Source organism: Bubalus kerabau, chromosome X, assembly GCF_029407905.1.
Source record: "Bubalus kerabau isolate K-KA32 ecotype Philippines breed swamp buffalo chromosome X, PCC_UOA_SB_1v2, whole genome shotgun sequence".
Taxonomy (NCBI): domain Eukaryota; kingdom Metazoa; phylum Chordata; class Mammalia; order Artiodactyla; family Bovidae; genus Bubalus; species Bubalus kerabau.
The window spans coordinates 120,393,749-120,460,518 of NC_073647.1; the positions used below are offsets into that span (position 1 = coordinate 120,393,749).

At 47.5% G+C, this 66,770-nt stretch overlaps 1 long non-coding RNA gene across 1 annotated transcript; it reads left to right on the forward strand.

The window, feature by feature from the left end:
• Positions 1-34,311: 34,311 nt before the first annotated feature.
• Positions 34,312-43,759, forward strand: LOC129638949 (uncharacterized). The gene is made up of 4 exons (XR_008708106.1): positions 34,312-34,520; positions 38,414-38,518; positions 41,841-42,613; positions 43,580-43,759. It is a non-coding gene; the product is annotated as an uncharacterized LOC129638949 (long non-coding RNA).
• The last annotated feature ends 23,011 nt before the right edge of the window (positions 43,760-66,770 follow it).

The following is a 66,770-nucleotide window of genomic DNA, read 5'->3' on the forward strand; positions in this document are numbered from 1 at the left end:
GACTTGGATGAACCCTCCCCTACCGTCCACCCTCCAAATCCATTTTCCTCTGCTTGATATGAACATGCGACTACTCCTAAAGTCACATCATCACAGAGGTGGAGGTGCCCAGGTCTGTTCAACCAGTAGCACCTACTATGTGCTCCAGAAAGTGGACCCGTTCTCAGGATTTGTCCACTCAATGGGAAACCAGGCAACAAACAAGTAAATGAATGAATGTCTCATGTAACTAACACAGAAAGGAGTCTCATTGGTCAGGGGATGGTGGGGGTTGGGGGTGGGGGCTCTTATAGCCAAGCAGGTCAGGGAAGGGATTTGGAGTTGAGACCCAGATAAGGTGAAACAGATGGGGAACAGTGTGGAGCAGTTGGGTGGTGGGAAAAGCAAGTGTCTAGAGGCAGGACCAGGCTTGGAGGGCTCAGGAAACAGGCCAACCCAGGTGAAACAGAGGCTGTCTAGTGTCGAGGGAGGGAAAGATAGGGCCTGATTGATAGGCAGGACCAGATCAGGAGTGTCTTGAGGGCCACAATGAGACTTTGGGATGCTTTGGTGGCCATCACTTAGCTAGAGAGTGGGTAAAAAAATGTTCATTCCAGCCCCTCCTCAGTACTCAGAAGATGAAGCTCCGCTTAGCTGGGAGAAGGCATAATGAGTCATAATGGTGATTCCCAAGTGGAGGGTTTGAGAAGCTTGGCTCTGAGCTCTGATGCTTGGTGGAGCAGTAACTGCTCATACCCAACCCATTGCTTCCTAAGTCTTTCCTCTTGAGGGAGTCTGTGATTGGCTGCCTGCAGTGGCGGTTAATGACCAATGACCATCAAGGAGTTGATGGATGAGTACTCTGCTTCCTTGCCCCTTGGTGGGCCAGTTCACAGGTGTGTTCCACATGGTCCCCAGTGGTTTGAGCCCCAGTTGCCTGCAGTGGGAACCAGCTCATAAACTCACCCTGTATTGCCTTTTCTCTTCTCTCTATCTCACTTCCTCATTTCCCAGCTGATACTCTCTGACCTCACCTCCCAAGTAAACCACTGTTGCCCAAATCTTTGTCTCAAGGTCCACTTTTGGGGGACCTAAATTAAGACATCTGGCATCCATGATAAGCAGGAAGCTCCCATTTAATAATCTCTTTCTCACAAGAGATGGCACAAGCCAGCTGTCCAGATATCTTCTAGGTAGAAGGTAGGGGCCATTAGCTGGGGAAGAAGACAGAAAAAGCAGTTTGGGGAGTCACAGGCCAGCATTGTGACATCTCAGAGGCACAAAAAGAAAGAAAAGTTTACACAGAAAACTGAACATAGTATCAGCTCCTTGAGAGGCAGGGTGTAGTCTGTTTGGTTCACAGTGGGTGGTCAATAATAATTGTCGAGTGAATAGATGTAGCAAAGGAAAAAGGGTTAAAAACCACTGAGTCCCATAGAATGGGAAGCTATGGATGATCTCTGCTCTCTTGTCCAGTCCCTCCTGAATTTCCTTGATCAACTTTCCTTTGGACTCTGTGAGGTATCCAGCATCCTTTTGGTCATTGCCATCCAATATTTTCATGCCTCACTTAAGCAGTGTCACATGCAACTTTTACTAGGACAGTAGTATAACATTAACGACGGTGGCCATGCTAACACTGTTCCCACTGTATCCATGTCCTCATCTTCCTGAGTCCGCAGCTAGACTACATTTCCCAGCCTTTCCTGCAGTTAAGTTGGGGCCATGTGACTGAGTTCTAGTGACAGAAGTAGTATATCTGAGCCACAAAAGTCTTTCACTCAGCAGCCTCCATTTTCTCTTCCTGTTCTACTTTGATCTTGGGAGCCACATATTGAAGTTCATAGTGCTATTTTCCACAAGATGGAGGGAGCCTGGATCCCTGAATCACCATGTGCAAGGCTGCCCCTGGAATGCTTGACTGGAATGTGACATGAATGAGAAATAAGCCTCTTGCACATTCTATTAAGCCATGGAGATTTGGGGGATGTTTGTTACAGCTCCTTGCCTGTCTCCACTAACTGAAGGACCCTGTAGCTCAGCCGTGGCTGTTGACCTGAAAGGCAGTGGGGAAGATTTCTTGGGCAAAAGAGCAGCTCCCCACTAAAGGCATCCTGAAAGCATTGTCTGTGATGCCGATGGAAAAATAGGCGGGATCTGCCATTTACCCTACCCTGCTAGAACTCATCAGGGGGTCTTTCAGAATAAAAACAAATAAGAATTCGGCACAGAACCTTCAGTCATGCCAGTTACAGAGAATCCACTGGGAACAGAGTCCCCTGGAGCGGCAGTAGCCCTGCTTCCCCCACCCCCCACTCTATCAAATGGCGATTTTGAATAGGGATGAATTTGCAATTTGTTCCCCTGACCTGAGACAGATGGTTACGACGCCAAAATCTTACATTATTTATGAGGCTGTGCCACGATGGGGAAAGGACTGGCGGGGTGGTTCCAGGTCTGTGTCACAAGGAGCGGATCACGCTGCCCCTCCCAGCCTGGGTCCTGGTTTGCACAGTGAAGGGTGGGAGTGGGGGAGGGATGGGATGTGTTTGGAACAGGCAATTTTTGGAGGTGTCTTCCAGGACAGATAACTGAGACTTCAGCATCTGCATGCCCAAAGGAAGGAGGATAGATGCATTTTGAAAATGAAAGGCAAACAGCAAGGTGAGCCCGAGGACTGTGCGCCAGAGATTGAAATCTCCAGGCTGTCTTTCTTCCCCCGCCCTGAGGCTGAGAAGCCGGCAACCAGACGCAGCAGTAAGATATCCACGAAGCCTGCCTTTCAGGCTCCTGGGGGACAGCACAGCAGAAGGGCAGGGTTGCTATAGGAGAAAGAAGGCTGGAGCCAAACATCGGGCTGCCGTGTCTGTGACCCAGACTGGCCATCGCTGTGGAAGGCCAAACCGGGGAGGCCTGGCACAGGGCCAGAGCTGTCACCGTCTGGGCATCTGAGCCCAGGGAGCCCCCGAGGTCAGCTGTCTCCCCAGAGTGGAGAGCGGCCAATTTGCACTATCTCAGCTGCCAGTTGCCGCCAAGTCACAGCAAAGCATACAGGGTACCAAAGACAGCCCGCGTTGCCCACATCCGCTCCTGTGACTGAAGCTGAGGCCGGGAGGGGCCCTGGTACATGGGACTTGCCAGCAGCCAAACTTGGCAGGGTTTTTTTTTTTGTTTTTGTTTTTTTTTTAACCTATCGTGGACTATGCACCCTTTTGGAGCCTATGAGCTCCTTCTCAGAACCATGTCTTTAAATGCAAAATGTAACATTACCGAGGAAACCAATTCTATTGAAACGCAGTTCTCCAAATATTTAAAAACAACTCTGTGAAGGAGTCATAAATGTGCTTCTTTCTCAATGCATTCAACAACAAGATTTACTGGCCGATCTAATAACTATTCTCATTTCACCCTAGTGAGGAGGGTAAGCGATCTTTAGAGATAGTCTGCAACAGTTCTGATGTGCTGTAAAGATAGCTGTGGTTTCTACTGGTGACAGTCACAGGGACTGCTGATGCTTCTATGGTTTGTTGCCTGTGTTCATGATGGAAGGAAGTACTCGATTTCAGTTAAAGGTTAGTAGACCTGCAGATATAATATTTTCTCCCCCACCCAAGTTCACAGATCCTTGAATGTCATGCACAGAACCCCTTTGGCTGGTAGGGAATGGCTGCCAGGGGCAGGAGTGGGCTGGGGATACAAGGACTGTGGAGCAGTTCTTTTCTCCTCTGTCAGCAGGACAAGTAGGACTTGATCGGGGTTGGCTAATCGGTGCAAAGTGCTCCCTCCCAGGCCCTATCCCCCCCACCCTGTCCTTGCTAATTGATCCTGGCTTGGCTCCCCACAGAGCCAAGAGATGGGCAGCCTGCTTCTCAGCCCAGCGCTTCAGGCAGCCATTGCTAAACGATCGGAGCTGGCATCAAAATGAAACCGATTTGCCATTCCAGGGCTGGAAGCTCTCTAAGGCCCGTTTCTGCCCTGACATGATATGATTACCTGTGATTAAAATATGGTCCCTGCCCTCAAGGAACTTCTGAACCCGTGAGCATCTTAAAGATTGGTGCGGAGTGAGGTGGGGGTGGGGGCAGCCCGACACAGTTCCTCACCAGGCATTCAGTCATTTCACAGTCAGGGCATCGATTTTACTTTTCGACTTGTAATTTCCACCTCCTGGATTCCATTATCACTCGCTCAATATCCGACGACTCGCCATTTCTCTGGCCACCGCTCTGAGATGCGTGCATTGCTGAGCATAAACAGAAGACTTTGCCTGAAATGCATTACTACCTGGAAGTAATGATTGGGTTTTACACAGCCAAGACCTTGCTGCTTCTGTACATAAGCAATCATTCCACCTTCCTCTTTCCCAGTCACATGGACTCACCAGAAGGAAGCCAGAATTAACCCCCTGTGCTCAAGCCCCAGGCCCGGCACACCCCTGTCTCTCTCATCTAAGCTCCTTCCCTTCATGTGTGAAATACCCTGCAGCTGGAGGCTGAAGCTCCTGCCTTATGTTTTAGATATGCTGCCATTAACAGTTTTTTTTTTTTTGTAAACACCCAACTCTGTCCATCCCTAGCTGTTGGAAGCATTTCTTTATTAACCCCAATGGGCAGATATAACATCGTGGCACAAGTTCTAAGCCAGTGGTTCTCCAAGTGTGGACCCTCAGCATGGTCTGGAAACTCAATAAAAAAGTGAACTCTCTTTGGGATCCTGATTTCATTTCCCTTGGATGATTGTGGCGATTATTTCACAATGTATACATTTAATAGGGCTTCCCTGGTGGCTGAGCCATAAAGAATCTGCCTGCAATGCAGGAGCCTCAGGAGCCACAGGTTTGATCCCTGGGTCAGGAAGATCCCCTGGAGAAGGAAATGGCAACCCACTCCAGTATTCTTGCCTGGAGAATCCCAGGGACAGAGGAGCCTGGCGGGCTACAGTTCATAGGGTCGCAAAGACTTGGACACGACTGAGCAACTGCACACGCAACACACAATACATTTAATAATGCCATTTGCAGCAACATGGATGGACCTAGAGATTATCATACTGAGCGAAGTAAGTCAGACAGAGAAAGACAAATATCAAATGATAACATATGTGCAATCTAAAAATTAATATAAATGAACTTATTTACAAAACAGAAACAGACTCACAGAGAATGAACTTATGGTTACCAGGGGGGAAGGGTAGGGGGAGGGGATAGTTAAGGACTTTGAGATGGACATGTACACACTGCCATATTTAAAATGGATAACCAACAGAGATCTACTGTATAGCACAGGGAACTCTGGTCAATATTAGGTAACAACCTAAAACAGGAAAAGAATTTGAAAAAGAGGCATATGTATAATTAAATCACTTTGCTGTACACCTGAAACTATCACAACATTGCTAATCAACTGTACTCCAATGTAAAATAAAAAGTTAAAAAAATTAAAAGAAAATGCTTTGCTAAAGTCATTCAGGGAGTTTAGGGTTTTGGGGGATAAGAGCCACCCATTCTCCTTGCATGGCCCTTTGATAAACCTTTTTCTGTTCTAAAAAAGAAAAAAAAAATCAGTGTGACCTCTGAAATATGTACACTTTTTTATTTGTTAATTATACTTGGATAAAGATGAGGAGAGGAGAAAAAGAAAGAAACAAACAAAACTAATTCTTTGTAAGAGGATTCCAATTTCTCAGCCCCAGGATGGACCCAGTACATCAGAAACTGTGGGGGTGGGGCCAGCTCCTGAGGCCCTCTAGGAAGTTCTGATGCGCTAAAGATGGAGAAGCCTTGGATTGAGACCCAATGCTGCCACACCCAGACCTACATGTTCACCTTTTGGGGCCTCAGTTGATTCCTTTGTAAAATGGGAGCAACAACGTTCACCTCCCTTGCCTTGGGAGAGGAATGACTCAAACAGTGATGTAAGAACCATTTGCAAGGCCAGCTATTACTTTTGTTAGGCACTTTGTTGCAGGATTTTGAGGGGTGGTGGGGGATAGTTAGGGGAGAGTTCATTTTAAGCTGAGGGACTTGAGCTCCACTCCGGCTGGAGCAACATGGAGATCATTATTACCCACAGCTGGGATACTTGGAGGCTCAGCCCCAGGGCTTGCTGTGTTAGCACTCTCCATTGACTGCCTGTCTGGGGACTTGACTTTCCCCACTTAAATGTCATAGACATTTGAATCCCCCTCAGATCTTCCTCCAGTGACTCTGGTTCATGGAGTTTCTAATTCAGGTCAATTAAAATTTCTGGGTCTGAGCTGCCTTGTGGGGAGGGAGATGACAGGGCAGCAGCTTTGGCAGTGGAGGCCAAGTGACCAAACACGCTGGGCTGTTTGCATCCCCAGCCACCCCTTAGGGTGTAAAAACGCAGCCAAATGACAGGCTCAGGGCAGGTAAGCTGGCAGATGGGATGAGCTTACAGCCTCAGTTTAGTGGGCCAGGTGGTCTGTCAACCTCAGATCAAACCAAACAGAAGGCAGGAGAAAGAAAAGCTGGCACAGAAGCCCCGTGAGCCCAGAGGGTTGTCCTCCCTGGCTCCTCACTGAACCAGGCTGGGACCTGTTGGTGGCTCTCTCTTTGGGCAAGACCAAAAGGAACACCCATCTCATTCTTCTACTTTACTTGCCACGGTGATCTGAGGCTCTGGACATCCAAAACTTTACTTAGATAAGCTTAGATATACTTCAGGATGATGCCCTGGAGGAGGAAATAGCAACCCACTTCAGTGTTCTTGCCTGGAGAATCCCATGGACAGAGGAGCCTGGTGGGCTACAGTCCATGTAGTTGCAAAGAGTGGGACGTGACTGCCTAACACTTTAACTTTCAGATCTACTGAGGGTACCATTTAGTTTTCTCAACAACCCTATGAAGGGGGTACCAATTATTATTTCCATTTTATAGATGAGGAAGTTGAGGCACGGAGAAGTAAGTAACTGGCCTCCTTGACAGAGCTGGGATTCAAACCCAGAGCAGTCTGGCTTCAGAGCTCAAGCTCTTAACTGTGAAGCTAAACAATCCTCCCTCCCTGGAAGGACCTCGGGGACAGGAAGAAACCAATGTTATCTAAGCTGTCAGAGGGATTTTGCAATTTCTTAGGTGCTAGAACATTTTCCTCTGAAGAATCTCATCTTGAAACCATGTTTTGCCCCTGGGGAAGGACTTTTTAAGTTTGGTTGTGATGGAAGAAGTCAGAAAATAGAAAGTAAAAGTTAACTGCACAGATAATCAAAGATGCTTAACAGAAAGACAAAAAACTCAAACCACATTCCAACCAGCTTATGAAGAGAAAGCAGACTGAGGACCACAGATATAGTTGATATAGTTATTTTAGGAAAGAGCTCATCCAACTCAATGAGAAAATATTTAAAAATGAGCAAAATACACATATTACTTAAAAAAGGAAAATATAATCTGTAATTCTTATGTCTATATTATATTAATCTAAGATAAAAATATAAAGCAATTTTATATGCAATTACCAGAAATATTTAAAATGCCATAATGATAACCAATACTTGAGAGGTCAGAAGGATAAACCTGCATACCATATGTAGCTTGTAGTGGCTTAAAAAGGGGCAGCAATAAGAACTTTTATCCTCGTTGTCTGGGTGATCTGAATCCTGAGAATTTATTCAAAATAAGGAAAAAAGTAGATAAATTAGCTGGTATATGCCCCTCCTCTTCTGTCTGTGGGCTGCCAATGGAAGCCGCTGTTCCTAGACACCATGCTGGCCCACATCCTAGGTCCTGGAAGATATCTAGTGACTGTGATGTCTGACCAAGGGGTGGAGACCCAGGGCTTCAGAAAGTCCACAGTCCAGTGGCCTCAGCCCACTCGTAGGTATTGGTTTAATTCCAAGGTAATTATTACTGGGAATGCTTGACATCTTAAAAAAATATATGGGCCAATGAGCACATGAAAGATACTCAACATCATTAATCATTAGGGAAATGCAAATCAAAACCATGGGGAGACACCACTTCATATCCACAGAGTGGCTATACTTTTTTTTTTTTTTAATGGAAAATAACAAATGTTGGCAAGGATGTGGAGAAATTGGAACCTTCTTACATTGCTTGTGGGAATATAAAAGGTATAGCCACCATGGAAAAGAGTTTGTCAGTTCCTTAAAAAGTTAAACACAGAGTTACCCTATGACTAGCAATTTCATTCTTAGATATATGCCCAAGGGAGTTCAAAATGTATGTCCACACAAAAAAGTGTACATGAATGTTCATAGCAACACTATTCATAATAGCCCCAAAGTGGAAACAATCCAAATGTCCATCAGCTGATGAATGGATAAACAATATGTGGTCTTTCCACATAGGGAAATAGCTTTCCACCATAAAAAGGAATGAAGGGCTGACACATGCTACCACACGGATGAACTTTCGGGACATTGTGCTAAGTGAAAGAAGCCAGACACAAAAAGCCACAGAGTGTATGATTTCATTATATGAAATGTCTGTAATAGGCACATCTACAGAGATAGAAAGTAGATTAGTGGTTGCCAGGGGTGGGGGTGGGGAGAATGAGGAGGGACTACTGACTGGCTACAGAATTTCTTTTGGGGTGATAACATATTCTAGAATTAAATAATGGTGATGGTCACACACCATTGTAAATATATTTAAAGCCACTGAAATACTTAAAGCCACTGAATTGCATTCTTTACAATGGTGAATTTTTTGGGGGGGATGTAGACCATCTTTAAAGTCTTTATTGAATTCATTACAGTATCGTTTCTGTTTTATGTTTTGGTTTTTTGGCCGTGAGGCTGGTGGGATCTTAGTTCCCCAGCCAGGGATTGAACTCACATCCCCTGCATTGGAAGGTGGATTCTTAACCACTGGATCACCAGGGAAGTCCCACAATGGTGAATTTTTATGGTAGGTGAATTTTAACTCAATAAGAAAAAATATGATCCACTACCCCTTTTGTGGACCATGTACTGTGGTAGGCAGACCATGTTGTTACTTCTAACTCTTAGACCAAGCCGTTGGGGATTGAGGCAGGTTTTCATACCCTCATTTTATAGGCACTGAGGCATCTGGCAACCTGTCCCAGGCCCAAGGTCACAGGGTGGTAAATTTGGGAATTGGATCCACTTTGGGCATCTGCTTCCAAGGTGTGGGACCTTTCTGAGAGGGTCCCCACCTACTTAGCGTGTGCAGCATCAGGGATTTTCAGGGTTGCCTGCATTCTGAAGTTGGCACAGAAGCCCAAACCCCATTCTAGTGGTACACACTGATTCATGTGTGTGCATGTGGGGTGGCTGTTTCTACCCCCACCTCCCCGCATCCCCCCATCCCCACTCCCAGCTGGTTGACTTCCTCACAGACCAGCTGGAGGGCCCTGAAGAGTCTAGAACATTCTCGAAGGATGTAAGACCCCCACCTGAGGCTTTTGAGGCAATGCCTCTGGGAGCATCTCCCAGGCACTGATGAATGGGAACAAGAAGATGAAGACGCCAGCTTTCCCATTCCCCAAGTGAATGGGGTGATGCTGAGGTGTCTTATCCAGGGTCTCTCAGAGAAATCTAGTGGGTTGACACTCAGTGTCTCACTCCAGAGACTGGCTTGACAATACCTCCCTTACCACCTACTTCCCTTCTCCCCGCCACTCCCCTACTCCCAAATCAGTCACTTGGTGCCAAATCCTTTTCTCAGGTCTGGAAGAACCCGGCCTAAGACTTGTTCGCTTCTATGTCCTTGGGTAAGTCCCTCGATCTCTTAGAGCTCCTCAGGGGTGAGGAGGCCAACCCAGGGGACGAGCTCAATTACGTCTGGATTATTCATCTGACCAAGGAAGAGACCTAGAAGGAGGATAAACTATGACCAATTCTACTCCTGTACCTCTGAGGGGTTCAGTATAAACCAGACCACAACAACTATGTCTCTTTTCCACCCCTCACCCAGCCCCCAAGACAGTTTCTTGGTCAGCCCAGGGGGTTGATGAGGGGTATAAGTGAGAGGGGGTACTAAGAGTATCTGGAGGGACAGAGCCCCTCTTTTGGGGCCCCAGGTGCCCCCATGGCCAAAGCCACCCAAACGACAGTGACTTTGGGCTGCCCTTGCTTGGACTCCTCCTGGGCTGCCCAGAATGTTCCAGAACAAGGCTGACAGGTCTGGGAGCTATAGCTGGACTTCCAGTGCGGCAGATGGCCTCACTTGACTGGGCTGGGATTAAGCTGGCCTTGGAGCCAGGATGTCTCTCACCCTCCCTCTTTTTTTATCTCTAGGCCCAGGGCAGGCTTGGCTGTAAGCGTGTTCGCTTTCTATGTGCTTGCCCCTCGTCTACTCAGCTGACTGACCTCCTTCTCAGAGAGTGTGTGTGGGGGGAGGGGGAGGGTGTGTGTGGAGTGGCGGCTGGGGGCTTGTCTGTAAAGGAGAAAGAAGCAAATAAAATACCTCAGGAGGGTGGGTCCGTGTTCCGTGCACTCAGGCTGCCAGCCTGGCACCTGCCCTAAGGACAGCAGGCAAAGCCCAGGCCCCGGGAAGAGCAGGGCTGCCTGGGCAGGGCAGAGGGCAGAGGATGTCTCTGAGTCTGCGACCTTGGCCTCTAGGCCTTTGAGTGACTCTCCTGAGTGTCTGGCTGGTTTGGGCCAGCTCTGTAGCTGCCGAGGCTGCCTGGGCTGCCCGGGGCGCCTCCCGCCTCTCTGCCACATTCTTTTTTTGCAGACAAACAGATTCCTTTGCTCACTGGAACAGCCGAGCTGGAGGAGCAGCTGTGAAAATAAATACACGGCAGCTGATTGGAGGGCTGCGGGCTGTTTTCTGGGGTCTGCCTGGGTCCAGAACTCCCCAGCCTCAGTGGGTGCCCTGGCTTGAACCCAGGAAGGGTAGGGTGGGCCTGTCCCTTTGCTGCCTGCAAGTCAGCCAGCCCAGCTCTCTGGGTTTTCTTCACAGTCATCAGGAGGCTCTTGGCAGGCCTGGTCTGCTCTCCAAGCCCCCTGACTGGCCATGACTGTCTCCAGCCAAACCCAGAGAGAAAATATTTAGAGAAGGGCCTTTCCTAAGTACAGTCAGCTCTTGGGTCATTGGGAGTAGTCCTGGGCCTCTGTCCTGAGACACCCTGGGGTGCCTTGAGTGGGTGAAGCAGGCCACGTGGATACTCCCTGAGTTTGTGGGTTGGGAGGACAGCTTGTTATACCTCTAATTCTCTTCCACAGTGGGTGACGAGCCATATGAATGTTGGAAATGAGAAACCTTTCTGCAGAGGTAAGGAAACAGATGCAGACCGTGGCGGTGGCCCAGAGCCACTCAGAACATTCTCTCTTCTCCCATTCTTGGTTTGGAGTCGCCAGCCACACCATCAGGGGCCCAGCCAACAGCTCTGGGCCTTGCTATCAGTGCGCACCTTCCCTTCCTGTGCAGCCTTCCCAGAGCCTGGCTGTGGGGTAAGCGGGAGGCTGGCCTGGCCTGGAGCCCATGCTCAGCAGCCACAGATGCTCGGCCAGGAGCCCCTCAGCAGTGCCTGGGCCTCCGCATACGGAACGAAGCCTTTCAGGGCTTAGATTTGGAATTGTCTATACATTTAATCGACCAGGGTTATTAGTCTGTTCAGGCTGCCATAACAAGGACCACAGACTGGGTGGCTTCAACCACAGAAATGTACTGCCTTCCAGTTCTGGAGTCTGGAAGTCCAAGATCAAAGTCCCAGCAGGGCTGAGTTTTTCTGAGGCCTCTCTCCATGGCTTGGAGATGGCCACCTCCTCCCTGTATCTTCACGTGTGGGTCTGTGTCAATAAGGACTCCAATCAGATTGGACTGGGGCCCATCCTTGTGACCTCATTTTACCTGAGTCACCTCAGTAGAGGCCTTATCTCAAATTTAATCACATTCTGAAGTCCTGAGGGGGCAGGACACCAGTGTATTTTTTTTTTTTTTTTTTTTTTGGGCAGGAGGCACAATTCAGTCCTTAACAACCAGACTGCCCCTGACCTATCTGGAGTTCTCCAGTCAAATATACTGGAGTGGGTTGCCATTTCTCCTTCCAGGAGATTTTCCCCACCCAGGGATCAAACCCCTGTCTCTCAGATCTCCTGCACTGGCAGGCAGGTTCTTTACCACTAGCGCCACCTGGACTTCATCATCATCATCCCTGCAGGCACAGGGCGCTCTGACACCCCCACCCCCCCACCCCCTCAGCCCTCAGATAGGAAGAAAACCTGGAGAGCTGGGCTGGCTGACTCCCAGGCAGCAAAGGGTCAGGCCCACCCTACCCTTCCTGAGGGCTCCCAACCCCTTCTAGACAGGGTCTGCTTTAGCTACTGAGAGCAGCTATGCCAAGGTGGTACCCTCTGGGGGCAGTGCACCCCCACTGACTGATGGCTGCAGGGTATCACCTGGGGAACCACTCTAATGGGCCATTGAGCCCCACAGCTCCCTATGGGCTTGGCTGAAGTTGCTGTTGGTCCAGATCTCAGCTTAGCTCCTTCTGCCCTCTCCCACTCCTGCTTCCTTCCTCTCCCTTCCTCAGATGTGGATCACCAGGGCCCTCCTTAGTAAACCACCTGCAGCTAAACTCCATCTCAGGCTCTGTTTCTCAGAGAAGCCACCTCTCATCACCCTCAAGGCCTCAGAAATGAGAAGACGGGATGGGAGAGCAAGCCATATTTCTTCCTGGGGTCATGCTGAGAAAGACTGGGGCCACAAGGCTGGGCCTGGAATCGACTCCACCCCTCTGAAACTGACCAGGATCCCGTGGGGCTCCTGGACACACAAGCATTTCCATGTCCTCCATTTTTTGTTTGTAGGGAACAGACTCCAGCCTCCATGACCTTCCCTGAGTTCCAAAGGGTGGATTTGAACAATTTCTAATCAGGGAAGGGATTGAGCCTGCGTCTTTTATGTCTCCTGCCTTGGCAGATGGGTTCTTTACCACTAGCACCACCTGGGAAGCCCATCGCCTGGTGGACTCCATGTTAAAGAAAACTCAGAGAGTGGCACGTGTGGGGAGCTGAGCTGCCTTTGGTTCCTGGGGGCCGGCAGTGGTACTCGCTGGTTCTTTCAGTGGAAGGTAGTTGTGTTGAGGGCCAGGGGGCCTAGGCCAGGGTCCAGATGGGGGACATGGTGGAGTCTTCTCCATGGTACCAATGAAAGCTGAGGGGAGGTAGAGATGGCTGGAGCGCTGGTGCTGTGACTTTGCCCAGAGAGTTGGACCTGGGGTTCTCCAGGCTCAGACTTCAGTCAGGGAGGCAGGGCTGTCCACACTTGAGCAATTATCATTCCAGGAGCAGCCAAGAACAGCCACTCCATTGCAGAGATCTGGAAGCTTCCGGGAGTGAGGTTGGGGGATGTGGGAGGGCATGTCCTGGACCTGATTCCTCCCTCTGCATGAGCCCCTGATTCCTTCCCCCTTCATAAGCTATTTGAAGTGCCATCTCAGGACCAGCAGCCTCAATATCATCTGGGAGATTGGTAGGACTGCCTAGTCTCGGGTCTCAGCCCAGACCCTCTCATTCAACATCTGCCTTTTAACAATCTCCCCAGGGCATTTGTGTGAGAAGTGCAGAGTAGAAAGCTGAAAGAGCCCGGGCATTTGCCTGAAAGGACCATTTACATAGTCACACTGCACTCTGTCTCCTGGATCCAACTGAAATTTCATCACCCCATCCTGTCCAGTGATGCTGAGAAGGAAGGGAGAAGCTATGGGCCAATTTAAAAAAACTGGCATCTTTCTTTACTCATCTGACTGTAGTGTGAGTTGATTTGTGGGTCTGCTATGTGTAAGTGAAGGTGGCGGCTCCAAAGGGGAAGCCACACAGACAGTTAACGTTGGAGATGGCAGGAGAACCCACATGCTTTGACCTTGACTTTTCGCCTCCGACCCTCAAAGTTTTGGGCCAGTGTCCATTCACAAGCTGGCGCCCGTCCACTGTGAGCTAAGTACAGAAACTTGGGGTGAGTGTTTAGAAACTTTGATAGCAGCTTGATGGAGTATGTTTATGTCTGCTAAATCGAATGATAAAAGCTGGGCTTGTATTTTATAGCTTGTAGTTCCTTTTCATTTCATTTTTTCTAGCAAATCATTTTTATTGTACTTTCCAAAAGTATCCATCCGTGACGGATTGAAATTAATTAACAAGGAAACAAACCCAAACCAGACGGGTCTTATGTTTGTAGATAGTTTGAGAAACCCTGCTTCATTGCCGTGCTATTTTAAATCGAAGGGAGAGATTCTGGAAAACAGAAAGCCATCATAGCTGGCCCCTGCCTGGACAAAGCTCGTCAGCGTTGCAGGCTGAGGGGCAGGCTGACTGGGAGGGTGAGGGTCGTGGCAGCTCTGTCTCCAAGACATACCATAGGGAAGCAGGAGTGGTGGGGGTGAGACAGGTATTAATGGGGGCTTCAGAGGCTTCCCAGGTGGAGCTAGTGGTAAAGAACCCTCCTGTCAATGCAGAAGATATAAGAGACGCGGGTTTGATCCCTGCATGGGGAAGATCCCCTGGAGGAGGGCACGGCAACCCACTCCAGTATTCTTGCCTGGAGAATCCCATGGACAGAGGAGGCTGGCGGGCTACAGTCCACAGGGTCACAGAGAGTCAGACACGACTGAAGCGACTGAGCAGGCACAGGCCAAGTCATTCTATCTCCCATCGCCCCAGTTTCCTCACCTGCAAAAAGACCGGCAGCTCAGTCCTCCCGCCATGTTGCTGCCGCCACCTGTCCTGAAGAAGCGCACGTGTTCGCTGGCCTCCCCATCTGAGTGAGAGCTGACTGGTGACGCTGCCTTGGGCAGGAGCGTCCCGGCACCAGCGGTGCCCTCCTCTCCCCGCCCAACCTGGTGCATTGTCTGGCAGAGGGACAAGTGCTTTCTTTTTGTGAGCCTGCAAACCTCCAGCCTCCCAGCTGGTCGGGCGCCAGGGACCAGGCGGGACATGCAGGCCAACATCACCACCCAGCTCCACGATGCTGCTCCCAATTCTGGAACATCTGAGTCAGCCCGCCTGGGCCGTGTCCGTGAAAGACTGAGCAAGAATAAAGGCATGGGCTCTCCCAGGGGCCTGCCGATGACGACCTCTCACCATGTGTACACTTGGACCTCCTTTTCCTGTGGGCTATGAATGCCTTGAATCCAGCAAAGAGCGTTGTGGGTCTCAAATTGTGAACTGCTAAACCGGGGAAGGAGGCCCAGCAAATGTGGGATGTGTGAGCCTCTCTCGTCCTTCCTAACAGTGCTGTTTGTTTCTGCGTCTGATAAAGGAGGGTGGCAGGCTCCGGCACGTTTGTCTGGAGTCAGCAGACCACCCAGCATCCTGAGCGTTCAGGGCTCAGGCACCCTGAGGCCTGATCCTTCATTCTTCCGGAACCTGCCCTATCTTGGATCAAAAGGATCTTGACCAAGGCCGGCTGGAGCTCAGAGAGCCTTATTTCCCAAGGGGCTAAGACTGGCCAAGGGGGTGACAGGCAGTGTGGGATGCTCAGGGTTGCAGGCAAGGAGGCAGTAGTGGTTGCAGCCAGTCTCTCCTTCCCCAGATGGGCCTCCCAGAGCCAAATACCGGCTGCATTGCTCTGGCCTCCATGGGCTTCCACTTTGATTGCCTTTCAGTGTTGGTGGCGAAGGAAAATTGCAGTAACTGTTTGGTGGGCACTGGCTGGGCCCCTTGTTAGCCGGCCCCTGGGGGACTGGTGGCTTTCCTGAGGTCCTGATTTCTGAATCCAGTCTGAAAGCCGTGGTCCTTGTCTCCGCCTGCTGTTCCTGCCCCCAATGTTTATTGTCTACACAGCAGCCAGAGTGAACTTTACAACTTTTATTTTATAAACTTGATTTTGAAATAGTTTCAGTTGTGGAAAGCTGCAAAAATGGTGCCAAAATTTTCTGCATCCTCTTCGCCTAGATGCCCTGAATATTAGCATTTTACCCATTTTCGAGCTCTCACTCTCTCTCTCTCCACACACATACACACTTCCCCCGCAAAAAACTTTTAAGATTAATTTACAGACATAAAGCTCCTTTGACCCTGCAAATTTCAGGGTATATCCCCTAAAAAAGTAAAAACAGAACAAGGACATTCTCTTAAAATAACCACAGTATCGTTTATCAAAATCAGGAGATGAACACTGATATAATACTATTTCTTGATTGACAGATCTTATTCAGATCTCATTAGTTGTCCCACTCTTGTTCTTTATAACAAAAGAGAGAAAAATTATTTCTTGCCCAAGAGCCAATCTAGAATCTTGCATTGTATTCAGTTGTCACGTCTCTTTAATCTCCTTTAATTTGATGTGGTCCCTTAGCTTGTCTTTGTGTTTTGAGACATGAACACTTCTGAAGAGCACAGGCTGGTGACTTTGTAGACGGTCCCTTAGTTTGGTTCTGATATTTCCTGAGTAGATTCAGGTTCTGTGTGTTTGGCAGGAACCCCCACTGAGGTGATATGTGTCCTTCATATGATGTCCATTTGATCCCTGACTGGCGATGTTCGCTTTGATCATTTAGTTAAGGTACTGTCTGCTGGGTTTCTCAACTTTGTTACTAGTTTTCCCTTTATAATTTATGTGTATCTTATGGGCACTGCAACTTTTTAAGAACTAGAAATCTGATTAGGTCACCTCCTTCCTCTAACCTGGGCCTTCCCTGATAGCTCAGCTGGTAAAGAATCCGCCTGCAATGTGGGAGACCTGGGTTCCATCCCTGGGTTGGGAAGATGCCCTAGAGAAGGGAAAGGCTACCCACTTCAGTACATGGAATTCTCCAGGCCAGAATACTGAAGTGAAGCCACTTGTACTTTCACTTTCACTTTTCTTCTAACCTCAGTTGAAATCCCAACTCCTCACCTTGCTGTGCCCAGCCCAAGGTCTTGGCCCTTGCTGAGGCCTGTGCTGTCATCTCCCATCAGCTTTCTGGGAATTGCAGGCACACTAGGCTTCCTGTTCTTCCTAGAACATATCAAGCTTGTTTTCACCTCAGGGCCTTCATATTAGCTGTTCCCTCTTACTGGAATGCTCTTCCATCCAATCACTGCATGTCTTTTTCTTCTTCTTTTTTTAAGAAGATTAAACAATATACATATATTCTTCATGCCTGGCTTCTTTGTGCCTTCCAGACCTCAGCTTACAGGGAGGGAGGCCTTAACCTGCCCACCCAGCTAAAGGAGCTCCCAGTGGCTCCCCTGCAGCACCTGGTTTGGGCTCTTAGCATAGGACTTACTCCCATCTGCCCTTTGCTCACTTGTTTGCTATCTGTCTCCCCCAGGAGAAAGCAGGGACCCCATGTAACTTGCTGGGGGCAACTAGCACAGGGCCTGGCCCACGGCTGTGGGGTGAATATTGATTGAGAGTTTGCTGAATGAATGAACTGATGAAGGATTGCTTAGTAACGTGTTGCAAGCTGGGGTCCTAACCCGGAAGTCTTGGAGTTCTGCCAGATGGTCTATGCCAGCCGCAGTGCAGCTCTGCTGGGCTTGAGTGCCAATAGGGCAGATGGCAGCCTGGTGGCTTAGGGGTCCCTGCATGGTGCCCTTAAAGGGGAGCTAGAGGAAACAATGAGAAGGCATGATGAGATGGGGTAGGGGGATGGAGGGCTCTTTCAGCCCTGCAGTACAGATCCAACCTCCCTCCCTCCCTCCCTTTTTTCCTTCCTTTCGTCAAAAGTCTTGAGAGTTGGGGGGTAAAGGCTGGGGAATCAGTCATAAATACACTTACATTTAAAGCACAGAGGCAGCCTAGAGGGAAGACTTACAGATGTTGGCAGCTGCAGAGCCGCAGAATTGCCAGGCCAGCCGGGCCGTTAGAACAGAGGTGGGTGGGCTCCTTCTGAGCAGAGGAGAGGCTGCCAGGCTATCAGCTTCAGGGAAAGATGCAAGGGAACTCAGGCAGCTGTCTTCAGATGTCATCTCCCCTGTGTTCTGGCCAGAGGGTTCACCCAGCTGCCTCTAGCTCCTGCCGCCTGGCAGATAAACACTCACGCGGGGGAGGGCGTGACACCCCTCTGGGAGAGTTTGCGTCTGACCATAGAACTATGAAGACAGAGGAATACTTAACACCAGGGGCAATTTTAGGGGAGAGATGTAAGGATGAGGCTTTCCCAGCGAAGGTCCCTCCAGTCATGCTGGCTGCCGGGGATCCCTGTGTGGAACTGTGCTGCCGAGTGTATGCCAGGACAAAGCCCTTCCCTGGGCCACCAGCAGCCAAGCTACAAGGGCCTAGGGTGGTGTCTCTCTCGTATTCCTCTCCTCATGTTTCTCTGAGGGAGTGTCATAGTCAGCTTGGGCTGCCATAACGAAACACCACAGACTGGGCGACTCCACCAACAGACATTTATTTTTCTCACACTTCTGGAGACTGGAAATCCCAGATCAAGTAGGGTTTGTTTCTTTTGAGACCTCACTCCTTGACTTGTAGATAGCCATCTTTCTGCTGTGTCTTCATATAGCCGTTCCCCTGTGCACATATAGAAAGAGCAAGCTCTCTGCTGTCTCTTATAAGGGCACTAATTCTATTGGATTAAGGCCTCACCCTCATGACCTCATTTAACCTTAATTACCTCCCAGAAGGCCCTATTTCCAAATATAGTCATATGGGGGTTAGAACTTCAGTATATGAATTTGGGGGAGACACAATTCCCCCAAATTCCCCAAATTGTCTCCTAGTGGGGACAATTCAGTCCTTTGACTCTTAGCAGAGTTGTGTAGATTCTCCCACCAGATAGATGTCTCAGGAGGCATCTCATCCCTCTCTTAATGCTGCTGGGGCTCAGGGATTCATTTTGAGAAATCCTCCCAGAAATGTCAGGGTCCACCTAGGTAATGCTGCTGACCTTAATGAATTGAAACCCAGGCCCTATCAGGTGGCCTTAGAAGAAAAAGCTTCAGGTGGCAAGATGGAAGGTGAGGAGTGCTGCATGTGAGCCCTGGGACTGGGATTCTTGCCTGAGGTTTATCTTCTTCCATGTCTCTGTGTGTGTGTAAGTGTACATGTGTGTGCATGCAAGCATGCACAAGCTCTCAGATTAGTGCTGTCAGGCAGGGAGTGGCTGCTGACTCCCTCTACCCAGTTCTCCTTCACTATGGACACTCGATACCACCAACCTGTGCTCCCTTTAGCCCTCTAGCATAGGTGTGGCTCAAGACTCCTGCTTTTTTCTCAGGAGCCCACTAAAATGAAATTGGAACTTTCTAGAAATCTTTGTGCTTGCAGGGGACTCACATATGCTGGCACATAGGCTTGTGGGGCAGAGCAGGTGGCTGTTGCAATGATTGTTGGCTATAAAACAAAGCCTCCCAAAATTTAGTGGCTTGAAATAATGACAGTTTTGTTCATGAATACACAGTGTGGGCAGGGCTCAGCAGGGGCAGCTCGTCTCTGCTTCATTTGGTGTCAGCTGGGGTGGCTTGAAGCTAGCGGCTGGATTATCTGAAGGCTCGCTCACTCATGTGTGATTACAGGCTGAGACATCAGTTAGATGGTCGATCAGAATGCCAATACGTGACCTCTCCAAGTGGCTCTTGGCTTCCTCACAACATGGCAGCTGGGTTCCAAGGGCCAGTGTCCCAAGAGAGAGAGCCATGTGGAAGCCATTACAGCTTTTACAATCCAGCTTTGGTAGTCACCTTGTGTCACATCCAGCAGATTCTATTTATTAGAAGCCATCACTAAGGCTGGCCCACATTCAAGGAGAAGGGATTGGATTCTACCTCTTGATGGGAGGAAGGTCAATGAATTTGCAGCCATGCTGGAAAACCACTGCAGTGGTTCACAGCTTCCTTCCCATTCACACAGGACTTGGGATCTTGTCCTTCTTAATGTCCCGTCTCTATCTTCACAGGGTCACCCTCAGATCACCTACCACCCAGCAGTGCCCTCATGGAAGCCAGTCCAAGAGAAAGCACACTTTTTCTGATCAAGGCCACAGCAAGACAATAGCACTCTGCCTGGGGGAAGAATTTTGTGCCCTTTCATACAGGGAAAAAATGGATTTCCTAGAAAAACAGCATGGGCTTCCAATCAAAGATAGTAGTAAATTGAGGCAGAGGTGTATTCTTCTCTCACTAGTGGTCCATACCTGGCATGAAGTTCTGCTTTACGAAACCCTTAGGAACCCAAGCTTGTCTATTTTGCTGCTCTGCCATGCATGGCCTCCCATGGTCAGGGCACCTCGCGGTCAAAGGTGACCTTTGCAGCTGCAATGGGATCTGAAAGGATCAAGAAGAAACAGTAGAGGGTTCTCAGAATAGTCACATAATATTTTTGATTGTATCTCATTGGCCAGAACTTATCTACATGGTTACTCCTCGCTGTTGAGTTGGGAAATGGAGTCTATTCGGGGTGGCTGTGTGCCCAGCTGGTATTCTTAGCACAGAGAAAGGATACTGTAGGCTGAGAAGCAGACTCTGCCAAACTTATTAATTAAAACATTTTCTGCAGACAGATTTACTCACTAATTTACCTCCCCTGGCTGTAGAAAAAAAAAAATTAATGGTCTAAAAATACGGCAAAAATCTCTGACACTTTTTGTAGTTCTTTAACTCACATCAGTTTCCTTTGGCAATTTCTCAAGGCAGACAATTTGGTGGCGGAACCATATTGAAGGGTGTACAAATTATATGATAAAATGAATTATTGTTTGCGGTAAGTAAGAAAGTTATGCCACACTTTATTTGGTTTCAGGATTTCAGTGATCACAGCTATATGGGTGTATTACAAAAATACCCAGAGAGAGGGGTCAGCGCCAGCTAGGGGTGTTTTTAAAATTTCCATATAAGGCTGCTGTTTACTTTGGTAGGAACTTGTGGAAACTTGCGTCAACCGGCCTAGGTATTTCTATTTATTTCAGCGGTATTTTGGACCCTCTAATAGACTGGGGTTGTGGACAGCCGCCCAGCTGGCCTGCCCAGCTAGCTTGGTGTCTGAGGATGCTAGGAGGCACTTAGCAATTTAGAGAAGACCTGGGCCGTATCTGAAATGTATGGCCTTGGCCTCATGGTTCCTCAATAGGTGAACTCTGCCTCTGGATATGACACAAACCCTGATATTCATCCAAGAGACTGGATAAAGTTCCTCAGGCTGGAGTAACAAATCACGACACAGTGGGTGGCTTGAATTACAGAAATGTATCGTCTCACAGTATTCTGGAGGCTAGAAGTCCAAGATCAAGGTCAGCAGGGCTGTGTTCTCTCTGAAGAGGTAGGGAAGGGTCTGTTCTGGGCTGCTCAGCTTCTGATAGTTCCTTGGAGTGTGGCAGCATAACTCCAGTCTTCACATGTTGTTATGTGTCCAGATTTCCCCTTTTTATAAGGACACCAGTCATATTAGATTTTTGTTGTTGTTCAGTCTCTGAGTCATGTCCAACTCTTTGCAACCCCATTGGCTGCAGCATGCCAGGCCTCCCTGTCCTTCACCATCTCCTGGAGTTTGCTCAAACTCATATCCATGGAGTTGATGATGCCATCCAACCATCTCATTTGGATTAGGGTCTACCCTATTCCAGTATGACCTTACCTTAATTGATTACATTTACAATGACTATTTCCAAATATAGTCTTGTTATGAGGTACTGGAGATTAGAAACTTCAATATATGAATTTAGGGGGAGGGGGACACAAGTCAGTCCATAGCAAAGACATCCACACGTGAGACGATTGTGTGTGTGTGTGTTGTCTCTGCAAACCCTGACCTAAATGGTCCTGAATTTTGGGCGGGGAGGGTGGTTTCCACCAGTGATAAAAGATGGTGGCTGAGAAAGTGGTTCACAGGGAGGCCTTTGGTTCTTTCCCTACAAAGCAAAGGCGACTGGAGTCTAGGAAGAGTCTGAAGTTGGACAACCACATACAGTATGTAGAGCAGGGCCATTCCCATCTACTGGAACAGGCATCTCTCTGGAGGGAGTTTGAGTTTGAGCTGGTTATAATACAGTGGAGCAGAATGTTTGTAGCTATATCCAATGCTTTCAGTTCTAATAACAAAAAACTCACTCAAAATGGCCTGGGCAAGAGGAAGATGATCATCTCCCATGACCGAGAAATCTAGAGGCAGAATCATTCCTGGGGTGGTTAATTGGCTGCTCATTGGTGGCATCAAAGACCCAGGTCCCTCCACTTTTCTGCTCTGTCTTCCTCAGCATGCCACTGGTGTCCTCTGTCTTGCCTCCTGGTGGTCACAAAAGAACATCACTGGTTCCAGGTGTCACCTTCTAACACAAGTCCAAAGGCTGGATGAGAGAATATTCCTTCTTCCTAAAGAGCCCTAGCAGACTTCCAGTCACACCCACTGGTGGGAACAGTGTCACTGGGACAGGAAATGGAGTTGCCTCGACTAGCTTTAACATAACAAGCTTCACCCTCTAGAGTTGGGAGGGGACCAGTTGCTCTTGTTACCTACTGACAGCCCTTTCCCTGAACAAAATGTGGGGTAAGCTGGCAGGGAAGAGGGGGGTAGTTCCAAGGGGAAGGCAACTGTCAGGATCCACCACACAGGCCCTGAATCAAGCGGAGGGGCGAGAGGCTTTCTCTGACTGAGTTGGGGGTGGGATGTGATGGCAGAGATGAGGAGAGTGAGGGAACGCCACGTAGAGTGGCCAGTCGATACCTTCTTAGAATAACAGTTCTCATCAGGCACTGGGTCTGACTTTCAGCTGACAAATGATTTTCCTTCACAATAAAAGTACAAACAGAATCCTAATTAATGAATTTGCCAATAGCTGTTGCCTATTTTATGGGCCTCAGCCCAGATTCAGTCTGTGGACAGGATGAGTGAGTGTGTGTATGTGGATGTGGCCATAAATCACCCAGGGCCTGAGACAAGGGCAGTCTGGTTGGGATCTTCCTAAGCAGCCCTTCCTGAGGGAGCTGAGACCATCATGACAGCCATGAAAGCCACAACTGCCATGTCAGCCACCACAGTGCAGGCTGGCCCCAGTTCACTGCTGCTGTTGCTTCTTGTGACTGAGACGACTATCGTTTTCCTTAAGAGGTCATGGGCCCCGCCACCCGTGAGGGCATATTTCACCTTTGACTCTTTCCACTTAAGGAGAGGCCATGGTGCCTTCAGTAATTTACATTTCGAGGAAATTTCTGGAAGCAGTCATTCCCATTGGGTTGGGGGCATTCCTGTGTCATTCACTCAACGATCTAGTGTCTGACTCTTATGTTGGGCACTGTGCAGGGGCCAGTAGGGCAAGGATGCATGGAGGCCATCTTGGTCTTGTTCTGGGGCCTCCACGTTCTTGCCTGGTCAGAGGGACCACGGGAGAGGAAGAATTTTCTAGCAGCCCTTTGTTTTTCATGAGAACCAGCAGAAGGGGGAGATGTGATGAGGCCCACTCTCAGGACGTGGAAACAGCTGTTTTGACAAGACTGTAAGACAACAGATGTCAGATAGCAAAGTGAGCGTGAGCTAGACATCCTGAGAGATTTGCTATACTTAGAGGCAGCATGGGTCAACTGTATTCTGATTCTGATAGATTCTCCTTGCCCTCCTTACCCAGCCCCACCACCCACACTACCTCAGTGATCATCACCAAATTACCAGGAAAGAACTCATCACCTCTCACACGCTTAAAGATGGTTGAGTGTCTCCCCTCTTTCCAGAGGCTTCTCCATCCCATTTCCTTTTGTCTGCCTGCACGAGCCTTTTTCCCAACTATTGTTAATGATTAATCATTTGTTTAATATGAACTGAGCTTTCCAGGGTTTCTGGTCCATATTTTCCCAGCCATTTGTTCCAATTCCTCTAAACCAATTCTTTGCCTTTGCACGACATCAATAAATTCATTTCCTTTATTTTTGTCCTTGATGTGACCGAGAAAGCCCAGTGTTCTGTTGGCAATACCTGGCCTGTCAACATTTCCCTTGTCTTCCCAGGAGTGAGATAAACTCTGCAGGCTGGCAAATTCATATATTGAAGTTTGTAATCTCTGGGACAGCCCCTAGATGAACCTCCCCTCTCTAAGTAAACATACTAGGGTGGCACTTTTCTCATCCTCATGAACAGGCACTGTTGGATAAGTTTCTCATCTCTGTCTACATCACTGCCATTTAAATGTCTCATTTCCTTCAGAATCTTAGAATGATAATCACTCAGTCCTATGGACTTAACAAGAGTAGAGTTTCCACTGTCTTTCCTAACTTTGTCTTTTGTGACATGTTATTACCCAGGAAGTTAAACATGGCTGCTATTACTACGGCTCTCAAAAGAGTTATTTCTGTCTGTCTTCATTTCCTCTGGCTGCTGGGCGCTCTTGGGGCTGGAAGGCTGAGTTCTGCCAACGCCCTACAGACACCATGGTCCCGTGTCTTCATGCTGGGTACCTCTGGCAAAGTGAGTCTCAGTGACTCACCACTTACAGCTATTAGTTACTCGTCTGGGACTCTGTTTCCTCATCTTTAAAAAGGTTCTTGTGAGGTACTGTGAACAGTGCTGCAAGGAATATTGGGGATGCATGTATTCTTTTGGATGCTGTTTTTCTCCAACACATGGAAGCAACCTAAATGTCCATTGACAGAGGAATGGATAAAGAAGATGTGGTACACACATACAATGGAATACTACTCAGCCATTACAAAGAATGAAATAATGCCATTTGCAGCAACATGGATGGACCTAGAGATTGTCATACTGAGTGAAGTAAATCAGAGAAGGAGAAATGTCATATGACAACCTTTATATGTGGACTCTAAAAAGAAAATATACAAATGAACTTACAAAACAGAAAGACACTCACAGACTTAGAGAACCAATTTAAGGTTGCCTGTAAACACTACTATATTTAAAATAGATAACCAACAAGGACTTCCTGTATAGCTCATGGAATTCTGCTCAATGTTATGTGGCAGCCTGATTGGGAGGGGAGTTTGGGGGAGAATGGATACGTGTATATGATGGCTGAGTCCCTTCGCTGTTCACCTGAAATAATCACAACATTGTTAATTGGCTGTACCCCAATACAAAATATAAAGTTAAAAAAATGGTTCTTATGAGGATGGAACTGATAATACTTCTAAGTGTCTAGGGGTTGCATCTGGGACTCAAAACATCCCATCTCCATTCCATTTCCATGCAAGGTTACCTACTTCCAATGATCAAAACCTGTATCTCCTCACTTGAGGGCTTTCTTCAGACACCAGAGTGCTCTCTGTCTGTGTGCACAGCACCCAGAAGTGCGAGAGAATAAGTGTTCCCTAGAACAGCCCACAAGCAAGGACGGATAGGAGTCCATGTGTAAGGACCCACCTCTCTGCCCTCAGATGGGAGTGCTCTGAGGTGCACGCTCCATACTGCCCCCAGAGGTCCCCTGCAGGACTGAGCTTCAGTTCCCTGCAGCGTTAATGTGCTTGAGAACTCACCCTTGCTTGGTTCCTTCCTTCTCCATCTCACGTCCCTGCTCCCCTCTCAGTGTTCCCAGAGACCATCCCCCCATAAAACACCAGCACACAAATCCTTATCTCAGAGTCTGTTTCTGGGACAACTAAAGCATTTTCCTCTAGTGTTTCCCCTCCAATTCTGATGGTGCTCACTCTCAAACTACCTCTGGACCACCTGTGACTGCATCAGACTTGACTTCTATAAAATGATACTTACTCTCTTCTCCATAAAACTAGCCTGTTCTCCCATTTTCCCTGCGTCTCACAGTAATCACATCATTTCCCTCAGTCATTCAAGGCAGATATGTGGGCTTATCCCACCATATCCAGTTGTTATCATCAACAAATATTTATTGACCTCTTTTAGTGGGAGAACTACTCTGTGCTACTCCTCCCAACCATGACTGTCTTTGCTTAGAGATTCCCCTTCTCTCCTCCTTCATGCCCTCCTCACCTCACATCAGTCTACCGGCCTTGCTATTGACATCATCCAGAAGAGACTTCTATTGACTCTTTATCACTCCTTGTCTTTGCTCAATGCCCATCCACCACTCCCCACTGGCTGCTGGACAAAGTTGAAGCTCTACTCTTGGGTAGAGAAGGGCCCTGAACCTCCTTGTCTCGGTATGAACCCCCTGACCTAGCCCAATTGCCCCACCCTTCATTGCACCCTAGAGTCATTGGAGCTTCCCGTGGCCATGTCTTTGCTTGTATCAAATCCAACCTGTACCTTAGAGTTTGGATTAAATCCCACTTCCTTTGTTGTAGCCCATCCCCACTGAAAAGGCGGCCCTTCTCTGATTCCTATGAAATCAGCAGGATTGGAAACACTCAGCCATGTTTATTCAATAAAGCACTATGAGCCAGGCACCCTGCTCATTTCCCTTGGGGATATACTGATGAACAAAATAAGCATGGGCCCTGCCCTCATGAAGTTCACAGGACAGCGGGGGAGGAAACATAAATAAAATAATCACAGCAATGTAAAATTATAAATCAGGTTAAGGACTATAAGGAATTGACAAGGTGTGTCAGAAAACCAAATGAGGTGGAAGCTGATTTGAATGGGAGGTACTGGATGCTCAGATGAGATCCTCTCAACATGAAGTATGACTAGGAATTAGCTAGAAGGAGAGTAGAAAATAGTCCAGGTAGAATAAGCATTTTATAAGAATACTTGAAGCCTTTGAGGCACTAAAAAAGATCAGTGGGGCTAGAATTGGGTGAACAAAAGGTCAATATAAAGGGAGAAGGGGCTGGAAGGATTGTCAAGGGCCAAATCATCCAGGGTCTTATGGACTGTACTAGTCAGGTTTCTGCTGCATAAATGCTGCATAACAAACAGCCTCCCAAATCTCCATGGCTTACAGTATCAAGTATTCATTTCCTGATCATAGGTCTTATGATTGCCTGTAGTTCAATGGGGCTCTGCTGTGGCTCTGCAGGTCCTGGTTTTGGGTTTGGCTCAGAACTGGGGGCTCAGACTGTAAAGAATCTGCCTGCAATGCAGGATACCCAGGTTCGATCCCTGAATTGGGAAGATCCCCTTGAGAAGAAATGGCAACCCACTCCAGTATTCTTGCCTGGAGAATTCCATGGACAGAGGAGCCTGGCGGGCTACGGTCCATGGGTTTGCAAAGAGTTGGACACGACTGAGTGACTAAACACTTAACACTTAACAGGACAGCTCCATGTTTCTCTCTTTCTGGGACCAAGGATAAGGGAGAAACAGGTATATGGAGTCAGCTCTTTTCATGACTGAGGGTAAACTCAAGAGGGTAATTGGAAAAATGCTTTTTAAAAAAATTTATTTGTTTAAAAATTTTTTTAATTTATTTTTTATTAAAGGATGATATTGCTTTACAAAATGTTGTTGTTTTCTGTTAAACCTCAACATGAATTAGCCATAGGTATACATATGTCTCCTCCCTCTTGAACTCCTCTCCAACCTCCTACCCTTTCCCACCCCTTTAGGTTGTTACAGAGCCTCGGTTTGAGTTCTCTGATTCATATAGCAAATTTCCACTGGATCTCTATTTTACATATGGTAGTGTAAATGCTTCCATGCTACTCTCTCCATTCATCTCACCCTCTCCTTCCTTCTGGCCAGGAAACAATGCTTTTTAACGACAAGGTTTAGAACTGATGTATTGTGACTTCTGTCCACACTCCACTGGTCAAAGCCAGTCATAAGGCCTAAGTCAGTGGACAAGGAGACCTCCTGGATCTCGTCCACCAGAAGACATGCAGTCAGATGGCAAAGGGTATGGGTAGGTAATTATATCTCAGGTAGAGGGAAAAATTGGGCATAAGAATCAGGTTAAGAATTGTGCTTTTATTCTAACACCAACTGGAAACCTTTGCATCTTTCTTTCTTCCTTCTCTCCCACTTTCCCTCTCTTTCTCACTTTTTTCTTTCCATTTTAAATTACCCAACTAACAGAAGAGTCCGTTTCCATTGTAAATTATTCAAGCTGTGTGGATAGAGCCAGAGTCCCCTTTGTTATTCCTCGTGGCCCCCAATCCAAGTCCGTTTCCCAGAGACGACCACTGTTATCTTGGATGCTTTTTATCATGTACTTAGAAACCTAGGATTTTTGTAAATGGGTTTTAATGTGAACAATAACTTTTGAGCTCCAAACCAGCATCTAGGAAGGTTGTTTCATAACATTTTCAATGCTCAGGGTCCCCAAAGGTTGGAGACCTTGGACCTTCTGACCTTGGTTAGAAGGTGTGAGCATGGTCCCAAACAACAAGCCCTGGGTAGCCACATTAGTATTTCCAGTCCTGCATGCTCTTCTAGAACCTTGACATACATACCCCTATCAAGAGACACGTCCATGTCCCTTCCCCTGCGTGGATTTTTGTGGCTGTCTTGACTAAAAGAGAAGTGGTAATATATGACTCCTGAGTCTGGGACATAAGAGGGTGATTAGCTTTCACCTGGCTCTCTCTCAGAATGCTTATCCTTGGGACCTGGCCACCATGCTGTGAGGAAGTCCAGGCTACCTGCAGAGGTTCAAGTGTGGCAGAACCATGCCTCCTAATCCTCAGCTTTGCCTGAGCTCCACGCTCACTACCAGTCTTAGTTTGTCAGCTGGGAGTCCGTCATGTGGAAGGTGACTCCTCCAGTCCTCGGGTGAACTGCCCCAGATGACACCATGAGGTTCAGAGATGAGTCCTCTCCACTGAGACCTGCCCAAAGTGCAAATCCAGGAACAAAAAGAATGATTGTCATGTTTTAAGCCTCTAAGTAGAGGGGTGGCTTATCACATAGCAAGACACTCAGACTTATTAGAACTGGGTTTCCAGGCGGATGGTAAAGCTGTGGCAAGGCTGAGTCTCCATGCTACAAATTCAGGAGTCCTTGGTTTCCCCTGAGGAGGAGGTTCATGTTTCCCATAGACTAGGGCTGGGCTGAGCCTCAGGGTGGGGCTGCAGGGACCCCAGCTGTGAACACTGGAGACCTCAGTATAGTAAGTTTGGCTTAGTAGGGCACAAGGAGTGTGAAAGGCAGTCCCTGGGAAGACTGATGGGTTTGGTTGTCAATATGTAGAGTGTGAGAAGGTTGGGGCTGGGGTGGCCACAGCCAGTGGAAGCAGCATGAAATGAGGAGTCCGGGGTCTCGGGCCCAGATCCTTGACTTTGACAAACCACCACTGTGACCTCAACTTCCTATACTTCCTTGGGCCCAGCAGTGGGTACTGGATAAAATAGAGGCCATTCAGTAAAAATTGAATTTCAAATAAGTAAATAATTTGACTGTAAATATGTTTCAAAAATTATATGGGGCATCCTTATTCTCCAAGGGCTCAGATGATAAAGAATCTGTTTGCAATGCAGGAGATCCAAGTTTGATTCCTGGGTCGGGAAGATCCTCTGGAGAAGGGAATGCCAACCCACTCTAGTATTCTTGCCTGTAGAATCCCATGGACAGAAGAGCCTGGCAGACTACAGTCCATGGGATCACAAAGAATCGGATGCGTCTAACACTTTCACTTTTTAACATAGCTGCAAAATACAATAAAATCAGAACTGAAACAAGGCATTCATCCACAGAAAACCCAAGTGCCACAATGCTAACAGGCCCACCAAGTGATCTTTTGAAGAGCAAGGAAATTAGCAATGTGGTTGGTTGCCCAGAGGATAGAGATAGTGTCAGTACTTCATTCTTTATCCATCCACCAGTTCATTAGCATTCAGGTTGTTTCCATTTGGGGCTTCCCTGGTGGCTTGGATGATAAAGAATCTGTCTGCAATGCAGGAGATCCAAGTTTGATCCCTGGGTCAGCAAGGTCCCCTGGAGGAGGGAATGGCAACCCACTCCAGTCTTCTTGCCTGGAAAATCCCACGCACAGAGGAGTGTGGTGGGCTACAGTCCATGGGGTTGCAAAGAGTCAGACGCCACTGAGCGACTAACACTTTCACTTTATTCTCCAAAAGTATATTTGGAGAATATTTATTATTTATCTGAAATTCAGCTTTACCTGGACAGCCCATATTTTCATTTGCTAAATCCGGAATCCATCCTCAGGGGCCACGTTAGTAAAATGGGGGCTTAGACAGCATGGCCTCCAAGGCAGTGAAGTCTGGAGGCAAAACAGCCCCTGGATCCACACCTTACCTGGGTGTGACCCCTGACAATCTCCAAACCTCATCTATAAAATGGGAATAATAATGGCCCTTCCCTCACAGGGTGGTCGTGAGGATTCAACGAAATTGTGCATACAGAGAGCTTAAATGTGCCAGGCACAAAATCAAAGTGAGATATTATTACCCTCCAATGCTTTAGTGCTGTGGGCCGCATGTAACCATTATTAAGCAAATGATGTCTTTGCACCCTTGTGGATAAGGCTGTGTGTGCACACACACAGCACGGGCACCTGATGCCTGGCCAGCATTCGTGCCTGCCCACAGTCTCAGAAGTCCCACACCCACTGTGTTCAACTCCCACAGTTAATAACATTACAAAATGAGGGCTGTAGAGGCATTCTCCCTTCCTCGGCATCTTTGCAGGCAGGTTTTTAATTTTAAGCAGGAGAAAACCCATCAGGTATTTGAGGCTCCTGGGGGGCAGCTAATGCTTCCTGTCAAATGCTCACCCTGGGGTGCTTTGTTACCCTGACACCTCCCAGAACTCCGAGTCAGCGGCAAATTGCAGGACAAAATTCTTAGGCTGCAAGTTTATTGCATATTCATAGAATTTAGGCCATTAGGCAACATTAGCTTTTTTTTTTTTTTAACTTTTTATTGAAGTATAACCTACATTCAGAGAAGTGCACATATGCTAAGTGTACTCTTGGAAATTCTTACGAGCTGAAAGTTCACATGCAGGAGCACACGGGTTGGGACAGAGAACATCAGCAGCCCCCAAGGAAGCCACTCTCCAGTCCTCTCCAGGTCTCTGCCTCCTCCAAGGGAAGTCTCCTGACTTTACATGGAGAGCAGTCTGCTTATCTTTGTTGTTGTTTCAGTCGCTCAGACTATTTCACAACCACATACACTGTAGCCTGCCCGGCTCCTCTGTCCATGGGATTTCCCAGGCAAGAACATGTCTATCTTTGAGCCTTACATAAACGGAATCATACCGTGTGTCATCTTTTGGGTCTGATGTCTTTTACCCAGCATCGTGATGCTGGGATGTCTCCACTTTATTGCATGTAGTTTGTTCATTTCTGTTGCCGGCTAGTGTTCTGCTGTGTGACCATTTATCCATCCGGCTGTGGACATTCTATGACATGCCTCTTGGTGGGAACTTCTAATTCCCACTGTGAGCAGATAACCTAGAGGGAGAACTAAGGATGTGTGTTTGTCCAGCTTCAGTTGAAGAGGCCAAACTATCTTCTAGAATATCGGCTTTTCATTCCTAGGGCTGAACATAGTAAAGAAAGGAAAAAAATCAGCTTAAAATTTTGGGGGGATACCTTTTATATTCTAATAAATTGTGAAAGAAAGTGATTAGCAAAGTAATCAGGGCAATGAGAAAGGCAAATTCTGGTTTTCACCTGTGCGGTGACAAAAGCTTCTGTGGTGCTTTTTAAAAGTAATCTGTTCCACCTGCTCCAGGGGCTTTATCTGCCAGAAGCTTCCCCTGGTTTCTTCCCCAAGGAAACAGGTGCCTAAAAAGCTCAGACTTGCCTGTGCACATGAATCCCCTGGGATCTTGTTCAGATGGAACTTCTGATTCAGCAGGTGCCCGGAGAACTTGAGATTTGGTACAAGCTCCCATGTGATGCAGCTCTTGCTGGTTTGGGGACCGCACTTTGAAGAGCAGGAGCCACCCAGTCTGGGGGTCACTGTCAGACTGTCCATCCCCTCGCCAGTTCTATCTGCTTCACAGGCATGGGTGGTATCTTCATTTGCTCAATCTGTAATCTCTGGCAGGCACTGGGAATCAAGAACCTGGGATACAGCTTCTGGCACCAGCCCAGTAAGGAGAGAAAGGGGTAAAAACGATGGGTTCTGGAATCTAAGAGTGACGATCGTATCTTGGCTTAGCCTTACTAGCTGTGTGGCCTTGGGAAGGATTCTTAACCTTCTGGAGCCACAGTTTCCTCATTTGTGAAATGGAGTCATAGCTCCGCCCCCCACCCTGTACTCACTGCAGGGGTGTTGTGGGAAATACCCGAGAGGGGGCCTGGCACACGGGGTCACTTATACGTGCTGGTTATCATTCTTCCTGATGCCATCACAACCAAATTTTTAGGCAGGCAAGACGGAAATAAGACAACTATGCAAGTATCTGTCCATATCAAGAAGCTCACAGTCCAGTAATGCAGGCCAAAGACACATCCTCCTAGCAAATATAAATTGCCACAAGTGATACCTGTGTATGTATGTGTGTGTAAGATATTGTGGGGAGACAGAGGCTAGAACCTCTCTATGGAAGGAATCAGAGGCCTTATGGAGGAAGGTAAAATGAGTTTTGAAGGGTGAGCAGGGGTTGCCAGGCAGATAAAGTTGAGTGTAGGCAGGAGGCAGAGGGGTGGGATGGAGACTTGCCTGTGCAAAGCCACGGGGGCATGAGAATGGCCTGACTGATGATCGGCTGCCGAGTGCAAGGGGAGAGAGTAGGTGGGGGCCTCACTTGGAGGACCTTGACTGCTACACCAAAGAGAGCTGATCTGTACCACAGCAAAACTATAAAAAGGGTACAGGCACCTGGCCATCCTTTCTGGGCCCCCTTTTTCCTCCTTGAAGGAAATCCCGCCCCTCTCTAGCTTTGGTGTGCTTAACAAGCCAGTGTTCTTCCTCGCCCCTGACAAAGCATGATTATCAGGAAACAATCTGAGATGTACCCTGTGATTCAACTGGGGGCACCTGTCTGCTGATCAAGGACCCCAAGATCAAGTTCAGAATTGGGGGCTCAGAGTCTGGGTGGGGGCCTGGTGACCCACACCACTTCCTGGAGGTCCCAGGGTGGCCTCAGGCAGGCCCCACACCTTAGCCCCACTGTCTCTCCCAACTTCCCCAGCAGGATGGATTGCCTATTGAGACACCCCAGGCCTGAGCTCAGAAAGGGGACCCAAGACACTTTTCTGGTGTGTCCAGTCCAAACAGCACTCCTTCTGCCCGTTGGTCACATCCTCTGCCAAGGAGTGTGCTGGCACAAGCCAGGATGCCAAGGAGACTGTTGGGCTTGGCTCCTGCAAGCGGGCCTTGGGCCAAGGCATTGTGTCCAGCCAGCCCTTGCTGGAGGATAAACTGTGGCACTCAAGGCCTGGTGGCCGCTTGGGAAGGAAGATCAGCAAGGCCTCGGAACCTTGAGCCAGGCCAGCTTTCCCTGCTTGTCCTTGGTGCCTCCAAGGCCAGGGAACACTTGGTTGCGGGAGGGGTTGCAGGGGACCCTCTACTCTGAGGCTTTCTACATTCTTGAGTTTGAAATAGCAGAATCCCTTTGCTAAACAAAATCATACTTGTCTGTAACCCCAGGCCTCAGTCGGTCCCTGGTGGGACCCCTCTGGGAGAAGCAGGGTGGGGGGCCTGTACACACCCTTGGGCTCTCTGACCCAACTTTCAAAACCAGACCTCAGCCCAACCCATCAGTCTTCAGTTGGGGAAATGGATGCCCAGAAAGGGCAGGGGAGGTCAGAGAGTGGCAGAGATAGCACAAACCCAGATCAGCGGTCGCCTGGGTCCAGCCTCAGGGATTGCCAAGCCCCTGGTCCAGGGTTCCGTGAAGAAAGTTCCTTCAGCCTGAGAAGGCCCCCTGTCCTGAAGGAGGGGGCATCTCAACCAGATGCTGGGCAGTGGTCCCTGGGGTGCAGGTGGGGGTGGGGCTTTCTTCTCCCCAAACCCAAGCTGGCTCTGTGCCACTCCTGGCTGGATGCAGAAACCCCTCCACCCCCTGGGGACTCCTGACTGACAGGCCCCTTCCTTCTAGTGTCCCCTCCTTTGGCAGCCCTCCCCTTCCCCTCCCCCTTCCTTAGCCATTAGACCGGAAGCTGCTATATTAATGTCCCTTCTTCATTCTGAGCAGGCCAGTGGTATCACTGCCAGTTTTTTTTTTTTTTCCCTCCTAATGATTTGTCCTGGCAGCAGAAATATTACAGCGATGATTTCATGTAGAATTTCATTTGCTGTTTTTTTTTTTTTTAAATCCCTTGAAGAAGGGGCTGAGCGATTAATGGGTCTTTGCAAGATCAAAGCTCTGTGTGGCAAAGAGCGAATAATAATCGTAGCTAGCATTGATTGGGGACTTTGCACGTGCCGGGCACTGTCTCACAGCTGCAACAACTCTTTGAGGTAGGCACCGGTATCACTCCCATTACTGCCATAGAGAGAGGCTAGGCCGGGGCCTGAGGTCACGTGGCCCCAAGTGGTGGCATGTCTCCGGTGTTCTCCATCATCTGCTATGATGCCTCGTAAAGGTGTGGGGAGAGCACTGGGTTAGGAGTCCAGAAGACTGGGCAAAATTAGCTCTCAGGCTCCGCCCACCCTGCCAGCTGCAGCCACTCGGAGGTCAGGCCAAATTCTAATCAGGGAAGCCTGAAGGGCTGCTGGGTGGGGATCATGCTCGGTGGAACCATGTACCCACTGGTGTTTTGGGTGGCTCATGGGCCATGCGGAGGCCTGGACCCCATCACTCTTTCACTGACCAAGTAGGCCATTTTGTGCCTCAGTTTCCCCACCTCCTTTCACAAGAGGTACTAACAGCTACCATTTGTTAAGCACCTACTGTGTGTTGGGAGCTTTACAGAAAATATGTCTACTGTTCATGGCAACTCTGAAAGGTATGTATCATAACCTCTTTCTGTAGATGAGGTTCAGGGCCGCACCCATTAGTGGTCGAGCAGATTCTAGCCCAGACCTGTTTAGATGACAAAGCTCAGGCTGTTTTCTACCACCTCTCTCTCACTCCCCTGAAAAAAATCTACCGCATGCCAGGTACTTCTTGGGAATGATCTCTTTCTCATAACATCCCTCGGAAGTCATGATTACGACTCCCTATTTTACAGATGATAAAATAGGTTCAGAGAGGTTTTGTAAGTTGCCCGAGGTCACACAGCTCAGGGGTATTGGGTGTAGTTTCAAGCCTGGTTCTGTCTGCCTCCACACCCTCCTTCTTTCCCTGATGTCATATGTGTGGAATGGCAGTTAACTACGAGTGACTGTTTCTAACAGGAGATCAGCTGGCTCTGTGTTGTCTCTCAGGGAGCAGAGAAAAGGGAGTGCTTTAAAGCTGCAGTTGGCAGAAAGTAGGCGAGACATTTGCAAAAGCCTCCTGATTGTAACAGGAATGAGGCTGGGGGCAGGGGAACTCGGCTCACCCAACTGTCTATCCATCCATCTATCATCCATCCATCCATTCATCCATCCATCCCTGATCTCTGAGGAGCAATCAAGAATTCTCGGGTGTTATGCCAGCCTATCTGTTTGGTAAGCCTGCGTCACCTGTCCTGGGAGTGACCTCAGCAAAGGGAGGTGCTTCTGAAGAAATAAGGTAAATACGCAGGGGAGCCTCTGACTCCTTAAGTGGTGCTCTCCCCACTGCGGGGCAGAAGGCAGGTCTTATAGGACGCTCTAGGGCTTGAGACGTCTAGTCACTTTCATCTCTGGTCTATCAGGGAGAGACTGGAGGCTGGAGAGCATGGAGTGGGGACGGAGAGCAGTTGGCAATTTTCTGGGGTGACCCTGAGGTCACCTCATCCTTCAGAGCCTAGGATTTACATGGGAGAGAGCCTCTACTTCATCTCTCCTCCCCACACAGATGTCTGTGCAACAGAGAGGAATTCAGGGTGTGGTGGGGGCAAGGGAGAGGAGCGGGAAGACGGCTCATTCAGGAACCCTACTTGGCATTTGTGGCTGCCAGTTTCACTTCATTGAGCAGATTTTCACCAAATCTCGAGCCTTAGAAGACTGACTTGAAAGACAGCTCAAGGTGTTTTGGGGACTGGTCCTGCAGAATCTACCCAAGAACCTCTGTCCCCTTGTGATTCTGGTCCTGACCTACATGGCACTCTAGATCCTGCACTGTGGGCATTTATACTGGGTTCCGCCCCTTTCCTACCCTCGCTCCATGCCACAGGCCCACATTTCCCTTTGAAAATCTTCTGCAGCCCTCATAGCTTTATCTGCTACCTTCTCCAACACAAATATTTACTGGGCCTGACCGGTGCCAGACATCACACGAGGCCCGGGAGGCAAGAGTGACTTGGGCCTGAAGCCAGATTCTCCTGTTACTGGTGGAGCAACTCCGGACCGGGGATCTTCTGTTCCTCTGGGCAGGCTGACCTGTGTATCCCTTTTGGGTGTGCTAGCTCAGTGAGCCCTTCGGAGAAGGCAATGGCACCCCACTCCAGTACTCTTGCCTGGAAAATTGCATGGATGGAGGAGCCTGGTAGGTTGCAGTCCATGGGGTCGCTAAGAGTCGGACATGACTGAGCAACTTCACTTTCACTTTTCACTTTCACGCATTGGAGAAGGAAATGGCAACCCACTCCAATGTTCTTGCTTGGAGAATCCCAGGGAGGGGAGCCTGGTGGGCTGCCGTCTATGGGGTCGCACAGAGTCGGACACGACTGAAGCAACTTAGCAGCAGCAGCTCAGTGAGCCCTTACTAGACCTCATTTAGGTCCAGTTAATGCCCATTTCACTGATGACAAAACTGAGGCCTTGAGAGTTTCCCCTTTACCCTAGTTTACCCAGCTAGTGTGGCAGAGTTGAGATTTGCACTCACACGTGGTTTTGAGTTCAAAACCTCTCTTTCTTTAACATTGCTTTGATTCCCTGAGGCTAGTCGATTTCCCAGGGCCTCAGTTTTCCCAGATGTGAAATGGGGACAATTTTATTAGCAAGCATAAACCAACATTGTGAGAATCAGATGGGGGCTTTGGAAAATGCTATCCAGTGTTACTTTCTGATTATATTATGAAGTCGAGTCTCCAGGGGTCCTGGGAAACTGCTCTGCTCTGTGGAATGATAACTGATCATATGACCTCACTGCCATCTCAGGAAAGCCTTTGCTGAATAGGCATTTGTATCTTTGCAATGAGCAGTGCTGGCTGGTCCCTACTCCCCCTACCAGCATTCTATCATGAGCCTGGGACCCCATAACTGGACATTGCTTCTGCATTTTGATTCCTTAGAGTTCCATGCAGGTGTCCTGGGGAGGAAGAGAGTCATCTATATCACAGAATATTCTAGGAGGTCCTTCAAGATGATCTGGTGAACATTCAAGCCCATCAGGATACACAAATAGAAGCTGAAGCCCAGAAAAGGGCAGCGACTTGCCCAAGGTCACACAGCTGGTTAGCAGTAGAGCTGGGGTAACCAGGCAGCTGTTAAGAGTCTCCCTACGGGGCTCAGGATTTGCTGATCAAGTTCATGTTTCATGTTGCAGCATGAAAGATTGAGGATCTGGGGAAGGATCTGGGGAAGGCCCCCGAGGAAGGTGCCTGCAGCAGGGGGAGGGGAGGAGCAGAGTTGGGAGGACTTGGTGGGGGACTCAGGTCCTGTCTTCTGAAAACCACTGAATCCCGGAGCTGATCTAACCCGGCAGATCCCCAGACTGGCCGGGCACCCCAGGACGCCCACCTGTAGCGAGCCAGGAGACTGGCACTGGAATCTGTTTATAGATGAACTCCCTGAGTTCCAGAAGCACTTGTGGTGGCCCAACCCCTCCCTTTGACAGAGGAGCACCTCCAGGAGGAGTGGGACCCCCAGTTCCTAGCAATAGGGCCAGTCCCAGCCCCTTCCCCTGCCTCCAAGTCCCCAGTTGACCAGAGCCCTCTTGGCCCGCCACCGCCGTGGACCCCATAACAAACACACGGGGCCCAGGCCTGGAAGATCTATTAGTGCCACTCCTGTCACCGCCCGCAGAGCGGGAGGAGAGGCAGCCAAATGCTGTGCTAATTATTCTAGCTTCCAGCAGGGTCTCGGAGGTCCCAGCCATGGTAAATCTTAACTTTCATGCTATGGTGCACCGGGATGCAATTTACTTCAAAGACAGCATAAATCCCCACTGCGGCGTGTATCAGAGGAGTGTTACATAAAAGTGGTCCATGTGCTTCCCACCCTGGCTGCCTGCGCTCTTTCCCCTCCCCTCCCTCCCTCGCTCTCTCCTTGTAAGTTAGAAAGAGCCAGCCCGCGGTTGGCTACACATCTCGCACGCAAAAACATTTACACACACGTCTGCTCCCAGCCTTATAAATCACCAGGCTTGGCGACTTGGCAGTGGGAACACAGGCGAGCTCTATTTTTACCAGCACAGTCCTCAGACAGCCCCCGGGGCCCCACCTTTCCTTATAGTGACACCTACTGGTGTCAGCTTGGGCCAAAGGCAGTCTTTCCACTTCGGACCCATTTCTCAGGCTTTGAAAGATGGTAACTGATCCTGGCCTGGACCTTCCCTCCATTCCTCCCTTCTCCGCCCCTGGGGGATTCCTTCAGCAACAAATCCCCACGCCACCCCCCAAAGCCCCGCCCCACTGCCATCGCCCCCAGTCAGGCTGGCCAGAGGGGCAGGCGAGCACCGCTGACATAATAATTATCTTCCGGGCCAGCTCAGCTCATTAGGATGTCAAAGGATCATGGGAACTGGGGAGGGGGCTGCCTACTAGGTCACCCCCCATCCCCTGAAGCCAGGCTCCCTCCCTCTAATGCAATCTCCTGGGGGGTTGTCCAGTTGTGTTTCAGGCAATTATTTCCCCGTGAAAGACATCTGTTATCTTCGCTGACACACACGAGACTGGCGGCCGACGTGGTTTCTGCGAAGGACTCGTGAATCCTGGTATTGTCATCTCAGCCCGGCTGGGAGCACAGGGGGTGGGGTGAGACAGAGGCGAGTCTGTCTCCCGGCCCCTGGCCCCCCGCCCCGGCCTCCTCCCAGCGACCTCTCCGGAGGCAGCCGTGCCAGGTCTAATGCTTCTAATGTCATTTGTGATTCCTTGACGCTGTAATTACCGAGGCTTCGCTCCCCTTGCAGCCGCTGCCATTAGCCGGGCAGACCGCAGGCTGCGGAGACGGTGACGGTGACGTGGCCCTGGCAGCCTGGGGCGCCTCTGCGGGTGGCTGGGGGTGGGCAGGAGCCGCCCAGCAGGCCCAGAGCTGCCCAGAGTCTCAGAGGGGGCTAGTGGGAGTGGCTAAACGCTGGCGATTAGTGCCTTTCTCCTGAGTGTAACCCCTGGCAGTCAGTCCTCTGTGGACATCCGCCTTGCCCTGCCCCAGGTGAAAGGCAAGGTGACCAAGCTTAGCCACTGACACACTGGTGACCCTGGGCTGTGAAAAGGATGTGGGTGGGGTCCCTGGGCCAGAAGGTCCCTTCCAAGCCCTGATTTGGGATCCCTCTCCTGTTGCCTATCTCAACACCTGGAAGGGTCTGTAGAAACACTGAATGCTTTTCTAGAAGCCCAGGTGGGCCACCAGGTGCACCCCTGGGGCTGCAGTGGAAAGCAAACACCCCAGAGCCCTGCCTTGCCAAGAACTCTGGCTGTCATCTCAGATACTCTATCGCATTCTATAGTCACACTCTCCTTCTCAGGACAGAAGCCCTGGGAGGGAGTCATGGGCTAACCTGGTATGCAGTCAGGCTTTGAGGGTCAGAAGAGAGGAAGGAGGGACTTCCCTGGTGGTTCAGTGGTTAAGACTCTGCACTGTCCATGCAGTGGGGTGTGGGTTCGATCCCTGGTCAGGGAACTAACATCCTGCATGTCGTACAGTGCAAGCAAAAAAATAAATAAATAATAAAAGAAGAAGAAAGGAAGGAAGTGAAATGGCTTTGTACCTCCAACTTGAGCAGGACTCCTCCTGTCTAGATCTCTGCTACCCCTGGCCCACCGAGAAACCTGCTTTCTCCAGGCAGGTCTCCTGCCCTTCTCTCCCCCCACAGCAGCCACATTTTCTGCACTCAAAATGTGGCTGTCACATGGCTTATCCTTTTCCATCTACTTTGGAAGAAAACGGCAAGGGGGAGGGTCTGAGGGAAATTCATATGCCCTCAGAAATGAGGGGAAATAATTAGATGTTGATAAAAGAAACCAAAGTGTTGCACTTCACCCTCCTCTCCTCCATTCTCCTGCTCATCTTAAGTGTTGCCCTAATGGCATCACTGACTCAATGGACATGAGTTTGAGCAAACTCCGGGAGATAGTGAAGGACAGGGAAGCCATGGGGTCGCAAAGAGTAGGACACAACTCAGCGACTGAACAACAACAACGCCACTGATCCTCATGGAAAAACGTTGCCCTAGCATTCAAGTGCCATTGAAGACCTGGCTCAAGGTGAAAGTGGGCACCATGCAGAAGTCAGCCTCCTAGTGGTTGTGAAACATGGCAGCAAAGCCTTTGACATTCTTCTAATCAAGTCATGGGTTCTATGACCACTCCCTTTGAATCTGGGTGGGTTTGTGACTGCTCCAACTAAAAGAACACTACAAGAGTGATGCTCTGTGACTTAACTGTGTGACTGGGTTATAAGAGGCCATGCAACTTCTGCCTTCTTTGCTGGAACACTCGGAACTCCAAGCTGCTATGTGAGAAGTGTGGCTATTGGCTGCCATGGTATGAGGAAGCCCGATCCACACGAAAAGGCTACATGTGGGTGGGCCCATCAACAGTTTCAGCTGAGCCCAGCTTTTGAGTCATTTTAGCCCAAGCGCCAGACACGTGAGTGAAGGAGCCTTCAGACGATTCCAGCCCCCAGTTGTTGAGTCATCCCTCAGCCATTCAAGTTTTCCCAGCTGAGGCCCCCAGACATCACAGAGCAGAGTCAAGCCACCACAGTGGTGCCCTGTCTGAATTTCTGGCCCATTGAATAAGGAGCATACTAAAATGGTTATTGTTTATACCACTAAGGTTGGGTGGTTTATTAAATAGCAAGAGATAACAGAAACAGCCCGTCAGCCCAGGGTCCTGTCTGACATCCAGCCTAATGCATGAAGACATGGACACCTGTTTTCCATAAAGGAAGGAGGAAGTTTTCTAGAAGGCTGAGAATGGCACTGGGCCAAAGATCTGCTGTGTGGGGCTGCACATTTAGCCCCTTGGACTCTGGGCAGGTCTGTGGTCGCTACCTCAGGGCTAGCCAGCATCAGTGTTTAAGTGAGACGTGACAGTCGGTGGCTTTCTTGGGGCTATTCAAGTCTCATTTCATTTCCTGTGTACCCAGATGCCTTCTAGCTGAGCCTGGGAGGAAAGATGTTCTGAGCCCTCTTATCCTCCCCCAGTGTGTAACTTGGCTGCAAGGGAGATGGCTTTCAGGACTAGGGGGGATTGAGCAAGAACAAGAACAAGTCCTCATCTTTTTGTGGTTTATCTGTCAAAGGAGGGAAGACAGATTCCCACCTGGGCACCAAGAATGTCATCTGGCACTGTGACGTTCAAGGCCTTGGCTGCCACTTTATAGTTTCATGAATGGGTGGGGGTGTAGACACACATTTGGTTGTTTATAACCAGAATCAGCCGGCTGGTCTGTGACTCCTGCAGTTTACAAGGAAATCAGATCTGCTCTCCTGATCCTTTGGAACCATCAAAAGACTGACCGTGAGTTCAATATTTAAGTGCATTGCAGACTATCCTACAATGCATTTAAACACTTACTGGAATTGATAATCATGGAATGAGCCCATTATGACTCAATTTTACGTATAAAATTCAACCAATGGCAAATTCCTATTCACTACATGGACTTTGATGATGCTGCATCAGAGGGCTCTGTTCTTTGATTCTGAAAGTATTTGGGAGCCTAGGTTGATACATTGTTTCCCATAGAGTCAAAGAAAGCAACACTGACATGAAAATACAAATCTTCTCAAGCTAGCTTTGACTTGCTGTCCGACGGAACTTAGGAATTCTCATCTTTGAAGGGACATATTTTGGCTAAGTGATAAACTTGACTGTTAAGGCTCAGTAAGCCACTAATGTTGGATTCACTGGGATAAAGATTGAGAAATGAGGCCTTGGAGAGGAGGCGAGCAAATGATTTGACTTCTCAAAAGATGGTACTGCAAGAGTAGGGGAAGAAGATGGACACCATCAGTAGGCAGCGGGGATGGGGTTTGGGCTGGTAATTAACTGATGTCCTTCTGGTGTCCATTGTCCTCTTTCACGTCCTAGGAAGCAGCCACCTGTCTTCCAGCTGTCTGGGACTGTCTGTTGGAGCAAGTGACATCACAGTGACCAGAAACCACCTCCCCTTTGTCTGGAGCAGTTATGATGTCATTGCCTATGGCAGAGAACCAGGATGTCAGCAGCTGGGATTCCTTTGGGTCCTCCTGAAGTGATAATTGTCTTAGATTTTGTTATAAAGTGCAGCTGCTAATTATCTTGTTAAATCACAGCCATATACTTTTTGGATTTTTTTTTCCTTTGCAATTCATTTAAACAGTCTGGGAGATTAAAACCACATATCCTAAACAAAAACAAAAACACAACCCAGACGCATGCACCAAACATTTCTGCTTCTTTCAAACACCGTAAGAATAATTTTTTAAAAAATGAAAAGGGCAGAGATATGGCATAATTAGATTGCTTCCATTAAAAAGTCATCATTTCAACATCCTCATATAAATATCTGCATCCCGCTGCATATTTTAAGCAATTGCATAATAAGCCCCCGAGTGAAAAACAGAGCAAAACTCATTTCCTGACCACAAAAGGAAAAAGGCATCACTATGTGTTCTGAGTTCCAAGCAGAACTGGATTACATTCCTCCCACACAGATGGAGGGAGACCGAGTTCATTGCTCCAGGGGAGAGAATTATGACAACGGTTAACCGCCATGACCCACGCTGCTCCCCGCCTCCCCACGCCACTGAGGTCACAGGGAGGAAGTGGAGGACCTGTCCCTGTCCTTTTGGGAAACCTGCCTTGAGTTCCAGCATCAACAGGTGTGGTTGAAGCATCCCTTTCTCTTGATTGGCCATTTTCAGGCTTCTGATTTTGCCAAACGGCTTCCAAGCAGGGGTGGACGCGGGAGCCGGGTATGAGGGGAATGGTGGTGATTCAGGAGGCCGAGTGGTACAGCCCAGACCCAGGTCTACATCCTCGCACGGTACTCCCAGCTAAAGCTCATTGCCTTACCTGTAAAAAGGGAATCAGGCCACTCCCTACCTCCTAGACCGGTTGTAAGATTTAAATGGGCTCCTGTTAAAAAGCATCTATGGAAGTTTGACCCTTAACCAGCATCAAAGCCCAGCCCCTATCACGGATGTGTTGAAAGGGGGCGTGCCGATTATGAAGGCCACTCTGAGGGTGGGCCTTGTTTCCAGGAGACGCCAAGGTCAGGAGTGTGTTGGCCCTCTGCCCTCTCCACGGCTGCTCTGGGCCAGCGGACCCCTCTCTCTTTGCCCCTCCCCTGCACTGCTCCTCCCATCAGAACCCTGCTCAGCCAATCCCTCTGGCCCACTTCCTCAGGGGGCGGGGCCACCACCGAGACCTGCACCTGGTCTGCTGGCCTGGAAGGAAGGGTCAGGTCGGAGGCAGGCCGGGATACCCTATATGGAGATGCACCGCCCTGTTAGGTGGCATTTCCTTGTAACTCCTCCCTCAGGGAGCAAATGGCTCCAAGACAGCTGGCAGGAAGCTCTGTGGAGCCCAGCCAGGTACTCTTCCTTGGCCTCCCTGCAGCCCCTCCAGCCTGGCCTGGCCTTTTGGTGGGGATGGAGTTGAAGTGGGAAGGGGACGAGGGAGGGCAACTGAGGCAGGTCTCCTCCGGGGTCAAACTGCTCCCCTAAACCACAGAATAAACACCTAGAGTCACAGACCCTAGGACAGAAGGCATGCCATTTGTGTACAAAGGGCATGCGGGGGAGGGGCAGAGACCGGTTTACATATTGGCTTGTATACCCATGCAGGGTCTGTGGAGAAAGGTAAGACCCCAGTACTAGCGGCTGCCACAGAAAGGTGACCCGGTGGCTAGGAGAAGGATCAGAACGAGACTTCACTGTGTATTAATTTGTACCTTTTGAATTGTACCTTTTGAATTTTGAGCCATGTGACTTGATGAGCTGTGTAAAATTAACTAAATAGAAGTAAATACATATATGCGGTAGTAGATATCTGTTGTCAGTGTCTACACATCACCCTGATTTCGTTTGTGGGTAACCTCTACCCCCATTCTCAGTTCCTTTAGTTGGGATGGTGTTGACATAAACACCTCCCCCACCCCTACCACATACACTCTGAGGGTGGGTGTATGATGCAGGCCTGCCGATCAGAGCTCAGGGAAAACCCCTGGCTGCTATGATGGGTTTGGGCTCAGGCATAGAACACAGTAAAGACCATGAGAGCCTTTCCTGCAACTTGGGTAAGTGTGATGAGTAAAGTGACACGGGCTGATGCCTGGTACTGCTAACTGAGCAGACTATCAGTCTGGTCCAGCCAGCAACTATCTCTGGTGGGAGAGAGGAGAGATCCTGCCTTGGAATAAAGCCAGCACTGAGGAAAACAGAGGGAGATGAGGGAGGGGAGAGAAAGAAAAATAGAGGAACACACACACACAGAGGCAGAGAAAACAGGCTATCTTTTGCCATTGCTCAAAACTCTGGATCCAGCCATACCTGAAGTAGGATGTAGTCTGTGAACTGGCCAGTTATATGAGCAGATAACCCCCACTTGGTGCTTTTTTTCCCCTTCAGTCCATTAGAGTGGAATTTCTGTCCTTTACAACTGAAGAAGTCCCTATGGCATACATATTTACATGAAGCTGAGTTAGGATGAAAGGAAATGTCTGGAACAACCTAGAGCAGCAAAAAGAGTGGCAAAGGAAACCTCCTAAGAGGGTCTCTGAATATGGGGATTGTATACACTCAAGCCTTGGTACTCTTCCTCCTTTGCTTAGCAGTGGCTACCAGCCACTGTGAGCCACCGCCCAGCTGTCTGAGCTGGTTAAAGCAGGTCCACCTTCACTTAACCAAGTCTAGTTGCTGACCTTCTTTCTCCCTTCATCCTTTTGGCCACCATCTTGGTTATCTGGCACAATGCTTGAATTTGGGTCACTGAGAACATACTGCTTCCTTGCATTATAAGAAAGAGGCAGAGAGAAGAGCCCGCACCAGAAAAGAGAAGACCTAGGGCCAAGACTCTTCATCTGTGACCTTGGATGAGTCCTTCAATGCGTTCATTTTGACCTTCATTATTCTCCTCTTTGGAGAAGGCAATGGCAACCCACTCCAGGACTCTTGCCTGGAAAATCCCATGGACAGAGGAGCCTGGTGGGCTGCAGTCCATGGGGTCGCAAAGAGTTGGACACGACTGAGCGACTGAGCGACTTCACTTTTCACTTTCATGCATTGGAGAAGGAGATGGCAACCCACTCCAGTGTTCTTGCTTGGAGAATCCTAGGGACAGCAGAGCCTGGTGGGCTGCCATCTATGGGGTCGCACAGAGTTGGACACAACTGAAGCGACTTAGCAGCAGCAGCAGCATTCTCCTCTTTAAAAGGATATATATATATATATATATATATATATATATCCCCCTATTATACAGAGTGAAGTAAGTCAGGAAGAGAAACACAAATACAGTATATGAATGCATCTATATGGAATCTAGAAAGATGGTACCAACGATCCTATGTGCAGGGCAGCAAAGGAGACACAGACCTAAAGAACAGACTTTTGGACTCAGTGGGAAAAGGAGAAGGTGGGATGATTTGAGAGAATAGCATTAAAACATATACATTACCACTATAAAATAGATAACCAGTGGGAGATTAATGTATGATGCAGGGCACCCAAAGCTGGTGCTCTGGGACAACCTGGAGGTGTGGGGTGGGGAGGGAGGTGGGAGGGGGGTTCAGCATGAGGGGACATATGTATACCTATGGCTGATTCATGTTGATGTACAGCAAAACCCATCACCATGTTGTAAAGTAATTATCTCTAATTAAAATAAATAGATATATTTAAACAAAGAATTAACAACAGAATCCAGACATAAAATAAATAAATCACAACATAAAAGAGGCTCTACCATACCTGCTCTGTACTTCTTGAGGACAATGACCCTGTTGGTCGGCTGTCCGCTCTCCTTCTTTCCTTTCCTTCCTCTCTTTCTTCTCGCCCTTCTGTCCTTTGCCCTTTAGATGCAGAATGTTGAATTAATCAAACAGCACAGATCATGTCACACTGCCATCCTCATTGATGCAGGCACAGGCCCCTCTTGTTTTACTTATTTTCTGGTTCTCCTCTAGATCCCCCATCCCTACTCCATTCTTCTCTTCCCAGCCTACCTTCAGGTCTGGCACCTACTCTAATGTATATTCTTTGAAAGATACAAGGTATGTTTTGTGTGATGTATGGCATACATGTGCTTTTAATTTATAAGAACAGTCATTTAACATAAAGCCATAGATCTTGTTCCCTTTTCACTCAACACTATGTCTTAAAGATCTGTCCATGTGTTGCGTATAAATCTGGTCCATTGCTTCTGACTGCTACGAGAAATTCCATCATCTGTGTCTACCACCGTTGTATGTATCCCCTTGTGAGTGATGCCTAGGTTGTGCCCCACTCTCTGGCACTGCAAATGCCCCTTCATGGGCTGTATGAGTTTCTCTGGGATGAAGAGGGGATTGCTAGGTCATAGGGTTTGCCCTGACTTCGTTTCTCCAGGCCCCATCAGATAATCCTCCAGAATGACCATATCGCTTTGCAGTCCCACCAGTAGTCCTGAGAGTTCCCATTTCCCCACATCTTTGACAGCGTTGGGTCTTACTCAGTTCTGTGAGTTTTGCCAATGTCTTTGGTGTAAGCTATTTAAATTTGCATTTCTCTGATCACTTATGGGGGGTGATTATCTCTTCATCTTCTTGTTAGTCATTAAGGGTTTCCTATCTAGGAATTGCTTACCTGTATCATTTGACCTTTCCCTCACTGTTTTGCCCTGTTTTCCTTATCTACTCGGATAAGAGTGAACACAGACAAATACCTAATGAAGACCACAGACAAAGGCAACTTATGACTATCTGATTTGAATATTGTTTATTATTTTCCCTTAGAAATCTGGTTCACTTCTTACTTTTTAAAAAAAAAATCAAGCAGGATGGTTCTGAAGCAAATGAGCAGCGACCCCCACCCTGCACGCCCACCCACAAAAGAGTGTATGTTCAGTGTTTTTCGGTTCCTTGTCTAGTTCTGTCAGCTCCAGGGGGAGAGGAAAAAGAGATTGAAGGATGAAAAGACAGGCTGAAAGAACGGAAAGAAAAAAAAACAAGAGAATCTAAAAGAGGAATTCAGAAAAGGAAAGAGACTATGATAGGAATGAGCCAGACAGAGAGGAGGAGGAAAGTGGGGGTGGGTGGGGGAGGAGGGGGACTCCACAGAGCTCACAGCGGTACCCCTGCTGCTTCCTCAGTTAAGTTCCTTTTTGACATGAGTCCCATGTGCGTGTGTGTGTGCTCAGTGGCTGCAGTCGTGTCTGACTCTTTGCGACCCCATGGACTGCAGGCTGCTAGGCTCCTCTGTCCATGGGATTCTCCTGGCAAGAATACCGGAGTGGGTTGCCATGCCCTCCTCCAGGGGATCTTCCCCACCCAGGGATTGAACCCACATCTCCTGGGTTTCCTGCATTACAGGCAGATTCTTTAGCACTGTGCCACCCCATCCCGCAGTGTCTTACAAATATCAGCTTGGCCTCATTCACGATGATGGCTGAGATACTTAACATTATGTAATGCCACTTTTGGTGAGCCCTAATATATTGCTCTTTCCTGCTCCTTCAGAACTGATTGGAATGCAAGAGGACGTTTGGGGCTTGGTTCTCATTGTTCCATGAAGCAAAGCCAGGTTGGTAAGTCAGCGAGAGCTCAGAACGCCTGTGGTTCGCAGTGATCAGGACAGTATTACTTCTTTTAAAAAATATTTATTTATTTTGGCTCTGCTGGGTCTTCCTTGCCATGTGGGCTTTTTCTCTAGTTGCAGGGGCTACTCTCTAGTTTCAGTGCATGAGCTTCTCATTGTGGCAGCTTCTGTTGTGGAGCTCTGGCTCTGGGGTGTGAGGGCTTCAGTAGTTGTGGCTCGAGGACTCCAGAGTACAGGCTCAGTAGTTGTGGCACATGGGCTTAGTGGCCCTGTGGTATGTGGGATCTTCCCGGACCAGGGATCGAACCTTTGTCCTCTGCATTGCAAGGCAGATTTGTAATCACCTCTCCTACATGGGGAAGCCCCTATTCTTTACTTCTTAATCCAACTTCACTCGATGTCCTCATTTTCAGTCTAGGAGTGTTTAATAGTTCAATTCTTCACCCCCTTTGCTCTGTGATACTAATTGGTTCAGGGACGCATGGATGGGGTAAACCGAGCCAACTGGAAGGTTCCCTGAGATTTGTTATATGAATGTTGTTGGAGACTTTCACTTTCTTGGGAATCTCAAACTGTAAAGAGCACAAAATCCTCAGGCCAACAAGTCCAACTTCCCATGTCACAGAAAATTTGGACAGAAAGATGGAGAGAGAACATTATTTAAGCCTTTGGAAACAGACAAACTGGAATTCAATAAAATCCCAGCATTCCTAGTTAGGTAGGCACTCGTGGTGTATGGGGCCAGTTGTGTGTCTAGATAGCTGATGAGATCCTCAAGGGCCTGGCATGGTGCCTGGCACATAGTGGGTGCTTAATCAATGACTAGTTGACTAACTTAATGTATGTCTCAGTTGCTCTTTTTGCTTGTTGATGGGGCTGGGGCTGGGTTCCCCCTCCTCCACAAGGAGGGGGGACCTCCTTGCTTTACCTTCACATAAAGTCAACTTTGAAAAGAGAAGCAAAATAGCCATGAGCCCATTCAACTCTGAACAAAAAATTTGGTGCCATGTCTCTATCGCTTGATTGAGTTACTTAATCCTTCTCAAGTATCAGTTCCCTTATCTATAAATTAACTCTACCTCAGAGGACTTGTAGAGAGGAGTAAATAATAATAACAATGACAATACTAGAAAACATCTTTAACTTTTAGTATGTGCCAAGCACTTTATTAGTATTATCTCTTTTCACCATGGAGACTGTTCTATGAAGTAAGTATCTTGCTATGATTAGTATTATCTCTTATTAGTAGTATTATTCCCAGTTTATTGAGGAGAAAACTGAGGCACAGAGAGACTGTAACTTGACCAAAGTTACACAGTGATCAGTAGCAGAGATGGGACTTGGACCCAGGCAGTCTGGTTCTAGTCTTTGCTCTCAAACATTTGTAAAAGTACCTCAACAGCAGTAACAGATTGATCAGAAACAAGACCCACATGCTGGCCACTAAAGGCTATTTTCAAATATCCCAATGTAATATCACAAAGGTTTAATCAAGTCATATCTGTGTGATGAAAAACACGGGTTTGAAAAATGGTGCCTGTGATGTATCCGACTGTCGTAATGATGGAGCTGAATCTCCCGCACAGCCGATCTGATTGTCTCGAGAAATCATCACTCATTAAGGCATCGGGAGAAAAATGAATCGACCCCAGAGGCCACATGGAGAGGCAGCTCCCGGGTGAGATGCTCTAGGACAGAGCAGAACTAGGCCCCAGGCAGCCAGGGAAGCCAAAGAGAATTATATTTAACATGAAACATAAACACCGTCTAAAAAGGTGGATGGTGCAGAAAAATAGAAACGTGATCATTGTTTGGTAAGTCAGAAATCCAGTCGCCTTAGAACCCACATCCACACAGGACTATCTCTACAGCATCTCAGATGATGAAATAGACTTCATTAAAGATCGCTGCAAGAATGGTGAAATGTTCCTGGTGATATTTCTGAGATGGGGATGAGTGGCGGACAGAGGGCGATAACATCATAGCGGGGAGCCCGTGTGTTCGTTTCTGTGAACATGGCCACATGACCAGCTCTGGACCCTCAAAACACTGTCAAACCCAGAACCAGTCACTCTGCTGTGGGTGGTTGCCCATCCAAGCTACAAATGATATAGCCCCGGCTGCGGGTACTTGTGATTTCCCTTCTTCCATGGGCTCCTGAGGGCTTCTCGGTTGGCTCAGTGGTAAATGCCAATGCAGGAGATACAGATTTGATTCCTGGGTTGGGAAGATCCCCTGGAGGAGGGCATAGCAACCCACTCCAGTATTCTTGCCTGGAGAATTCCATGGACAGAGGAGCCTGGCTGGCTGTAGTCCAAAGTGTTGCAAAAGCGTCAGACAGGACTGAGCGACTCAACAACAACAACAAAGGTCTCCTGAGTTTTCCAGAAACAGAATATTTCTCTGTGGATTAGGCAGGAAGTGAGCACAGCCCTCCTTGTTTTAATAGAGGCAGGAATGTCCATACTGAGAAAAGCCAAACCCTCCCCCAAGGTCATGTGGTCACAGCAGGAGCAAATGGGGTGCTCAGAGCTTGGCCCAAATTTCCAGGGGCGGCAGGTTCTGCCCCCCTTTCCCCCCCCCCCCCCGCATCTAGCCAACCCTAGAGGGATGCTTTTAGAAAGTGCTGGTTCTGCTCCAGCTTTCCAGTACCTCTGGAGCAGTACCTTGTCAGTGTTTTACAAAGGAGATGCCTTGGTCTCAGTCTCCTGAGGGTGGCCACACACACACACACACACACACAGGTCGAGTGCCCTCCTCACTTTGCCTCCTGGACAGTCCAGAGCCTGGCAGGGAAAATGACCCACCTCACCCCTCTCAGCCTCACATGAGCAGGAGACTGACCTGGGAGCAGGGGACTCAACAGCTCAGCGTTTGCCATGCTAGTTACCATCATATACAGTGTTCCCCAGATCTCCTGGCGTACATTTTTTACCACTTGTTTGCGCATCTCCTCACCCCTGCAGTGTGCTTTTCTCCAGCCAGCACTGGAGGTTCTTTTTCAGAGCATCTCCCCCCAGGCGGCTGGAGCTACCTTGCCTGCCTGGCATCACCTCTGCTCCCCCAGCCCCCAGGCACACATTAGTTAACCCATGACTGGCAGTGAGGGAATACGAAAGCCCAGCTCCCTTGCCATTGGTCAGGAAGGCTCTGAGGTCTGAGTCATATTCCAGAGCCGCCAAAGGAGCAGGCTGAGAGGTACCCTCTTCCAGGACCTTACTGGAAGTCACATTTTACCGAGCACCACCCCCTACCTACCCTGTCTTGCTTCCTTACTTTCTCATCTCAGGATCTGTTCCTGGGGATCTCAGTTGAAAACTGTCACTGTTCTGGATGAGAAAGATGTGGCCAGGTCCCTGATGGCTGGGCAAATTTTCAATCTATACTGTGGACTCCAAAGTGGGTGTGATGTCTAGGTTGAGATGTGAGATGAACAATATGTCTATTTCAAGTTGTGTTGCTCTGGCCCTTTAATATTTGTTATTTTTCTGCCTGTTTCATCATGAAGATAATCTTAGGAGAATGTTTTTGCTTACTTGCTTAAGTTGGGTCTGACTCTTTTGTGACCCCATGGACTGTAGCCTGCCAAGCTCCTCTGTCCATGGGATTTCCCAGGCAAGAATACTGGAGTGGGTTGCCATTTCCTCCTCCAGGGGATCTTCCCAACCCAGGGATCGAACCCAGGTCTCCTGCATTGGCAGAGGAATTCTTTACCACTGAGCCACTGGGGAAGCCCAGGAGAATGATATAAGTTAAAAGTAAATTATTTTAACCATATTATGGAGTGAATGCTCAATAGATCCTTACTAGTAGGGAACTGAGAGCAAGAAGTTTGAACATAAAAGGTGACCACCCTGGTAGTAGAGGGCAAGTGTATCTCCAGTGGGGTGGGGCCCACACGCTGCCACTTTCCAGCACAGGAGTATATTGAAGACTGTCATTAAGGTCCCATTCAAAGTCTTTTCCATTCCAAACAAGCCCCACCTCTCTAGTTTTTCTTACCAGTGTTATCTTTCTGTCCCTTCATCATTTCCGTGGCTTTTCTTTGGGCTTTCTCCAAGTTCTACAGGCCTGGCATTAATTGTATGGCCCAATATTCCTATAATTGCAGGGTAAGTATTTTTGTGCGGATCACAAGACTGACCTCCTTTGTTATTTAGTTTGAGCTGGATTCTCCGTGGACAGAGGGAAAGGCATGAAATGAGTAAATATTTAATTCCGGAGACGCCTGCGTCTTCAAAATGTTTTCCCATTTGCTAGGCAGCGGCCCACATATTGAAGCTGCTTTGGTCAAGCTCTGGGTTGTGCCTAGCGATCAAGGTTTAGACCCTGCCCCAGGATCTTGAGCTGTCCCTCTCAGCAGCACCTTGAAGACAGCTCTGAGTGTGTGGGCCAGTGAGAGCCCAGGAAATGACTCCACGGCAAATGGAAATTAAGGAACAGAAATAAATGCCTTGACATTTGCAAATATTTTTCACAGTCACATTAGCTATGTTGCCACCACTGGGAGGTCCTGGGCCAGGGAGAAGACTCGTCTAGCATGGGGCAGGTGCTGAAGTTAAGGATTGAGGGGGCAGAGGAGGGCAAGTGGCAGACAGGAGGATCGTCAGGCAGGTGTGGGCATTTGGAGCCTAGAGGCAGGACCAGATAGTGTTGAGAGAAGCGTGGGTATCAGAGAGGTAAGGAATGGATCAGAAAGAGGAAATATTCAGAGGCTACTTGGTATTTGGAAAAACGTACTCTGTCCCAGATCTGTGATGCTATAGGCAGTCACCTTCACCTGTATGTGATCAATGCATGAGTTTTCCAGCTCTCATGTCATCTTCATGACCAGCAGCTCCAATCTGAGAATGAGCTGACTGAGGCTCCAGTGTATTCTGTCATCATGCAGCAGGGAAGCTGTTTTCTGAAGCCATCTGGTTCACTGAGCTCTCAGCTGTAACACGCCTATACTCATGGACACCTTAGCATTTAGACTACAAAAAATAGAAATTAATGAGACTGACAAATGACATATAACAGAAGGTATGAATACCATGGCAATTTAAAGACTGCATTAACATTCCATTACACAGTAAGGTCCTAGATGTCAGAGAACTTGCTTTAAATGAGTTCTGTTAGTTAGTAGATAGTGAAGAAAGCTCCAAAATGTTATTAAATGCTAGCAATGATGTTAAAGATATTTGAGCACGTATACAGAGTGATTTAAAGAACTTTAGATGAAGTCTTTATTTAATAGGATTATCTCCAAGCAAAAATACCTCTATTCTGTATAAGGTTACACTTCCACAAATTCCAAGAGGTATTTATCTGTCCATCCACCCATCCATGTAACAAAGCACAGAAGATGCACAGAAGACTAAGACATTCTTCCACTCAAGGAGTTAAGGGTCTGGTGGAATGACTTTGCTTCATGCTTTCGATTCAAACCTAAGTAAATTTTGGTTGCATACAAAAATTGTGTGCTTAAACCTAACACAGTGCTGAGTGCTCTCGTGGATAAAAGAAGACCTTTGAGAAGAAACAACTCTAGGCAAGAAGAGACACCTGTGTTGCCTGATTTTCTCTCCCTAAATTTCTGCTTTTTCTCTCAGCAACGTTTTTATATTCATTTCCATGACTCTGCCTGGACCCCAGGAGTTCACAATTCCTCTTTTTCTCCAGGCCTATTGTGGACACAGATTTTTTTCTTTTGTTCTTGGCAAAGTCAACAGGCCACCGCAAAAGCCAAGGGGGTAAAAAAGAAATCCTAAAATATAAGCATTAAAAAAGGCATGAAACTATCTGCTTTTGGAGTATGAATTTCCTATTTCAAGAATTCTAGTAAGATACTCTGAGCTTCTCAGCACACAGCATCTCTTATTCTAAGATTGTGTCACTCTATGTGTTTTCTGGATGCTTACCACCTACAGGTGAGCTGATTTGGCTTCCTTCCCTTCTAGCTCCTGGTCGTCTTGTCCTTATAGTCTCTTGGTTTGGTCCCATGTGTCATTAGTCAGCTATTGCTGTGTAAGAAGCAAGCATACAAACTCAGTGGCACAATCATAAACATTTATTTCTCTCACATATGAGTTGGCTGGGGTGGCCTTGTTAATGCAGATTGGATTAGCTTGGCTGGGTTCTAAGCAGCAATTGGGGTCCAGATTGGCTTTACACGTTTCTCATGCTCTGTGGGCCAGTGGGAGAGCTGGGGGCACGTTCTTCCAAGGTCAATGGCAGAGGCATAAGAAGGCAAGCAGAAGCTAGTGAGACCTCTTAAGTCTGAGCTCAGAACAGACCACTGTTACTTCCAGCAACATTTTATGGACCAAAGCAAGTCATATGGCCAAGCCCAAAGTCAAGTTAAGAAGAGCACAATGGACTGCAAGTTTACACGCAGGCAAAGGGGAAGAATTGGGCCCAATAATTCATTTCCTACAAGGGGAAATGGAAAATTTCTAAAGCGAATAGGTAACACATAGATTTTTCTAATCTTCTCAACAACTCCAAGTACAGGTGATTATGATGTCCTCTTTTAATTTATTTTATTATTTTATTTTTCATCTTCATTGAACTGTAATTGACAAATCACATTGTAAGATGTTTAAAGTATACAATGTGATGATTTGTTATATATATGCTGCTGCTAAGTCACTTCAGTCGTGTCCAACTCTGTGCGACCCCATAGACGGCAGCCCATCAGGCTCCCCCGTCCCTGGGATTCTCCAGGCAAGAATACTGGAGTGAGTTGCCATTTCCTTCTCCAATGCATGAAAGTGAAAAGTGAAAGTGAAGTCGCTCAGTCGTGTCCGACTCTTAGCGACCCCATGGACTGCAGCCTACCAGGCTCCTCCGTCCATGGGATTTTCCAGGCAAGAGTACTGGAGTGGGGTGCCATTGCCTTCTCCAGTTATATATATACATATTGTAAAAAGATTCTCTTCTTTGAGTTAATTAACAAATACATCAGATTTTAAGAAGCAACACTTGAGTGTAAAGTAACTAAATGACTTGGCCCAAGTCCCCCAGCCTGTCCACAGAGATCTCGGCATGGCCCAGGAATAAGTCCAGTTGGCTGAGGCTCATTCCTGAGCAGATCCAGGCCCTGCTTTCCCATTTCACATGGCCTCACCCCCTGGGCATTTCCTTTTTTCAGCCCAGGAGTGGGCTGGCTCTGATCTTATTTGAATAGCTGAGCTGATTAAGGTCTGCTGACCCCTCAGTAAGAGCTCAGCCATTCAGGTCTTGGAAGTTTTGCTCTATTCTCTCCTGTAGAATTTTGTGTGGCTCCCCCAAGAGGAAAGGTTTGCAAAGCTCCAACGTTATTATCCATAATGTATAAAGCCCTCAAACATATATTGATTGACATTAATACAACATGTAGTAAAATGGAGGGTCATTCTTTCACATGAGTGGGAATGTTCTGGGTATAAATTACCTTTATAACTATCAGGCAAATGCCTGTTAACATTATGGTGGCCTTTCATTAGCCTCCAGGCTATGTAGTTTGGAGTCCTCTCTGCTACTTGAGGCCTTTTCATTTTATCTACATGTATTTGTATAAAACATTGCCTTTCAAGTTTACTTTTACCTGTATATTAGGGAGGGAAAAACACAGTTTTTAGCATTGGCTTTGGATTGTCAATGAGAGATTTTGTTATTGCAGGAAAAGTCGTGTACTTTGCTTTCAAAACACTGGTTTCTATTTTTGTTGTACCATACGCACATATATTTTAAACAGTGAAAGAGTTCTATAAGGCTTTTTAGGAGCAAGCAGAAGTCTCTGGCAAACCTGTCTCCTTTACCCTTCATCTCCTTTGACTAACTCTTTGGGTATTTACTTCTCCAACTCCAAATAATACCCTTAAACCGTGATTTCATGATTTTTCCTTTAAGGTGTTCAGTTCAGTTCAGTTCACTTCAGTTGCTCAGTCGTGTCCGACTCTTTGCGACCCCATGAATCACAGCACGCCAGGCCTCCCTGTCCATCACCAACTCCAAGAGTTCACTCAGACTCACGTCCATCGAGTTAATGATGCCATCCAGCCATCTCATCCTCTGTCGTCCCCTTCTCCTACTGCCCCCAATCCCTCCCAGCATCAGGGTCTTTTCCAAGGAGTCAACTCTTCGCATGAGGTGGCCAAAGTACTGGAGTTTCAGCTTTAGCATCATTCCTTCCAAAGAAATCCCAGAGCTGATCTCCTTCAAAATGGACTGGTTTGATCTCCTTGTAGTCCAAGGGACTCTCAAGAGTCTTCTCCAACACCACAGTTCAAAAGCATCCATTCTTCGGCGCTCAGCCTTCTTCACAGTCCAACTCTCACATCCATACATGACCACAGGAAAAACCATAGCCTTGACTAGACGAACCTTTGTTGGCAAAGTAATGTCTCTGTTTTTGAATATGCTATCTAGGTTGGTCATAACTTTCCTTCCAAGGAGTAAGTGTCTTTTAATTTCATGGCTGCAGTCACCATCTGCAGTGATTTTGGAGCCCAAAAAAATAAAGTCTGACACTGTTTCCACTGTTTCCCCATCTATTTCCCATGAAGTGATGGGACTGGATACCATGATCTTCGTTTTCTGAATGTTGAGCTTTAAGCCAGCTTTTTCACTCTCCACTTTCACTTTCATCAAGAGGCTTTTTAGTTCCTCTTCACTTTCTGCCATAAGGGTGGTATCATCTGAGGTTATTAAATATCTGAGGTTATTGATATTTCTCCTGGCAATCTTGATTCCAGCTTGTGTTTCTTCCAGTCCAGTGTTTCTCATGATGTACTCTGCATATAAGTTAAATAAGCAGGGTGACAATATACAGCCTTGACGTACTTCTTTTCCTATTTGGAACCAGTCTGTTGTTCCATATCCAGTTCTGACTGTTGCTTCGTGACCTGCATACAGATTTCTCAAGAGGCAGGTCAGGTGGTCTGGTATTCCCATCTCTTGAAGAATTTTCCACAAATTTTATTGTGATCCACACAGTCCAAGGCTTTGGCATAGTCAATAAAGCAGAAATAGATGCTTTTCTGGAACTCTCTTGCTTTTTCCGTGATCCAGCGGATGTTGGCAATTTGATCTCTGGTTCCTCTGCCTTTTCTAAAACCAGCTTGAACATCAGGAAGTTCACGGTTCACATATTGCTGAAGCCTGGCTTGGAGAATTTTGAGCATTACTTTACTAGCATGTGAGATGAGTGCAATTGTGCAGTAGTTTGAGCGTTCTTTGGCATTGCCTTTCTTTGGGATTGGAATGAAAACTGACCTTTTCCAGTCCTGTGGCCACTGCTGAGTTTTCCAAATTTGCTGGCATATTGAGTGCAGCACTTTCACAGCATCATCTTTCAGGATTTGAAATAGCTCAACTGGCATTCCATCACCTCCACTAGCTTTGTTTGTAGTGATGCTTTCTAAGGCCCACTTGACTTCACATTCCAGGATGTCTGGCTCTAGGTGAGTGATCACACCATCGTGATTATCTGGGTCATGAAGATCTTTTTTGTACAGTTCTGTGTATTCTTGCCACCTCTTCTTAATATCCTCTGCTTCTGTTAAGTCCATACCATTTCTGTCCTTTATCGAGTCCATCTTTGCATGAAATGTTCCCTTGGTATCTCTAATTTTCTTGAAGAGATCTCTATTCTTTCCCATTCTTTTGTTTTCCTCTATTTCTTTGCCTTGGTTGCTGAGGAAGGCTTTCTTATCTCCTCTTGCTTTTCTTTGGAACTCTGCATTCAGATGCTTATATCTTTCCTTTTCTCCTTTGCTTTTCGCTTCTCTTCTTTTCACAGCTATTTGTAAGGCCTCCCCAGGCAGCCATTTTGCTTTTTTGCATTTCTTTTCCATGGGGATGGTCTTGATCCCTGTCTCCTGTACAATGTCACGAACCTCATTCCATAGTTCATCAGGCACTCTATCTATCAGATCTAGGCCCTTAAATCTATTTCTCACTTCCACTGTATAATCCCAAGGGATTTGATTTAGGTCATACCTGAATGGTCTAGTGGTTTTCCCTACTTTATTCAATTTAAGTCTGAATTTGGTAATAAGGAGTTCATGGTCTGAGCCACAGTCAGCTCCTGGTCTTGTTTTTGCTGACTGTATAGAGCTTCTCCATCTTTGGCTGCAAAGAATATAATCAATCTGATTTCGGTGTTGACCATCTGGTGATGTCCATGTATAGAGTCTTCTCTTGTGTTGTTGGAAGAGGGTGTTTGTTATGACCAGTGCATTTTCTTGGCAAAACTCTATTAGTCTTTGCCCTGCTTCATTCCGTATTCCAAGGCCAAATTTGCCTGTTACTCCAGGTGTTTCTTGACTTCCTACTTTTGCATTCCAGTCCCCTATAATGAAAAGGACATCTTTTTTGGGTGTTAGTTCTAAAAGGTCTTGTAGGTCTTCATAGAACCGTTCAACTTCAGCTTCTTCAGCATTACTGGTTGGGGCATAGACTTGGATTACTGTGATATTGAATGGTTTGCCTTGGAAATGAACAGAGATCATTCTGTTGTTTTTGAGATTGCATCCAAGTACTGCATTTCAGACTCTTTTGTTGACCATGATGGCCACTCCATTTCTTCTGAGGGATTCCTGCCCACAGTAGTAGATATAATGGTCTATTATATCTACTACTATCTATTTAAGGTGTTACTATCTTTTAATTACTATTGACTTCCTCAAATGGAAAATGAGTATTTAGCTCTCTTTCACCACCATCACCTAGACTCATTCTTCCCTGTCTCACTTCCTCTCAAAATACTTGTAGTCTAATCTAGGTTAGATCAACAGTCAGTGCTCACATGATTATGACTATGTCAACAATATCCACAGCTGAGTCATGTAGTGTACTCTGGCATTTACTCACTTCTTATGGGGGTAGATTACTTGTAAAGACGGCTGCAATAACTCCTTCCTGAACACACACCCCATTGCAATATGATCTTGCCACCTCTCCATCTCTTGGTTGATCTCTCCACTTCTTGAATCTGGGCTTATCCATGTAACTTGAAGGAAGGAAGGATAGGAGGAAGGATGAGAGGGAGGGAGGAAGGGAGAAAGGAAGAAAAGAAAGAGGGAAGGAAGCAACACTGTAAGATCCTAACGTGGGAAAATTTATGCCAGATAAATAAGACAGACAGCGGTCATTTGATGAATTAATTGGGCCTTGAGCAGTGCACTGATGCCTTACTTTGCAAACTCTGAGTGGCGAGCACATTAGGAGAGTCAGATTATCCCACCAAATCCCACTTTCACCTCTTCAATTTCTGATGGTTTGCTGGGAAGCAAATTTCTCCAAAGCCTAGCTTCCTATGGCTATATTAATGTGAAATGTAATAATACATAACTGTAAACTAGTTTATGTGATTCCCAAATGAATGAGTAGGGGGAAGGTAATTTATTATCAATTTGCATCAAATTTCAGTTAATGTAAAAAATGCAAAGCTTATTTTAATATACTTATTTCTGGAAAAGGCTTTCCATTAAATAGAGTGTCAAGTGGGGGTAACGATTTGCCTGGGGGAGAGTCTTTATGGTTTTGATGTCTGGGCTCCCTGGGAGAAACCATGGGCTTTTGGAAGGTTTTGGGTTAGGCCCCAGGTTCAGTGCACAGCGGAAAGTTGTGCTTTCCACTTCCATGCTGGCTGGCTGAAACCTCATGATGGATGATGACAGCAGGTCCAGTGGCCTCTTCCTGGCTGACATGAGGATCAGGGAAGCACTAACTGAAGGGATCAGGCTTGGGAGGAAGGAGAATGTATGGCCTTGATCTACAGTGTGTGCGTGTTAAGTCGCTTCAGTCGTGGCCTACTCATTGCGACCCCATGGACTGTAGCCTGCCAGGCTCCTCTGTCCATGGGATTTCCCAGGCAAGAATACTGGAGTGGGTTGCCATGCCCGCCTCCAGGGGATCTTCCCTACCCAGGGATCGAACCTGTGTTTCTTAAGTCTCCTGCATTGGCAAGCGTGTTCTTTACCACCAATGCCACATGGGAAGCCCTGATCTACAGCTGGGGTCAGCAAACGATGGCCTGACAGCCAGATCCTGCCCACCACCAGTTTTTACAAATTAAGTTTTATTGGAACCCAGTCCCATCCATTCTTTTGCTTATTGCCTATGGCTGTTTTCATGCTAAAATGGAAGAGCTGAGTAGTCACAACAGAGACCACATGTCTTGCAAAGCCCAAAAGATTTACTATCTGGCCCTTTACAGAAAAAATTTGGCAGTCCTCTGGTCCATAGAATGTACTCTCACCTATGTGAACGTACTTCAGCTGCAAGTACTGGGCTTCCCAGATGGCACAGTGGTAAAGAATCTGCCTGCTAAGCAGAAGACCTGGGTTTGATCCCTGGGTTCGGAAGATCCCCTGGAGGCGGGCATGGCAACCTACTCCAGTATACTTGCTTGGGAAATCCCATGGACAGAGGAGCCTGGTGGGCTACAGTCCATCGGGTCTCAAAGAGTCGGTCACGCCTGAGTGACTAACACTTTCACTTTCCTGAGGGTTTAAGAATCCAACTATCTCAGCTGGTTGAAACATCCCACAAGGCTCCGAAAGCTAAGTGGTTTAGGACAGTATTTTCTAAATCCTGGTCCACGGATGTGTGCCAGAATCTCTGAAGATGCTTGTTCAGAACACAGATTCTCAGACCCCACCCCCAGAGACTCTGACTTAAGAGGCCTGGGATGAAGCCACTGAGGGCAGACACGGGGTAGCCTTGGGCTCCTTTAGCAAGTGCTCCCAAGTAATTCTGAGGCCCAAACAGGTTTGGAAACCACTGTTTTATGATTCTAGATGCGATTAAAGCCATCTGAAGATGATGAGAAACAGCTGGGGTAGAGTTTTTCGTTAACTCAGTAAATCCCTGAGAGGGAACTGTTTGCTAATTCCTGTGGCGTTTAGCTCCCGAATGGATGCAGGCACTGGGAATCCTCTTTAGGCTTGACATTTCCTGGGGTCCACGGTTGTCTGTATCCCCAGAAGTGGGGACCGTCTGTAGTTTTTTCGGGAAATCTCTTGAAGGGGTAATTGTGAGGTTACTCCATTCCCCACAGCACTCATGGAGGGGAACAGCCTGCCAACTTGGGAGCGCCCTAGGGATCTTGGTGTGTTATACTGCTTTGGTGGGTTATATTTGGTGTATTATACTTGATGTGTTCTACAGTAACAAGTGACCATAAAGGTAGTAACTTAACACAAATTTATAGTTCTGAAGATGGAAGTCTGAAATGGGTCCCACTGGGCTAAAATCAAGGTATTAGTAGGGCTGTGTTCCCCTCTGGAGGCTTGGGAAGAATCCATTTCCTTGCCTTTTCTCTTTCTAGAGGCTACCCACAATCCTTGGCTCGTGGCCCCTTTCCGCCATTTTTAAAGCCAGCAATGGCAGCCTCCTGACCATCTCTCCTGCTGCCCTTTTCTATGTACAAGGACTCTTGGGGTTACATTGAACCCAGGGGATAATCCAGGATAATCTCCCCATCTCAAGGTCCTTAACTTAATCCCACAGGCAAAGTCCCTTTTGCCATCTAAGGGATTAGGATGTGGACATCTTTGGGGGTCCTTATTCTGCCTACCACACCATACAGCACTGCTAAGAGTCATAAAAGAAAGGACATGAACTTTTATGATTCAAGAGCCATCCCCTTAGCTGAGTTGTCCTTTCTCCCTCAAGAAGAAGCAGTTTTCTTGGAACGTTCTGCTGAGCCCACCATTGCTTTTGGGAGTCAGACCAGTTCAGGGAAGGGTTCTTATGCAAGGCAATTCCTCTTTCCTGTACTGGGACCAAGGTGGGTTTGTTGCCCCAGGACATGGTATGAGAGCAAGAAATTCCCTAATGGAAAGTCATTTATTACATGCCTTTTCCTTTCTTAAACCTGGAGATAGTTCTTTTAAGCACAGACCATTTGGTTTTGTTGCTTTCGAATAATAAAAAATTGAAAAACGTTGCCTTCGTGCTCTATGGAATTTTCTTCTTCTCTTTTAGGTTTTGAATATCATAGCAAGCATACTGAGAATCTTTCTTTTGATTTTTGTTATTTGTATCTATTTCTTCTGCTAGTATTGTCTACTGCCTCTGTCTTCCTTGGGGCACCAAGGGGTCTCAGCACCCCTGTGACACCCTAAATCCTAGGAAAGGGAGTCACCCTGATCTGATTTAAAATGAGAAGTCTTTTAAGGGCAGAGACAGTGCTGTCTGTCCTTGTTGTCTCGAGATTTCTAGTTACCATGGCCTCCATCTATAGTGACCCAGGCTTCTGCAGAATGTAACTTGGTGCAGCCACTGTGGAAAACAGTATGGAGGTTCCTCAAAAACTCAAAACAGAACTAGTGTATGATTCAACAATTCCATTCCTGGCTATATATCTGAAAGGATCAAAAACACTAATTTGAAAAGATACACGCACCCCAATGTTCATAGCAGCATTATTTACAATAGTTAAGATCTTGAAGCAACCTAAGTGTCCATCAACAGATGAATGCATAAAGAAGTGTGTGTGTGTGTGTGTGTGTGTGTGTGTGTGTGTGTGTGTATGCAATGGAATACTATTCAGCCATAAAAAACAATGAAAATTTTGCCTTTAGCAGCAACATGGATTGACTTGGAGGGCATTATGCTAAGTGAAATAAGTCAGACATTCAGACAGAGAAAGACAAATACTGTTTGCTATCACTTATATGTGGAATCTAAAAATTACAACAAACTAGTGAATATAACAAATAAGAATCAGACTCACAAATACAGAGAACAAACTAATGGCTACCAGTAGAAGGGGAGAGGGGCAACATAAGGTTGGGAGAATGAGAGGTACGAACTATTGTGTGTAAGATAGGCTACAAGGATGTTTTGTACAAATGGGCAATATAGCCTATATCTTATAATAACTGTAAAGGGAGCACAACCTTTACAAATTTATAATAAATAAATAAAGCTACCTAAACCTCTGCAGTATATGACAAAGCTTCCGTTTTCTCATCTGTACCATGAGGATAACAATACGTAGCAGGCACCTTGCCCACATTCACCACACCCTTGCCCTTCAAGGCATGCAGGCCTGTCTTCCAGCTGCTGGCATCTGTACCTCTTGGCTTTCTCTGGCACTAGAACCCCCTCCCCACTGCATACAGCAGGCCAGGGGCCCAGCCCTCAACTAATGACCCATGAGAGTAGGTGATCCCCCAGACTTCTTGGCTCTTGGATGGGGTAATCGAGGTGAATGTTCTACAGTTGCCAGAGAAAAGACTGGAAGGGGGAAAGAATGGGAGAAGAGAGACCTTCATGGAGGCAGGCAAAGACATGGCCGGCTTGCCACATCCCATATCTCAGGTGTTATATATTCCCAGCTGGCTTGGACAAAACCCAGGGAGACTCCAGGCTGGTGAGTCTGTCCGTGTGAGGCAGGAATGGACATCTCCCTAAGGTCTCCAGAAGGACCCAGTCCTAGACACCCATGATGGTAACTCAATAATATACCTGTGAGTGGCTACCTTCCCTTCCCTGTGTCACCTCCCCGCTTCCTTCCTGGTGCCTTCTGGAATCCCCTCCCACATAAATGACTTGCACTCACATCCTTATCTCACAATGTCCTTTTGGAGAACACAAATGAAGACAGTGCTACTGAGTCAGGCATAATGAGTAGAAGATGAGACAAGAAAACCCAGGGAAGTTTATGTTGACCACCCCTAGCAATCACGGGAGCTCAGTGAGTGTTGGGGCATTTAAGAGCTGTGCTTAAGAGTTCAGGCTTCTGGCGCGTGCCCTGCCCTGACGTCTATAATCCTAAAAAGACCCTGGGCCAGTTCTGTAGTCTCTCTGGGCTTTGCTTTTCTCATCTGTCCAGTGGAGATAATAATAGTGTCCTATGGGTTGGTGAGGGTCAGAGAAGATAATATAGACAGAGTTCTTAGTGTAGTATCACACCCCATAAAAAGTCGCTACTTTTGTTGGGTTCCTTTCCCACCTTTCACTCAAGTGAGTGTCTAGCCACTTTTGCCTACAAAAAGGCTTTTTAAAAAAAAGAAAGAAAGAAAATATCAATTCTGGACTTCTGTCAGGAAACACAGGGAGGTGAGAATGGCAAAGAAAATTCAGTTGATTACAAATCTGGGCATAATGAGAGTTTTTCAAAGAGTTTTTGAAGTAGAAAGAACATTAGTGGTCAGCTCTGTCTTCAATAAGCTTGAGTATGTCCAGAAAAAGCCCCCATAAAAGTGGCAGAAACATCAGGCAGGGCGGGAAATGGCCTTCTGGAACCAGACTAGGGTCTAATGGACAGATGATCATTAGGAAAAAGGCAATCAGTAAACTCAGACTGTGTGCTATTGACAGTGCCTTCACTTGCTTCCTTCTTTCCCGGCCCCTGGTGTTAGCTAAAGGGACATGGGGACAGCAGTGAGAAAAGACTCTGAGCCACCGATGTCTTCCCCGAGGGAAAGACTAGCACGCGGAGGCTGACAGCTTCTCACTTAAGTAGAACCCCATGACCCAATTGAAGTCCAGTGTGACAGACGACGGAAGAAAGACAAGAGGGAACCAGGGCAGCCGGCAGACCCAAATCAAAACTGAATTGGCATGGCTTCTGCCACACACGTGGCTATCTTCCCCATTCCTTGGCACTTGGCCTTGTTTGCTTGGTCCAAAGTGAAGGAGAACTGTTCAAGGAGACATGGAATCTGACTCAGCGCCATCACTTAAAATAGATAATATGGATGCTACAGAAAATCCAACCTGAACGATCTCCTTTAGACATTTGTGCTCTAAAAATTCCATCACTCATTTCTTCATTCATTCAAGGATCATTTATTGAGCACCTATTATGTGGTCCAGAAACTGAGGCAAGGATTTGAATGCAAGTAGTTTATTTGGGGTGGCGGTGGGGGGTGATTCCAGGAAATGTGGTAGGAGAGTAGGCAAGTGAGACAGGAACGGACAGGCAGGCAATGAAGAGCGTGTTGTCAAGCCCATTACCTCTGTGGACAACTACGATTTAACACTGCTGGTGAACTTTTGAAGTCAACGTTGAACACAGGTCTCTGTTTTCCCAACCAGGAGGGGTAAAAGTGTGCCAACTCCCTCCAGGCATCATTTGAGGGCTGTTGGGAAGGGCATAGATATCCTGGTGCTTCTGGTCTGCCACGGGAGCAGCAAAGTGGGCTCTAGAAGCCAGGGAAAAGATGCAGTCAAAGATGCAGACACTGCCCAGTGCAACTGGCAAAGTCTTCACTGAAGTGGTTGGGGCTCTGACAGCTGCTGAGTCTCACTGTTCGGTCCCAGGAATTCAAGCCCTGCCCTCAAGGAACTTAGAGTTTGCAGAGGTCGAGGTCAGTTGTGTGACAATGCAGTGTGACAAGTGCCTTGGCAGAAACAAGTCCAGGATTCTACGGGGACGGGGGTGTGATGGATGGGAATGCAGAAGGGGAGGGGGCATGCTTCCTGGAAGAGATGAGGCTGATTTGATGAGGAGGCGGCATAAGGGAGAGAAAGTCAAGACAACATTTTCCAAGCAGGCGGACTTGTGTGTGCAAATGTATGAGGTACAAGAGGGCATTTTGACAAACGTCCTTTCTGCCTTGTTTTTCATAGCATGCATTCTCTTTTCTTAAGAGAAGCCTTTCTTCAGCGCCACCACACTGTCCGCCCTGCCCATTATTGGATGTCTAATGCACTCAACAAATTCTATTATTTTATGCTGGATGTATGGGGCTATCCGTTAATATCTGACAGTTATTACCCAGAAACTAAAAACCTTGGAGTGAATATTTTCTTTTCCTTAAAAAAAAGAATAAAATAGAATAAGGAGAAAAAGTGAAATGTCAGAAAAAACAAAAAAATATTTGAAGCCATGAATCTTCACAGACACATGGCACGCTTTTAAAAAAAAACATGAAAAGATGTGAATTTGAGATGGGGCTAGGATGCATTCCCAAGACCAGCGTGGATGTCTCCCAGACGCCTGCAAATGGCTTATCAAAGGCTCCAGCTGCAGGCCGGACTCATTTGTCAAAGGCCTGACATCTGATGACGTCATAGCGCCAGAAGCTCTCCTCAGCCTGGCTCAGAAAAGGTGTACTGGGAGAGCAGGGTGGGGTCATGCCCCAGCCGACCCCCAGGATTCACTTTTATCTCTACCTGCTTCCTTTCTATGTGTTGGTGGCTTGTTGGAATTGCTGGGGTTGAAGGCTGGGAGAGGGGAGGAGTGGGGTGTGGGTTCTTAATTTCCTTAAGCATCCCTTAAACACTAGATTTTAAAACATACTTTAAAAAATGCTGAAAGCCTGAACTGGCCTTGGGCAAAGTTGTAAAGCAGGTAGAGTCCACGTTCCTGGGTCTGTGCTCTCCCTGTTTCTGCATTTCTTTGCTGGTGAAGGAGGTTCTACTGTCCTGGGAATCAGTGTGGAAAGGTCGACTGGATATTTTTTCTATGGGACAAGGGAATTGTGGTTACCACAAGCCAGATGGATTTGGGTTTTAAAAGAGAACCGTGGAAGGGAGCATTGCTTAACACAAAGGAAAGCCTCCACAATGGAGAACATTTAGGCACAGTGGGAGCTGGATTTGCTGGTTCCTTTTAAATCCCACCAGATACCTATCTTGTTTGCCAATTGTGCAGGGGCGTTGGCTGCCACAAATGGGGTCCGATATTAATCTCCGGTGTTACAAGTCCGGATAATCCTGGAGGGTGGGTAAGAACTAGAAGGTGGCAGGGACTTCTGGGGAGCTGGTCATGTCTGTTTCTTGATTTGGGTGTTTGCTTTGGGAAAACTCATCCAATGTAAAATCTAATGACACGGAAAAAGTTTACTTAAAAAAAAAAAAACCTGCCTTTGAAGTCTGGGGAAAGAAGATTTGAAATCTGGGAGTGTCTATTCTTCCCCTTGAAAGTGTGAGTTGCTCAGTCGTATCTGACTCTTTTGTGACCCCATGGACTGTAGCCCACCTGGTTCCTCTGTCCATGGGATTCTCCAGGCAAGAATACTGGAATGGGTAGCCATTCCCTTTTCCAGGGGAATCTTCCCAACCCAGAGATTGAACCCAGGTCTCCTGCACTGCAGGCAGATTCTTTACTGTCTGAGCCACCAGTGACTATCCTTCCCCTTGCATTGTCCCAAATGCTTTTGTGTTACCACCTTTAATCCTTACACCAGTCTTCTGAGCTGGGTCCAATAATGACATCTATTCTTTAGATACAGATACCAAGTCACAGGGAGGTTTGATCACTTGCCCAAGACCATGCAGCCAGTTAGCTGCAGAGCAGGGATTCAAACCTGGG